This window comes from Pelodiscus sinensis, chromosome 3, assembly GCF_052426305.1.
Source record: "Pelodiscus sinensis isolate ZL-2025 chromosome 3, ASM5242630v1, whole genome shotgun sequence".
In the NCBI taxonomy this organism is placed as follows: domain Eukaryota; kingdom Metazoa; phylum Chordata; order Testudines; family Trionychidae; genus Pelodiscus; species Pelodiscus sinensis.
This window is the reverse complement of record NC_143054.1, coordinates 97,900,212-97,972,300: the sequence shown is the minus strand read 5'-3', so window position 1 is coordinate 97,972,300 and position 72,089 is coordinate 97,900,212. Positions and strand designations below refer to the sequence as shown.

General features: G+C 43.2%; 1 long non-coding RNA gene across 10 annotated transcripts; it reads right to left on the bottom strand.

Moving 5' to 3' along the window:
* Positions 1-28,503: 28,503 nt before the first annotated feature.
* On the bottom strand, positions 28,504-71,584 carry LOC149524683 (uncharacterized). Of its 10 annotated transcripts, XR_016349177.1 has the most exons (7): positions 69,221-71,584; positions 56,045-56,192; positions 54,885-55,012; positions 38,271-38,352; positions 36,338-36,397; positions 31,739-34,523; positions 28,504-31,034 (listed from the first exon to the last, which is right to left on the bottom strand). It is a non-coding gene; the product is annotated as an uncharacterized LOC149524683 (long non-coding RNA). The 10 variants fall into 10 exon arrangements; XR_016349178.1 differs by lacking the exons at positions 54,885-55,012; positions 56,045-56,192; XR_016349174.1 differs by lacking the exons at positions 54,885-55,012; positions 56,045-56,192; positions 69,221-71,584 and adding an exon at positions 44,420-45,183.
* Between the last annotated feature and the right edge of the window lie 505 nt (positions 71,585-72,089).

Sequence of the window (72,089 nt, the reverse complement as noted above, 5' to 3'; positions counted from 1 at the left end):
CTATATTATACAGGAGATCAGACTAGATGATCACTTTAGTACCTTATGGCCTTAGAATCTACGGAATCTATGGAAGATTGTTCCCTACAGTATATTCTCCAGGGTATGTCTACACTACCCCGCTAGTTCGAACTAGGAGGGTAATGTAGGCATACCGCGCTTGCAAATGAAGCCCCGGGAAATTCAAATCCTGGGCTTCATTTGCAAGTGCGGTATGCCTATATTACCCCGCTAGTTCGAACTAGTGGGGTAGTGTAGACATACCCCCAGTGCTTTATGAAGGCACGTTTTAAATATCTCAGGTGATAGTCAGGACCATGGATATTCCTGGATCAGAGAGTCCCAGTGGCCAGGAGTCTGGCAGCAGCTGGGCTGGTGATAGTGGAACTGGCAGAACTGCTGAGTCTGAAAGCCCTGCCAGGGCAGCAGCAGTGGGGTCGGTGGCTGACAGTGGGGCTGGAAGCCTTGTCAAGGTGGCAGCAGTGGGGCCAGGATCCTGGTTGGGCTGACAGAAGGGGGGCTGACTTTGACCTCCCTTAGTCAAGCAAACTTCCTCATTCAGGATCAGTCAGGTCCCACAGGTACTGGACCAGAGAGGTCCAACCTGTAATATGGAACACTGACAGCTGGAAATCAGTGAGGCTACATGGTTTCTGCCTCAGGAAGGATTCATTTCTGAATCTCTCCTCAGAGAATAGTTAAAAAAATACTGAAAATAGCAGATATAGGTCATGCTAATGAAGAAGAGCTTCAAATTGCTATGGCAACTCAAATGTAATTCGTCTAATGAAATGTGATTAAGAAAAGTTTTAACTGGTTAGAGAAATATGATTATTTTTTACCATTGTATCAGTAATTAACTTTTAGATCCCATGGTTTTATGCAAAACTTCCTTAAATATTAAATTATGAGAAAATACAAGAAGCTGATAAGCCTTTGCCATTTGAAAAATGCAGATTTCATACCTTAAAATCTTCCTCTGAAAGTTTGCAAGCTTTGAGTTTCATTTTTTTAGGACACAACAGCAGCTTTTTGTGCATTTTTGCTCTATATCACAACATTAGCTGACCATTTAAAGAGATTTGGGACTCAGCCTCACCTATGCTAGTTTAGCCCACATTCCTGCTAGTGTAACTCACACACCTAGGGTACATCTACACTGCAGCACTATTTCAGGATACTTCAGATAATCCAAAATAGTGTTTTATGTTATCTTGACAGTGCACCCCTTATTTCGAAATGTAATCAAAATAATGGGCGTGCTATTCCAACATCTCGATAAATCTCATTCCACAAGGATTAAAGGACTTGTCGGAATAGCGCTTTATTTTGAAATTTGGCACTGTGTAGACAGTGCCAAATTTTGAAATAGACTATCTCGAAATAAACTTGAAATAAGGTACGCAATTTGGTAGCTCAAATTGCATATCTTAATTCGAGCTCGCACTGCAGAATAGACACATCCCTATTGTCCCGTGGAGTGGCACTTAGACCACTTATAAAGAATGAGTTTGGTCTACAGCCTTAGTTAAGAGGCAGATGGCTTTTAGGTCAAGTAGTACATGCTTAACTAAGCTCCAGAGGTCCCAAGTTCAGTTTTTGTTGTTACAAGTCTGGGATTTGAACACAGGACCTCTCAGAGCTTGGTGCATGAGGTGCTATAGTTTGAACTAAAAGCCACCTATGGCTATAGAGCACACTGACTCATTCTCTCTGTAAGTGGTCTGGGTGCCATTCCATGGGACAGTGAACCACACCCAGTGGGTGTGTGGGTTACACTAGGAGAGAAACAGGCAGTCTGTGGCCAACTGAAGAAGAGTCCAAGAAAAGTAGAACTGTGTGTGAACACCTCAGAAAGAATGAAAAATCAGTAGGAAATGGTATAGGATTAGGTACAGGCTCAGTCCACAGGAAGAAACTTTTGGAAAGAGAGAGCAGTTTGTGTTTCCTGCCCAATTCTTTAGAGACCTGAGTGCTGGAAACCTGTGGTAGAGAAGGAGTGCAGATCCCATTTATATTTTTACCTCTGTCTCTCAGGAAGCATCAACTGTTGATTAAATGTAAAAATGGTCCCGTTGCAACTGATTTTGACATCTGTTTAGTTTGGTATTTTGATTTCTGAGGATATCTCTTTTGACTGCCTGGAATTAAAACAAACATAACTTCCTTTCTGAGTATGCACTACTTGGTCAGGTATTTCTCTTGGTTTTCCTTTCCTATAGTGGAATGCATTACATGCTAAGTGTTTCTCCCTGAAGTCAATAGGAGTAACCTTTGCTCTAAAAGGTTTGCAAAGATGACTTAACTGATAAAGAATAAGGGACAGAAGTGAAACAAGAAGTAAAATACATTTTCAAATGTAAGTTAATTTGTGGTCAAATATGTGGGTGAGTCACGAGTTGGAATGGTAGCAAATACAAGAGAAGAACATTGATGGTTAAGTGATCTAGAGAGCAGAATGGGGCAAGCTAGCAATGAAGAGAGGCTTGGAAGTATTAACCTGAGGAAACAAGCCTCAGAAATACTAATGAGAAAATGTAACCCAGCAATCACATCCATCACATTAGAGAGTTTATTTTCATCCTCTCTTAATATAACTTTTTATGTAACCAAGCAACTCCCACCTACAATGGGGTAAGATGTGAAATTAGCCTAAGGAAAGGTGATGGTTTTAATATGGAAAAAGTTTGAGCCAGAGAAATAAGAGATTGCCTAAAGACGTTCATTTTTTTCAGATTTCTTTCCAATTGATCTTTCCAGAGCTGTCTCCTCAGCTTTGATCCTTAATATCAGCTTCATAATAATGTTCCAAGCATTAATTGATTCTTCCTAGCTAGTGAATTTGGACCATGAACAAGGCCCTCAGGAGGTCTAAAGCAGGGGTGAGCAATAAAAAAACGACAGCCTGCCAGGGTTAGTCCCTGGTAGTCCCCCACCTCTATGTTTACCTGTGCTTCTGCCGGTATTGGTTGATTGCAGCTTTCATTGGCTCCATATTGTCATTGCTGGGCAGTGCAAATGGGCAGGGAGTGGTGTGGACCGGGACCCCACTTCCCGTCACTCACATTGGCTGTGAACGACAATTTGCAGTCAACAAGAGCTGCGATTGTCTGATACGTGCAGGTAAACATAAATGTGGGGGCCCTCCAGGGACTAACCCTGCAGTCTGGAATTTGCCCACCCCTGGTCTAAAGGGTAAAGTGTGCTTAGGCATACACTGCCCCTATCAACAGTGTATGATCTTGATCTTCCAGCATGCACTATGTCTATGTTTATCTGATGCTTGTACAAGTCAGTTGCATTAACGGTGTGTAGGAGAGATGAGCTTCCACTGACATCTTTTATCAAAAATGAAACCCTATAGCTTTCATCCTGCGAGTGAAAATCCCTTCGATAAATTCTTCGCATTAGCTTAGCCCTCTTACAGGGCATGCGGAACTTTGTTTCCCTCCTAGAACTGGATGTTCTATGAGTGGTTCTGCCTAAGGGACCCTCCTGATGGACATAGTAGTCAAATATGTGGGTAACTTGCGAAAAAGAAATAACATTTATTGAAGAGCTATGCTTACTTACAATGTAATATTTGGAATTGAAATATCCTTGCCTACCCAGCCTGAGCTTTTGGGGAACAAATCTTCATTTCCTTCACATATATTTAGGTGTTACCTCTTATTAGCAGTTGTTTACCACATCTCTAGGAAATGCAATAGCAACTATAAAGATTCAATAACAAAACAAAAGCATGTCTTGAAAGGTGGATAAAATCTGATAGTTCATCATTACTGCTCTAAAATATAGGCTGCCTGAGACACAGAGGGGAGAGCAGGAACTTTATCTTTAAGCCAAATGAACATTAGATGTTCTCAAGAGACAAACAAAATATTTTTAGACACACAATATTTCCATGTATTTTGAGCATATCACAAAATTTTTCAGCACTTCTTACAATCTTCACTCTAGAAAACATCTTCCCACTCTGAGGGTATGTCTACACTTGCACCCTATTTCGAACTAGGGATGCAAATGCAGGCATTCGAAATAGTCAATGAAGCGGGGATTTAAATATCCCGCACTTCATTAGCATGATCTCACCGGCACGCTAGTTCGAATCACAGCTGATTTGAACCAGGAAGTGCGTGCCGGGACACGTTAGTTCAAACCAAACCCCTTGGTTCAAACTAACGTTACTCCTAATTCAGCCAGAGTTACATTTACTGTTAGTGACAGTTTATTTTACTATTTTGCATCTGTAACCCACACACTGTCCCAGGGCCAGCCCAAGCCATTTTGTGCATCCCAGGCCCTGGGCGCCCGGCTGTATCCCGGTCAAACCGTAGCTTGGGCCAGCTCTGCTCTGTCCCATGTAGTGACACTGTGACCCCTTACAGAGAGAAAGTTTCCTCTACAGCAGTTCCACCTCTCTTAGGCTTGGTCTTCATTACCGGGGGCCATCACGAATAACGTAGTGGAAGTCACTATACTTAGGTCTGCTTAAGCCTCGATATCTTCACTGCAGGCAGGAGAGGTGGGAGAGCTGCACCAGGACGAGGAGGAGGAAGAGGAGGCAGCAGGGACCCAGATCCTAGAGGCCTCCCAGGCGTCCGTGGACATCAGGGAGGGAACATCGGGTGAGTGCTTTGAGGGGTCACCAAACATGGGCGGGTTGGCAGTGTGGGGGGCCAGCTAGTTCCATTGCCACGGTGAGGCCTATGTGAGGCTTTTCAACCACTGCCCAACTCACACATGGGGTCACATGTAACACCCCTGAGTCTCCTGACCAAAGGAGAGCCCCTGACAGCCACAGCATGCCCTCGGGGACGGCAGGGATGTACACAGACAATGATTGTCTCCTCCTCTTTTCCTCCACAGCTGGACCCTCTACCCAACAGGGGAGCACCACCCCCACCCTCCCACCATCCCGGACTCATGGTACATGGACCTGCTGAGGGAGCATGTTGTGGCCCTGCAGGACCTGAACAGGATCCTCCAGCAGAGGATGCAGGCAGAGGCTGAGTGGCTCACCAAGCTGCTGGATGAGCTGGTCTAGCAGCGCACTGACATCTGTGCCATGAGGGAGCTCTTCGCCTTGCCTGCCCCGTCAAGGGCACCGCTCCTCCTGCATGCCAGGCCCCTGCTCCCCCACTCCTCCAGCCTCCCCAGCCCCTCCAGTCCCCCTCTTTCCTCCTTCCTCCCAGCCCCTCCTGCTCCTGAGCCCTCACAGGCCCAACAGCCGCACCCCCCCCCCCCGACCAGGCCAGGACTAGGTCTTGCTCCACCCGATTCCAAGGCCGTGGTGATGCCAGGACGTAGGAAGGTGGCAGGACCCTGCGATCAGGGAAGCAGCGGCCTACTTGAGCCTCCTCCCCCCTCCATGTTTTCAGTCCCCTACCACCCCAGTTAAAGGTCATTTCAGTTATATAACAACATCTTTATTTTTGAGTGAAAGATTTACCTTTACACATTTGAGCAGTATACAGAGAATTTCTTTTAAAGTTAGCACATTTTCTTTACTGATAGTGTTTCTAATAAAAAACTAATCTCTGTGTACAAAGAAAACCGGGTGTGTATGTATTCTTTATGGGAAGAGGGGAAGGGTAGGGGTGCGCCATGCCAAACCCCCCATGGGGGAGGCCCTGGGGAGAGTCAGTGGGCTCCTTCTGAGAATCTCTCCCTCAGGGCCTCTCAGATTTGGACACCAGCCTGGTGAGCCTGGCAGATGGCAGACATCCGAAGCTGCTGAAATGGCCTCTCCTCGCCATCAGCACCTGTCCCCAACTCTGGCAGGAAGGCCTCTCTTTTCCTCTCCACCAGGTTATGGAGGGCACAACATGCGGCCACCACCTCTGGGATGTTGCGTTCACCCATCTCCAACGGTTTGAGGAGGCAACAGAACGTCCCTTTCAAATGGCAGAAGGCGCATTCCACCTGGATGTGAACCTGGCCAAGATGCGTCTTGAAAAGCTCCTTGCTCATATCTAGGTGGCCAGTGTAGGGCTTCATGAGCCACAGCATCAGGGGGTAAGCTGAGTCGGCCACTATGCACACCGGCATCTGCGCATCCCTGAGTGCGAGGTGCCACTGTGGGAAAAATATTCCTACCTGCAACCTGCAGTTCAGGTTGGCTACAGTTGGCTTTTGTCGACAAAACTATACCTGAGTCTACACTACCGCCATGTTCTATTGACAGTAAGTCAACAGAAAGCAGCAGTTTTGTCAACAGTGGTAAATCTCATTTTATAAGGAATAACACCTTTTTTTGAAAGTACTCTTTCGAAAAAAGGCGCTATTACATGCAAACTGTGCTTTTTCGAAAGAGAGCATCTAGACTCTCTTTCAAAAAAGCAGCTTGCTTTGTCAGCAATACTGATCATAGTCTAGATGCTCTTTTTCGACAGAGGCTTTGTCGACAGTATCTGTTGACAAAGCCTCTGTCGAAAAAGGCGTGTAGTCTAGACGTAGCCTGAGTGAGAAGCGTGGGTCAAATTAGTAAGACACATAGAGCATGTCTATATTGCAGTGAAATATCCACAACTATTTAACATCAGCTCGCTTTGGCTTGTGGGTCTTGAGTTACAGGGCTGTAAAATTGTGGTGTATGTATATGTTCAGATTAGGCCTGGAGCCCATGCTCTGAGGACTCGGGAAGAGGAAGGATCTGAGAAGCTGGGTTCCAACTTGAGTCCAAATATCTGCTCCACAATTTTATAGTACCACAGCCCAAACCCTGAAAGCCTGAGGCAACTGACGCAGGACAGGCAACAATATTTGCTTTCAGTTCAGACATACCCATCGCCTGAATCTAGTGTCCTTAAGCAGACAACTTTGAAATAGAATTGTCAGCTATGGAGAAGGTGGAGCAGTCCAGGGGGAAAGGAATAGAGTGATACCTCTCCAAAGCATAATAGTGTTCTTATTTTCATACCAACACATTTTAGGGACCACCAAGGGCCCTTGGGCCTATATTTCCCCCAGCAGCAGTTCCTTAAAGTGACTATCATCTTCCAAAGTAGAATGGGTTGGAAGAGGGATCAGGAATGGGTTTTAGAGGCTGTGCAAGGAGTGGATGTAAATGATTATGTTGTATGGGTAGAGAATGAGCAAGGGATGGGAAATCAATTATCATAAACCTGATGCAAAATTACTGAGATTCTATTTCTTGAGGTCAAAAGAGTTGTAGTTTTAAATAAGGTGCAATAACATATCGTCTTCTGGCTGTTAATCTGAAATAAAATCTTGATCTTTTGAGGACCACACATTCGTAGCATCCTGCTGCAACAATTTGGTGGTGGTGTTTTTTGTGTTCTGTAACCAACAGAAATATGCATTCCAGTAACCATGTTTAACTCTGTGTCATAAATCACCAAAACCCTAGGCAGCAAAGTATTCAAAGAGCACAGGGTGACATAATGTTCTGAACTGGGCATTTTATACCTACAGCTATGGCCAGACTCTGAACATCACACATCCAGTTAAGTGTCATGTGGGAGGAAACACTTATGGATGGAATGTCATCCTCAGAAGTCAGTATTTTAATTAACCCCAGATCTTGCTTAAGGGTTTTCTGCCTCAAACAGAAAGAAATAGTCATATGATATAAGAAGCAACCAAAACAACACAGTGGAACTTGTGTGCAATTTCACACTCATGTTAGAGTTATTTATACCACACAACATTGAAAAGTATAGTGCTGGCACCCTGATGAAGAAATTGAGGCCGCTAATGTCTCAGATCCTCTCTTTAAATGGACCTGCTGTGTCTTTATGCTACTGGCTGTTTACAATCAAATAGGTAGTTTCCTGATTTTGATTATGCTGTCATTTGTTTTCCCTGGGGCTGTGACAGAAAAACTGAACTATGGAATGCAGTCATCACTTCCTGCAATGTAATGTATGGTTAACAGTTGGAGTTCCTGTATTTGTTTGGGTCCTAATGCACTCAGGCTTTGAATAATTGTATTAAAGCAAAGCTCTTAAAAATCAGTGTTGAATGTGCCCATGTCTAACTTGGCAGGGTTAGAATGATGCAGTGTGATACTGTGAAAACTAATATACAGCCCATTATTTTTACTGCTAGTATAGAGTGGACAGCAAAGGGAGTTGAGGATATTTTGTTAGAGCTTTCCACAGAATTGGTCGCGTATCAGCTCAGAATGAAATTTGGAAGTAAGAATTTCTAAGACATCTATGAATTAAAACTTGTGATTTCCTATCCACAATATAAGCACATAAGTGTTCAAGTTGAGAAATACCAGCCAGCCATCCTCTTCTTCACTTATGGTTTTGAAACTGGCTTCTTGGAGATTTTTTTTCTCCATTCACCATCAAATCCTGCCATCTTGTTTAGAATCCTGTAATGTTCATGCTAAAATCAATGACAAAAATCATATATAGATTTCAATTAGACCACAATCAAGTAAAAAAACTCCAATAAACAGCCATGGCCATGGCTATGTCTAGATTTGCAGGCTTCTTTCAGAAGAAGCTTTTCCAGAAGAGATCTTCCAAAAAAACTTCTTCCAAAAGAAAGCGTCCACACTGCCAAAGTGCATTGAAAAAGCAATCTGCTTTTTCAAAAGGTAGTTCCACACTGACTGGATGTTCTCTCACAGAAAAGGCCATCTGGAACCACTTCAGGCAGAGCTCTAGGTCACCAATTGCTTCCAAGTGCTGGTGCCGGAGCTTTGCAGAGACATGCGCATAAAGGGAGACCCTTCCCCACTCCTCCAGACAGCTGTTTCTCTGCTTCTGCTGCGCACTTGCTTACCTTTTCAAGGGACAGCAAAGCTCTTGCGGTGCCTGCTTTGGTTGCCCAGCCTTTTTGGACGCCACAGCTTTTTTGTTAGTGTGATATAAAAACCCCTCTGTTCATTCGATTTTTTCTTTTAAGAATGCAATTGCAGTGTGGATGTAATTGAAGATTTTTTCAGAAAAATGGTCATTTTTCTGAAAAAACTCTGCAATATAGACATATCCCAAGAGACCTTAAGAATAAATGATGTGTAAAAAATGGTTATGCAAGAAAAATACATACTGTCTTTGTCTTAATTATTTTATTTATAACCTGGAAGATTTACCAGGTGTTGTTTGGGTCTTTAACTCTTTTTTTTTTCTGTTGTTCTTCATTCAAATCATTGTTCTGGGGTGGAACTAGGGATGAGAGGTTCACTATGCAGCTGCCCCGGAGAGAGAGGACTATTCCAGCCCTCTCATCACAGCAACTTGGGGCCAAGTGAAAAGTGCCTCATCATGGCCTCTGCAGCTCCCATGGGCACAGCTGGGGGAAGGGTGCATGCCCCCCAGCTGGGGCAGGTCCATGTTCCTCTGATCCCTGCACTCTGCAGCCAGACTGAGGAAAGGAACAAACTGTGCACTTTCCCCTCACTCCCTGACAAAGGGGGAAAGCCAGCAATGTTCCCCTATGACTCGGTAGGGGAGCTGCAGCCTCCCGCACTCCATAACGAGTGCTAGGGGGGTAGGAGTCTTGGGCTGGAGCGGTGTGGCGGGGTGAGGCAACCACGTCACTGTTCCCAGCGGGGGGATCCGAGCATGGCCGGGGGAGGCGCGGACCTGCCGCAAGTGGGGGCAGGCCAAACATCGCCGGACGCCCTCAGGACGGGGGCAAATCCGCGTGGCACAGCAGCACGGCAGCTGGGGAGCAGGGAGGCGTGCGAACTGCCATCCTGCCCATTGATGTCACCTGATGTCATCAGTGCAACAGGAGGGGGTGGGGCTTGGGAACCGGCAGGGCAGCTGGGCCAGGAGACGTCACCTGCAGAGCTAGGGAAGTCGGGGCATATAAAAGCGGGAGGGGGAGAGCAGACAGGAGAGGAGCAAGGATGTCAGGTAATGGGGGCTCGGGGGAAGTGGTGTGGGAGAAGCCTCCCCTAGGGGAAGGCCGGAAAGAATTCCAGTGGCAGAGTTGAAAGTGGCCCAGGGTGGGGTCGTGTAGCCTGTGAACAGGCGAGTTTAGGGGTAAACCCCCACCTGTTACCACTGGAGGCATTATCCCCAGTGTTAGGGCCCTGGGCCGGGGTCTGGGAGTGAGAGTAGGCCCGGACCCCCCTCTCTGCCACTGGTCCACGTGTGCAGTACCGCAAACAGAGGCGGCGTTCTTGTCTCGCAGGGGCCGCTTTGCGAATCGGTTTGGGTGGGGAGGGTAGCCTGGACTAATCGGGTCATGATAAATATATAAATAAGCTGGTATAATTATCGAATAAAACAATGGACTCGTAACAGGCGGTCTCAGATGGGGATGTGCAGCCCCTTTCACTTGCCTGGTGATTCCATCTCTTTTCTGTATGGTTTTGTGCATCCAGTGAACTGGAAGGGGAGCTTCAACACCCCTCCTTCCTCCGCACAATCAAAATCTTACCTTGCTTTAAGTTATGATACAAGAAAGTTGTATCCCAATTTGGGTGGTCCTAGCTCTTACCGTTTATTTAAGGGGAGTTCTTTTTATGTGTGCCTGTACAAATTGGGATTGGGAGGAGCTTCAGCCCTCCCTCCCCCCTTCTCACACACACACACATACATGCACCATCAAACCCTTCTAGCTCTTATCATTTAGGAGGTGTTCTTAAACAACACATAGACAGACAGATAGACTCACTCTCTCACAGACACACAAACTCTGTCAAATATACAGTAGACAAAGTACTTGTGTTTGGTTGATACTCGTGCATTCTTCCGGTGTAAAGTGACCATAAAGCTGTCATGAATGGGCAGCTGGAAATTTCCCTGGTTATGGGGATCCCCTTGTGGACAAGCTGAAATAACTCAGCTCTGCCCCACCAGAGAGAGTGCTGGGATGCTGGGAGACAGGAAAGTAATGTAATGACTGCAACTTGGCAAGATCCAGGAGTCATCTGTAACCCACATCACATACTTCTTAGCTGTAAAACTAATAAATGCCACTCCGGCTCAAGTACTCACAGTGGGGGAGTTCTTCTGACATGATGCCAGCTGGAACCATTTTGGTTTTTCCTTTATTTTAAAAGCCAAGGTGGATAAAGGGTTTTGTTAATCTAGACTTGCCTACAAGAATTACCATAAAGGACTCCATAGACTAAACATGCAACCTGCTGTCTCTAGACAAAGACTTTCTTGTATCTTATAGTTTATGAAAAAACTCCAGGCAGAGCACAGACAGCAAATGTGTCTTATTTCCATCCAAAAAGATCAGACTCTCCATAACATTTTCTAAATTCCCAAGATATTGCAGGAAAAGTGATCCCATTTGAGGGTGGAGTGGCAGGAAGGAGTATTTTTTCTGAGGTTTAAAGTTTTAGTAGCGTTTATTCACTCATCCTCTTCAAACCACAAGACCACCAGCATTTTGTCCAGTTCCAGTCAAACATGTCTTCTGCATTTCTGTCATTCCTGATAATGCCTATCAGTCAACTACTCTAGTAGTACTTGTTGTAGGAATTATATTACAGGTGGATCAAGATGGGGGTTCTCTTGTGCTGGGTGCTGTAAAAACATAAATAAAAAGAACCCTTACCCTAAAGATGGCCTTTAGGGCAGCAGCTATCTTTGTACACACACATGCACACACACTCCATCCATTCACTAAACATAACAGATCCTTGATACATTCCTCTTTGTTAGTGCTGCTCTGATGGTACCAGTACACTAAAAAGTCAGTTTAACCAGCTCTATGAGAATTTCTCCCAATGTATGGGACTACCCTGATGGCAGAATCAGCATAGCCTCTAGAAAGCAGAAGTGGGTGCATGAAGCTGCATTGTTGGAACACAGTTGCGTTCTGGTTACCCAGAGTGGTGAAACAACTCCTTGTGGCCACTGGCAGCTGACAGAATATCAGAACAGGCCTCAACTCAATTTCCATGTAGGGTCACACCAACCGTGGGACTGGTGAGACACAAAAGTGGTGCAAAGCCACCTTATTCCCTCCCCATGTCCTGGAGAGAGGTGGGAGATGTGCCAGAAAGGCCAGGGCAAAAAACAGAGATTGCAAGGAGATGAAGGCCTGGACGAGAATTTTGTCAGTGAAGACAGAAATAAATGTTTGTATCTGGTAAATCTGATAGCAGCCTTCAACTACCTGAAGGAAGAGGGGGGTTCCAAAGAGGATGGAGAGAGGCTGTTCTCTGTAGTGACGTATGGCAGAACAAGGAACAATGGTCTCAAGTCACAGTGAGGGAGGTCTGGGTTGGATATTAGGACAAATTATTTCACTAGGAGGGTGGTGAAGCACTGGAATGGGTTACCTAGGGAGGTGATGGAATCTCCATCCCTAGAGGTTTTTAAGTCCTGGCTTGACAAAGCCCTGGTGGGATGATATAGTTGGGGTTGGTCCTACTTTGGGCAGGGAGTTGTACTTGATGACCTCCTGAGGTCTCTTCCACCCCTATGATTCTATGATTCCAGTACATGCTGTGGAGGAAGAAGCAGTCTGAACATGTGAGGCTAGGTCAGAGTCAAAGATGACACTCAGGTCACTGGCTTGTGTTACAGGGATGGTTTTGTCAACACATGAAGAGAAATAAATGAGTATGGAATGAAAGGGAATGGAAGACGAGTTCAGTTTTATGTTGCACATGACCAGGCTCGTGACCCCCATGTAACTACTTTGCGATCCCCTGAGTGGTCATGACCCCCACATTGAGAATTTCTGGCTTAAGTTAATGGAAAGACGTCCATGAGGAGATGTCAGACAGACAGGGGGTTAGGTTTGGGAGACATGGCTGGAATAGAGAGAGAGATTTTTTGAGTCAGTGTAAACGTTGTAGCTGGAGCCATGTAAACAGATATGGTTACTCAGAAAGAGTTTTGTGGGAAAAGAGGAGGGGGACTAAGGATGAGCCCTATGGAAATCACACAGAAAATGGGACAGAGGAAGAGATGGATCTATCAAGGAGAAAATGAAGAATAATCAGAGGTAAGAAGAAGACATTACTGAAAACTGAGGAAGCCCAAGATTCAGGAAGTAAAGTTGGTCAAAACAAATGAGAGGCCAAGGAGGATGAAGATGTACGAGAGGTTTCCTTCTAAATATTTCTGAGTGACTTCATCTGCTTGATGAATTTCAGAACTGCTTGTATGATAAACTCACAGATTCTCTCTACCATCAACATCTTCCCCACTGTCCAGTTTCATATCTCTGCCTGTGCCTCCAGCATTAATTCTAATGCCCCACAGCCATTTCAAATAGTCTTATTTCTCCCCCACAATATATTTAAAATGTGTATTTTCTGTCCGTCCCTACTGTAAAAGTCTGGTCACATCTTCTGGACATTTCCTCCTCCTCTTCACATCTCTCCTCTGGCTTTTTTTTCCTTCTTCTATAACAAGTTTAAGTCTTTTTGTCTCCACAGCTCTGTCCATAGCTACTCCCCTCTTGTTATTATTGGCTGCCCACCACGTTGCTTCCTACACATCCTTAGATTCTGCATAATTGCTCCTTTGTGTCCTCTTACTGCTGTTGTGTCTGCATTCCCTCCATGATTTTCCTTATATAGGTTGAACCTCTCTAGTCTGGTACTCTTGGGACCTAACCGATTCTGAACCAGAGAATTTTCTAGACCATGGGAGGTCAATATTGTCTAGCACTTACTTTCATTGCTTACTGGGCTGTTAGAGGACATTTAGGGGTAGATTAGAGTTAAATAACAGCACAGAACACTGAGAGCTAGGACTGGTGGCTATAAACAACGTTTATGGGACCCTGGGAAACTTGTCCACACCCATGAAAGTGGACATCCAGCTAACTAAAATCAGTCTGTACAACGGATATTTCCAGACCAGAGAGTTCTGGACTACAGAGGTTCAACCTGTACCTTGAACAATCTCCCTTTCCTTGTGCACCGAGTTACTTTCCTTTTTGCCCTTCAAATTCCTCCTTAAAACACATTTATGTTATACTCTCAGTACTTGCAACTCTTTGCATTAGATGTGTATAATGTATGCATCTGAATTAGTCTGTAAACTCTTCAGGGCAAAAACCTTGTTTGCTAGGTGGCTTTAGAGCACCGTGTATGCTCATAATTCTGTCCCTTTAACATTCCTCACACCTTGCAGCAAGGAAGTGGATTTTCCACAGACCCTCAATATTATTCAGTTGCATTCACCCTGGATGGCCAAGATGCATTTTAGAGTCAGGATCATAAAACAGTTTATAATTATTAAATAAAAAAACTAAAGCTCCAAACTGGTTCATTGTCCCTATTTCATCTTGAATGTATTAATTTCATTGTACCAATTCCTATTTTACCCACTCTCTCAGAAATAATGGAAAAATTCACTTGTCGGTTTTCCCTTGTATTTGGCTGTCACGCATGCACTTTGGGAAAACATATCAGTTCACTTTAAACTGCTGAGCCAACTAAATTAATGTACACTCTGTAAAGTTACTGTGCCATTGTAAAAACATAATATAACATTAGTCACTGAAAGCATCATGTTCCGTTTACTTTCTTTACTACAAGTCCCTCCTTAAACATCTTGCAATTACTTCCTGTTTCTTTATGAGGTGAGTGACCCTTTGTACATTTTTGGTATTTTTGTTATAAGTATTCCTAGGTCTATAACCTAGTAAAAGAATTCCTGTGAAGTTAACAGCTGTTTTGGTTTATGCTGCATATAAATGTAAACAATTCTGAATTCTGAACCCTGTCTGTACAATGTTCTACTGACATCTTCCAAAATGAATTGTGAGTCTATGCCTTTGATTCATCAGGTTTCAAATTTTAGCTTCATATTAATTGTATAAATTAACCACCCTAAAAGTTATTTCTCAAGGTCCATAATAAGGAGAATTTGTGTGTGTTGATTTTTCAACTATTATAATCTAGAATGGAATAGCCTAGTTTAACATAGGCAAATTTTCCTGAGATTGATACTATGTGTTGAGCTGGACTCCAAAGGGGGTCTTGTATATTAACACAAAGGGAAAATTTGGGTTTTAGAGAGAGGACCCCTGGATGAATCAGGAACTTCCCTCTGTGAAGGGGACTCAGGCTATGTCTAGACTTCTGCTTTTTATTGGAAAAAGGTACACAAATTGTGCTCCACAATTTGCGTACCTTTTTCTGATAGTTTTGTCGGAAGAGGCTTTTCCAAAATTTGGCCTGTCTACGCTGGGCCAAATTTTGGAAAAACCTCCTCTTTCAGAAGATCCCTTCTTCCTTGTGGCACAAGGAAGACAGGGTTTCCAAAAGAGCATGTTTTCGTGTCCGCAAAATATGTTGGATAAGCAGACGTGTTCCCTGGACGCAGTGGAGAAACTCTGTGGTCTAAATATAGTCTCAGTGGCTCTAGGGGCATTTGCAGCCCAGAAATTATAGTGGTAATTGTCCCCACGCTCTACCTCTACAAACACTGAAGAAGCCAATCATCATCTAATCTGGATACTCAGCCTCGGCAATGGGAACAGAATTTCCCTTCTAAAAAAAAAAAAGAATGTGGGCCCCAATCCTCGGCTGTAGCCAAAGGGGGTTACACAGTAAGGGTATGTCTATACTACAAAGTTAATTCGAACTAACGGACATTAGTTCGAATTAACTTTAATAGGCGCTACACTAGCACTCCGCTAGTTCGAACTTAATTCGAACTAGCGGAGCGCTTAGTTCGAACTAGGTAAACCTCATTCTACGAGGACTAAGCCTAGTTTGAACTTACTAGTTTGAATTAAGGGGTGTGTAGCCCCTTAATTCGAACTAGTGGGAGGCTAGCCCTCCCCAGCTTTCCCTGGTGGCAAGGCACCCGCCTGGTCTAGTGCGGACATCATGGACCTCGTCCATGACCTCCGCACTAGGCACAGGAAAGTGGCCATCTAGGGCAGGAGAGCTGCCAGCCTGACCACCCAGGAGCATGAAAATCAAGGTGGTCCACTGAGACCCCCGACCCTGAGCCCTGAGCTTACAATGGCCGTCCTGGGTCAGACCAAAGGTCCATCTAGCCCAGTAGCCTGTCTGCTGACAGTGGCCAACCTAGAGACCCTGGAGGGGATGGACCGAAGACAGTGACCAAGCCATTTGTCTCGTGCCATCCCTCTCCAGCCTTCCACAAACTTTGGGCAGGGACACCACTCCTCCCCCCTGGCTAATACCACTCCATAGACCCAACCTCCATGACTTTATCTCACTTCTCTTTAAACTCTGTTCTAATTCTAGCCTTCACAGCCTCCTGCAGCAAGGAGTTCCACAGGTTGACTCTTTGCTTTGTGAAGAACAACTTTCTGTTACTAGTTTGAAGCTTGCTACCCATTCCTTTCCTTTGGTGTCCTCTAGTCCTTCTATTATGGGAACTAATGAAGAACTTTTCTTGATTCACCCTCTCCACCCCACTCATGCTTTTATAGACCTCTATCCTATCCCCCCTCAGTCTCCTCTTTTCTAAACTGAAAAGTCCCAGTCTCTTTAACCTCTCTTCATATGGGACCTGTTCCAAACCTCTGATCATTTTAGTTGCCCTCCCCTCTCCCACCCTCTCTTTTCCCCTCTCCCACCTCCTTTTCCCAGTCTTCCCGAGTTTTGTTCAATAAAGAGAGATTCTATTTTTGACCATACGTTTTCTTTATTTTGTACATCAGGAAGGGGGGCTAGGGAAGGGTAAGTGGAAGGAGGTGAGGGAGGAATAGGGTATGAGCCCCCGATGGGGAGGACTGGGCTGGCTCTGTGGGCTTCTGGGGGTGGAAGCTCTCCTGCAGCCCCCCAATTGCCTCCTTTCCCCAGATGGCAGCCTGTGGCAAGTGCAGCCGGTCTGATGGCCGAGTGCTGTGATGTGCCCAGTGTGGGCACTCAGGGCACTCCAAGCCAGGACTGCTTTGCAAGCGGGGCACCTCTGAGAACTGTCTGTCTGGGGTCGGGTTCGGGTCCCTTTAAGCACAGCCCTCGGCTAGCCTGAGGCAGCAGCTCCACACTCTAAGTCCTCATCTGATGCCCTGCCGGCACTGCTTCCGGCCATCCTTAAGCCCTGTTCAGGGTCCACTTAATGTGGACATGCTAGTTCGAATTAGCAAAACGCTAATTCGAACTAGTTTTTTAGTCTGGATCCATTAGTTTGAATTAGCTTAGTTCGAATTAACTAATTCCGTTCGAATTAGCGCTGTAGTGTAGACATACCGTAACTTAGAAAGGCTGCATGTGTAAAGGTGGACTTAGAACTTGGTATGACTAGTCATGCACTGATCACTCTGGGCTCTTTGCTTGCTTGATGTATCTCTTTCCCTTACGCCCCACTTCTCTGCTTAGTCTTTTTAGACTGTAAGCTCTTTGGGGTAGGCACTATATCTCCATTTGAATTTGGACATCACCTGGCACATTTGGTGCATTACCAGAAAAAGCTGGTCAAATAATAGTTCTATAAAGCAATTTGTTTTCAAAAGGTGGAAATGAAAACTTCCGAAATGGGGTCTCATTTCCTCACCACCACTATTGTGAAGAAATAATAACAATAGTAATTGTACCAGACAGACATTAGGTGCAAGAAGGGAAGAGAGGCTGGTATGTGCTACAAACGTGAACTTAGTGGGTAGACAGGTGAAAACTTCCATGCTTTCTTTTCAAAGGCCTCTATCCTTATTAATGTATTTCTATTTGATGCAATATTTTCTTTGTTTGGAACTATTTTCATGTCACTCGCACTGAGCATGAGGATTGTAAAGCCTTGGCTCTGATATATAGTAACCAAACATGAACAGCTGGCACTGTATGTAACTGTTGCCATCCTAAATCAGATAACAGAAGCCTCCTTCAGCTCTGTAAAGGTACGTCTAGACTGCAGTGCTATTTTGGGATACCAGAGAAATAGCAATTCTGTGTCTTTTAAACCAGCCTGTTATTCTGAAATAGATTTTGAAATAATGGGCTCACTATTCCGACGTTCCTGTAACCGTCGTTCCACAGGGTTGAAGGGACATTTCAGGATAGCGGTTTATTTAAAAATTTGGTGTTGTCTACACAGTGCCAAATTTAAAATAAGCTATTTTGAAATTAGATCGAAATCAGATACACAATTTGATCATGTCAGGCTGACAGCGTCTTGCTGTTTACCCTGTGCAGTGCTGAGTACATGGTTGTTGCTTAACAAACAATACATTAGAAAGTGACAATAAAGCTCTTCCTGTCCTGGAGCATGGAGTTGACCCTTTTGCACTTATGGAGGGCACAAATCTTATCTGGTTCCTTTCACAATCCTTCCTTAAGAAAGAACCATTCAGATAATAGCCTCTCACAAAAGAGACGGACCAGGAAGCTGCTTTTTACTCCAGTTTGGGGAGCTGCATGTTTACAAAAGCTGATTTTTTTTAAATCACTCCATTGAAATGGAAAATGCTTGTGCCACAAACAATCAGGCTTATTTGTATGATACAAGGAATGCCCTGAACTTTAATCAAAGTTTGTTTTTGTTCTGTGGAAACTATGTACTCAGAGCTTTACTAGCTGTCATGGGCATAAAGCATAACACTGTGATGAGACACCACACCATAAAAAAGCCACAAAGAACATTCTGGTCCTGTGATGGTAAACTAGGTAACAAGAATACATGCCAGTTTCTCACCTCTCTCCGCCTTTTTACAAGGTTGTGTGCTGTTAGGGACAATGAGCTAGTCTTGCCCACAAGTCATCCGGGTTGGCCTCACATGTTGTAGATGTCTCACTCCTTAGCTGCCCTACCAGGAAATTTCTGCTTTTTTCATGAGGTTTTCACCACTCTGGCCCTGTTCCATACTCTTCTTATTTTTAAAAAAATATGGTTCTATTGCCACTAATTTCCAGTTCTAGTGCTCTGATCACCAAAGGCAATATCACTGACTGGGGCACCATGTGAGGACATAGGTGTGCGCAGCCAAAAAATGTTTTTTAAATGTACATTGACCCCCAGTAGCCACACCCCTGACCCCTGTTAACTATGACCCTGACCCCAATTGGCCACACCTCTGGAGGTAACACTCTGGGGGCAAGATGGGCACATGACCAGAAGTAAAAGGTGTCACGTGACCCCCCCCAAGAACTTTTCCCACAACCCTCCTACCAATGGGGATTAATTTGGCCCCCACCAAACCCCCCTCATGAAACTATCCTGAAATTTCATTAACCCAATGTGTGTGACATTAACTTGGGGGTGGAGAGGCTGGGGGAAGTGTTCCCTCAGTTTCCTCCCATGAGCAGAATGAATTTTGTGTTGTGTATCAGTACTGAGTTCATGTGGCTTGTTTGGATGTGCCACTATGGCACCCAAGTTATTAATAAATATCTCATAATCCTTTACCTTTTCCCTCTGCTGCCATGTCTCCTCCCCTTACTCCATCAGCTCCTCTGGTGCCTGCTGCCCCCCAACCCCTCATCCTTCTCTGCTGTCCTGACTCCTGCCCTTCTCACTGCTCTCAGCCCTCCTGAGACCTGCCCCCCTCCACCAGTCCTTCTCTCCCCCCTGTGCCCACTCCTCCAGTAGCCTCACTCTGATCATGTGAGCTACCCCTCCTCATCCCCTCTCTTAACACCTCCCTCTACATACCTGCCCTGCCTCTCTCCTCTGGTGCTGGTCCCTCCCCTGCAGGTGTCTGCCCTTCTGCTTCACCCTCAGAATCCCCTGGCACCTGCAACTTCCCTTATCCCTGCACCCTCCTGGTGCTTCCCCCTTCCCTCATGGCCCCTGCCCCCTTTTTCCCTGGTGCCCACCCCCTCACTACCCTCTGCCCCCATTCCCCTCATGTCCGTGCCCTCACACATGCCTTGCTCCATCCTTGCCTTCCTCATGACCACCCCTTCTTTCAAGCCTTCTCCTAGCACCTCTCCCTTCTCCCTTTAACTGCCAATGCCTTTAACCTCTCTTCTCCCAGCATCACCCTGTACCCCCTCCCACTGACACCTCCCCTCCTGCCCTTTTCCTCATTGTCTGCACTTGGTCCCCCTGGCATTTGTCTCTCCTGCACCCCTGTCCCTTGGTGCCTTCCCCTTTTTTCTCCTGACCTGCCCCCTCCCCTCAGCACAAACCTCTTCCTCTCCCACATCTTCCTCTGTTTTCCCCCTTCCCCTCCCAGCTCCTCCATTACCTTACCTTCAGCTTCTGCTTTCCTATTTGTGGGGCTGGAGTCAGAGCTGGCCCAAGCTGCAGGCCAGCCGGGCCCTAGCCCGGGGCACCTCAGGGGCACTGCGCTATCCTGCCAGGCCAGGCGAGGGCGCTCCCAGGCGCCTCAGGGGTGCCGTGCCATGCTGCCGGGCTAGGTGGGGGCACTCCCGGGTGCCTCAGGGGTGCCGTGCTGCTGGGCCGGGTGGGAGCACTCCCAGACTCCTCAAGGGCGCTGCGCCATGCTGTCGTGCTGGGCGGGGGTGTTCCCAGGCACCTCAGGGCCGCCTTAGGGCTGCTGCGCTGTGCTGCTGGGCTGTGCGGTGCTGCCGGGCCGGTGGGGCCCAAGGCACAAAAATGGCTTGGGCTAGCTGGCCTGAGACATTAGGGTGTGCCTGGGCACACTCTGCACAACCCTTGCACACGCCTATGTGTGAGGATGCATTGAGCACACAGCTGTAGGACCAGCTTAGCTTTCCAGACAAGCTACATTATTTTGGTCTCCCAATTTCCATTCCTTGTGGCCTACTTTTGCTGCCTATATTCATTTCTCCCAAGCTGGTGTTTTCCCCACACCCTTGGCACTGGGAGATTTGTCCAGAGATGTCACAAAATGTTCCTTCCTTATCCCCTTTATCTATTCTAGGAATGAGAATATCAGCTCCAGAACAGGAATGCTCAGACTAATATTAGGCTTAGATCCTCCACTGTCGAGCATGAAGCTAAAATAATATCCCATCCATTAGGCTAGCCACAGATTTTAATAACTTCCATTGCCACTCATGCTGTCAACCCTGCAACGCATAAGATGTGAGCGCATCTACAAATATATAATCAAATCTCCCTTTTTCTCTTTTATTGTGTATTTGAGACTGAGGTCTCTCCATTGTCAAGATATTTTCTCAGTACAATTTGGAGCCTTGCCATGTGTTTATGAAATCTGAATCAGTACATAAATGTGTTCAGTGTTATGTTTTAATAGTTCTAGTTTGTTTCCATGGCACTCACACTGTGTTTCCTCCAAGGTTTATCTGCACTAACTCCAATTGTAAATTGGAACTGAGTTCTAAAATTCAGGTACAGATAAAGAGTTGACAGGCATATTTTTTTAAAGGAAAAATACCTCCTACAATCCCTGAAATCATTCTTCCATTCCCAGCACTTTCAGATAAGGAACGCACTGACTCAATCAAATTGTTCTGTGGAATAGGAATGGCCAACCTACCTATTCATTTTCTGAACCTTCCTCTTTGTTAATATTTGTGGGTTTTCTTTACCTTATTTCCCTGCATTTTGAATAAAGTAGCCTTACCCTAAGTAGAATAATGAAGTGTTCAACTGTAGCTTTTCTTAGAGGATCTGTATTGTTCTGTGGTAAATCAAAGCCTACACATCTGCAAAGTTTTCTTGGTCATGTAGAATTCGGTGAGTTCAAGATGGAATCTTAAAAGGACAGGTAAATAAGATAGCAAGTAAAGTATAAGTGGCATGTGATATTAGAATTGCTTTGTGTCCTGTAACCATAAGGCATTGCAATATGCCACTCATCCCAGCTGGATTTCCATTCCACTCTGAGATGCACATCCAAATACAAGGCCAAATTCATCCTTGGTATAATTCTGTTCATTTCAATGGAATTATACAATTTAAATATGTTTTCCTATGTTTTCTTACTTTAAAAAACAACACTATTTTGGTACTGGTCACAAACTTCTACTGTTAATCTTCTTCTAAAATGGCTGTGAACAATTGGTTAGTTTTTAATTGATGTAGCACTGCATAAAGTCCCACTGCTTCACTATTCTCCATCAGCAGAAAAGAGACAAATGTAATAAGTGCCTAGTTATTAACATGCTGCACACATCAGAACAGATTTGCTATTCTAGAGTACTCAAGGAGCTGACTGAGGAGAAATTTGAGCCATTAGCTATTATCTATGAAAAGTCATGGAGTAAAGGAACGATTCTACAAGACTGAAAAGGACAAATATAGTGCCCATCTATAAAAAGGAAAATAAGGACACCCCAGGGAATTACAGACCAGTCAGCTTAACTTCTGTTTCAGGAAGGACAATGGAGCAAAAAATGAAGGAACTAGGGTGGTAATGTAGGCAACTAGAGTTGCAAATGAAGCCTGGGATTTGAATTTCCCGGGCTTCATTTGCATAAAGCCAGGCGCCGCCATTTTTAAATGTCCGCTAGTGCGGACTCCGTGCCGCGCGGCTACACGTGGCACGGACTAGGTAGTTCAGACTAGGCTTCCTATTCTGAACTACCGTTACTCCTCGTTTCACGTTACTCCTTGTTTCACATTCTTTTCACGTTTCATGAGGAGTAACGGTAGTTCGGAATAGGAAGCCTAGTCCGAACTACCTAGTCCGTGCCGCGTGTAGCCGCGCGGCACGGAGTCCGCACTAGCGGACATTTAAAAATGGCGGCGCCCGGCTTTATGCAAATGAAGCCCGGGAAAGTCAAATCCCGGGCTTCATTTGCAACTCTGGTTGCCTACATTACCACCCTAGTTCGAACTAGGGTGGTAGTGTAGACATACCTGAAGATAATAAGGTGATAAGTAACAGCATGGATTTCTAAAGAAAAAATGGTGTCAAACCAACTTGATAGCTTCCTCTGACAGGATCAAAGCCTTGTGGATAAGGGCAAAGTGGTAGATATGATACATCTAGACTTTAGTAAGGCATTTGATTCAGTCTCCCATGTCCTTCAGATTAACAAATAAGGGAAATACAGCCTAGATGGAACTACTATGAGGTGAGTGCATAACTGGTTGGATATCCATTCACAGACAGTAATTACCAATGGTTCATAGTCAGCTTGGAAGAGCATAATGAGTGGAGTTCCACAGGGATCAATTCTGGGACCAGTTCTTTTCAATATCTTCATCAATGATTTAGATAATGGTATAAAGAGTATACTTATAAAGTCTGCAGATAATAGTGAACTGGGAGGGGTTGCAAGTGCTTTGGAGGATAAGATTACAATTCAAAATTATCTGGATAAACTGGAGAAAAACTCTGCGGTAAATAAAAGTTCAATAAGGACAAATGCAAAGTACTCCACTTAGGAAGGAAAAAGGGATATGACTATCTACAATGGAGTACTGCGGAAAGGGATCTTGATTCATAATGGATCTCAAGCTCACTGTAAATCAACGGTGTGATACTATTGCCAATATATACATATATGTGTATATGTAGTAAGTTGAGGGCCAGTAACATGGAGTCAACAGGCCTGAATAAAGGCTTGTAATAAAAATAGCAACAAGCCTGGAATCTAGTGAGCAAGACTTTGGTTCTGTAACATGGCAGCCAAGAAAAAGGTTCTATTAATTCTGACTGACAACAGTATCATTCTGGGATTCTGGGATGTATTAAGAGGAGTGTTGTGAGCAAGATGTAAGAAGTAATTATTCTGCTCTGCTCCACGCAGATTAGACCTCAACTGGAGTATCGTGTCCAGTTCTGGGTGCCACATTTCAGAAAAGATGTGGACAAATTGGAAAACATCCAGAGAAGAGCAACAAAAATGACTAAAAACATAATCTATGAGGGAAGATTTTAACAGTTGAGTTTGTTTAATTTTCAAAAGAGAAGACTGAGAGGGGACATGATAACAGCTTTCAAGTATCTAAACGGTTATTACAAGGAGGAAGGAGAAACATTATTCTCCTTAACCTCTGAGGGCAGGACAAGAAGAAATGGGCTTAATTGTAGCAAGGGAGGTTAAGGTAGAACATTGTGAAAAAATTCCTCACTATCAGTATGGTTAAGCTCTGGATTAAGTTGCTTAGGGAGGTTGTGGAATCTCCATCACTGGAGATTTTTAAGAGCGGGTTAAATAAACACCTCTCAGGGATGGTCTATTTGGTGCTCAGTCTTGCCATGAATGCAGGGGACGGGACATGGTGACCTCTCAAGGTCCATTCCAGTTCCATGATTCTAGTCCATATGACACAAATAACAGTGCAGCCCCAGAGTTCATAAAATACTTAAAAACAGCATTGTCATTAGAAAACTGTTTAGAACTTAATTTCTATCAAGTTATGTACATTATACTTTGCTGTACAAAATGAAGTGGCCCTTGCTTCCTTCTTTTTTTTTTAAAGGATGTTTTGCTCATGGCCTTGGCAATTAATGAGATGGTATGTGATGCATGACTAACCATTTGGCCATAAAATAAAATGAGCTTGCATTGTGATGGTTCATTGCTTGTGTGCGCTCTTTCTCAGAATGACAATTATTTAATTCATTGTTTGTATTTTATTGTTTTATGCTGAAACAGGGATTGGATGATAGCTGTCCCCTGCTGGGACACTCATAACAATGAGATGTATATTGCTCATTGAGTCTAAAATAAATAGATACAGCTTAGAAAAGAGACTGAGAGTCTCCACTACTGGCATAATGATGATGTCCAGTATAGTTCAGCAGCAGGGTTTCACCCCAGGATCCTTAGCTCCAAAGCACAGACTACTTGAGTAACTCCATTAGCTGGTGGCAGTAGTAGTCTGTTATATGTTATAGGGGGCTGGAGGAGATTCCAACATACAGTTAAACTAGAATATAAGCACATCATAAAAGCAGACTGTCAGCTTCAGTACACAATGCTGCGTTAATTCTAGACAACCAGGCAGATTTCTTTAGTATCTTTAGGGCCTGAAGCACGTACGAGATCCTGAGTTCCCAGAAATGGGAAGGAGGAAGAATTGGGTTATAATTTTCCTCCATCTGGTTCCATCTGGCAGAGGGGTAGGGTGCCTGGCAGAAAGTAATTTCCTCTTTCACTCATCCTGGCGTGAGCAATAGATCAAGTCCATGCTATGCCTGGCTTATATGTAATGTGGTGAAGCCACAAAAGCAGCACACAGGCATCCTCTCGTACTGAAAGCTGGCTCTGATGCACAGTTAGTGGTAACAAACGAGAGCATCTTGGGACAGGCAGGGTTGCGAAAAGCTTCAAATTGAACACAGAAATTTAGTTGGGACTGATCCCACAAGAGCCTTTGGTTACTAATACATTTCAAAGTTGCAGACTGTAGACATCAGAGAAAAACCTGAATACTGCTGCCAAATTTAGGCATTGATTTATGTAACCTTATTTTACCAATTTACCCATAGTGCTGCTAAATCCTACGTGACTGTATTTTATAGTAATCAGTCATTAAGGTAAAATTCTGTTTGGGCCAGATAGGCTTTAGTGTGGCAGTGCAGTGTGTCTTCTGCTGAAAAGGGATCTACAGGGGAAAACCAAAGCATAAAGCTGGGAGATACTTTGCTATTTCTTTGAGAAGGCTCAGACCATCATCAGTCTAGGGCTCAAACAGATGGAAACATATTCACTAACCAGCACATACCGTCCCAGAGACCACATCCCCTTGAAGACATAGAGATTTGGCTGGCACTTTAGTACGGCCCACCTCCAACACATTCCTGGGCAATGTGGAGTGATTCTGGCAGCTGTTTATGAAGAGAAAAGAGTCTATTTTCCTTCTTTCCCCATTTCCTCACCAGTATAGCTAAAAACCATAAATTAAGAAGAGGTGAAGAGTGTGGGTTGGTGAGTGCATGAGAGAGATGGATAGAAGAACAATGCATATTTAGTGCCACATCAATCTCCAGGATCCAAAAGGGGAAATAGTAGAGCTGGACTGCACTCAGACTGAGCAAACTGTAAGTTTCAGGCAACTGGGCCATCCAAAAACACTCAAGCACCAAATGCACAACCAGCAGCATGGTGTGGCACATCATGGTCACATAAGGAAGAAGGTTGGCTGAGTCATCCTCATTGATTACATCTGCCATCAAGAGAAGCAGATAATGTAAATCCTGGCAACCTGTAAAGCTGGGAATTTGGCATCTGGCAGTATTTCCTGAGGGAGGCACAAGATACATACACATGAAGTACCATTAAAAAAAGGATATGTGTGAAGATAACCCCATACCGGCCTGAGACCTCTGAGTATGTGACACCCATGAAATATATATGGAATCCTCCGGCTGATCTTTGATTGTCAAAGTGCTGCTCCAACTCATAGATATTTGACACACACCCACAGATCAGCACAATCTGCTGTTGCACTTCCCCTAGTTACTGTTTCTGGCTCCTTTGCCCTGTGACTAAAGGCCAACGCAAAGAGGGTGGCTGTGAGCAATCCCAGCTAGATCAGATCCCTGGCTACAGCTGAATTGCAGACAGTGTGTGCATCTCAGTATGTGTGGGCAAAAGGGGGCTTACAGGTGGTCACCGGCATCTTCACTGTGAAAGCTGCTCAGCTCTGAGGATTGGCCGGTCATTGAAATAAACTGAGTATTTGGGGCTTTTCCCTCCACACCGGTATAGGCGACATGTTACTGCTGAAATGGGGCTCTACTGTAGTATGGCTGGCAGAGCAAACCCATCTGGGAAGAATTAGAAGAGCAGTGTCTGAGGGGCTGTGTGGTCAAAGGGATAAAGAGCCTTTCAGCAATCTGAATCAGTGCAGCCTTGATCAGGCGTAAGGCAAAGACCTCAGTAGCCTCTGAGTTATAACCACTGAAAGAGTGGCCTCAACCCTTTGCTAGCTAACAGATGTCCCCATTAAAAAAAATGTCAGTGCCAGAACACACTCATACTTTGCATTAATTGCCAGGTCCAGCAAACAGGGCAATAGAAGAAGAATGGTCTAGTGGGAAAGGCATCAGACAGGGACTTGGATGACTAGCGTTCACTTTCTGGCTCAGACTTCTTCTGTGGTGCTGAGCAAGTAATTTCATCTGTCCTGCACAGTAGGGCTGACAACCTCCCTAGGCTGGCGGGGGGGGGGGGGGGGCTTGTTCTGCACCCCTGGAAGGAGCTAGGTAGCTCTCAGTGCCGCCTGTGCCTCCCCCAGTGATCAGCCCTCCGTGCTGCCAGGAACACACTGAGTGTGGTGGTCCAGAAGTGATTTAGAGAGACTGGGCTCTGGCCCTTGCTGCAGTAGCAGTGGCCATGAGTTCCAAGTCATTTTGCATTGCTGGGCCCCAGGGCAGTTGCCCTTTTTGTACCCCCAGCCTTCGTTGGGCCTGATTCTGTGCCTCAATCACTTGTCTATAAAATGAAGGTATCACTTCCCTGTCCCAGAGGACTGCTGTAAAGATAAATTCCACTAATGATTGTGAGTCATTCAGATATTATGGCAATGAGGGCATAGAGCTGTCAGCTCGAGAGAGAGTGAACTCCCTCCTGCTGGAAATGCTCCCTGTGGACTAAGCTGTGTCATGAAGAAGTGAACTGGCTCATACTATGTACCTGTTTAGCGGAGAAAGGACTTCAGTCCCCACAGCTGTTGATTTGGCACCTTTCACTAGCAGTAAGGTTCACTTGGAGAACTAGCTGATAAGCAATCAGGGGGTGGGGAGAATTCTTTCTGCAGGCTGTATGAAATATTATCTGCTGAACTTTGCCTGTAGACAGCTGATATCTTAGGAGAGGCTTTTACAGACAAGATTGGTTTGAGTTGTGTTATGTAACTGATTGTGGGCTCTTTCTTTAGTTCTCTTATTTGGCTTTTTGCTGCCTATGCCAAGACCTTGTCAGTATAGTCTGAATCAGCAAAAGAACATCTACTGATCACAGACCCCCCGAAGGTGCACACATGCAAACATTTGCAATTACAAGCTTAATTTGCCTTCTGGGAGGAATGCTCACCTGGACTCTTGTTCTTATCCAGAGTGGATGGGGGCAGAGTATGTGAGGTGACCTATCCCTGGCACTCATCCCACATCCAGCACCTGCCAATGAAGCTTACTGGCTGCAAAAGGAAGTGCCTACTGCACCCATGCAGGAGTGATAAAAGGATTTTTTTTCATACAATGTACCTTATTTGTGGAACTCATTGCTATAGGAAGTCACTGAGGCCAAGAACTTAGCAAGTTTCAAAAGAGGTTGGGCATGTGCGTGGATATCAAGAATATCCAGAATTATCATATTTAATTATGATAGAAATATTGGAAGGAATAATTAACCTTCTGTTTCAAAGTTTGAGTCTGTGATCCCCTTAGGAAGTTGTTATCCCTTTCAGGGATAGTTACATTTCTTTGAGTAGTCTCTGAACCCCCTAAAGCCCTTTTCCCTTTTATCCAGAATTGTAAACAAGCATTCTGAAGGTAATGGAAAAGGAGAGTCTGATAATGAGACAGATTTTATATACTCTTACAAGTATTAGTGTTATTTAGAGAGAGGGTGGAGAAGGGAACTTGAAAGTCATCCTGTTGGGCTCCCCTCCCCCCCCAGTAAACAGTACATGATGGTTTCTGTCCTGATCAGGAGACTGTTGAACATTCTGAAGTTAATGTCAGCTGACAAGATCTGTCTTCCTTTTCACTAATTACTTGCTTCTCAATTCTCTGAATAAAGAAAGGAGCAAACATCATAGCAGAGGAACAGAGCTTTCCAAGAAAGGAAGGCCAATGCAGATTTGGCAGAACAAAGCAGTGTTTATGAGAGACAGACGTGGAGGGGAAAGGAGGGGAAGAGAACATTGTGACCTCAAATTAGGAGCCATGGTCTACAATAGGGAAGGTTTTTTACAAAAATAACTCCCCTTATTTTGAAATAATAAGCAGAGCATCCACACTACCATGCCTGTTATTTAGAAATAAGGGGCTGGTTATTTCAGAGTAATAACTCCTGCTTTCCTTGGAGAACAAGCTTATTTTGAAATAGTTATTTCAGGAATTCTTATTTCAAAATAAGTTATTTTGAAATAATTTCCTAGTGTAGACATGTCCAGAATGTTAAAAAAAATGTAGTTAATGTCCTGCTATACTAGGGGGCCACATGAACTAACAATCTCCAGGTGGCATTTTTGCTTTGCTGTTGCTTATTTAGATACATTTTTAATATAAATAAATCCTCTTCCTTGCTAACCTTTTTGTAAACTCTTCCAGTCAAGGCCCGAGTAAAACATAAGAACTCTTCTACTTTTCCTAGCCCCCTGAAACATAGATACACATTGAAATCCCATGATGATTCAGTCATCAATATTTTAATGTTTCTTCTTCAAGTGTACAGTTTTTAAAGAAAACTGCACACATACAAGTCAGAATCCAACATCCCAACTCCCTATTGAGAGATTTGACTTTCAAAATATCAGATGGAATGACTATGATTTATATTTGGTTCACTGTGTAATTATTTGCATTTTTTCTAGTTGGTATAATAACTTTACACATTTTAGACTCAGAACTCCTCAGGGAAGGTGGAAAACAAAAACTTTAATGTAGCTCTCTGTCTTGGTTACTGTAAAAAGTGCCCTCTTTCACCAATCCAAACTGTGTATACACACTCCTTTTTTCTCTTACTTAGGGTGTGTCTACATGGCATGCTTATTTCGAAATAAGCTATTCTGGAAGGAATACTCTGAAATAACTTATTTCAAAATAGCACATCTATGCTACAGGGAAGCCTCAAAATTAATCCGAGGAAAGCTTCCTTAATGTGGACTAGCTACCTCGAATTAGAGCCCCAGAAGGCACTGGGGAGTAATTACTTTGAATGGCCCTAGGGAGGAACTATCTCGAAATATCAGCAGTAGATTGTCCATACTTCTGGTATTCTGAAATAGTTATTTTGGAATAAGCATTATTCCTCATGGAATGAGGTTTACAGTTTTTTTAATAAGCCGTCTGTTATTTCAAAATTATTTTGAAGAAACAGAATTGCTGTGTAGACACCCCCTATCCTACAGAGCTGGGCTTACCTCGAAATAAGCTATGCAAATTGAGCTATGTCAATTGCGTAGCTTATTTCAAAATAGCTCATTTTGAAATGGGGAACGTTGACACAGCACTTATTTCAAAATAGAGCACTCTTCCTCCAACTTCCCTTACTCCTCATACAATGAGGGTTACAGGAGCCGGAGTAAGAAGTCCTCCAGCTTGACAGTATTTCAATACTATTTCGAAATAACTGCCTGCTGTGTAGACATGGACTAAGTTATTTTGAAATAATGTTGCTGTGTAGATGTACCCTCAGTGTGTCTTCCTTTCTCAGTCCTACAATGCCTGTCAGAGCTGTTCTACAGTAACATCTAAAGAATCCAGATGAAATTGGACCCTCATTGTGCAAGATGCTGTTTATAAAACAGAGACAGTTGCTGCCCTGAAGAGCTTACAGTCTAAACAGACAAAGTAGGCAAAGGGTAGGAGGAAATAAATATTATCATAATTCAATTTCTCTGTATGGGGAATTGAGGCACCCAGAGATTTGCTGAAGGCCAGACAAGAAGTTTGTCCCTGATCTATGGATAGAACACAGAAGTCCTGACTTCGAATCCAGTGCCTTAATGACATGACCAACATTGGGCTGTATGACCACTATAATGAACACAATTTAACAGAGATCTCCATCTGTCTCCATAAAATAATTTAAAATGACCTTTTGTTTTTAGCATAATAATGGGCAAAATGACTGCAGGCACTGTCTCAGACTGAATCAAGACTGAAGGCACCAATGTACAAGATGCCCTGCAAACTTAGAATGAAACAAGTTGCTACCCAATCTAATTTAAGACAAGATGCAACAAATGGGAGTAGCAAACAAATTAAGGATATGGACATTTTCCATCTTTATTTTGAAATTCATTCTATATCTAACACACTATAAATTAAGAGATTATCTTCCAGGTGGATGAGTGTGTATTCCCAGCTGACTTCACATTGACTAGGTCCTGGTGTCACTTTCCAAGTATTCTGAAAAGGTCTGATCCAAACCTCATTGATGTCAATTAGAGTCTTTCTACTAATTTCTGTGGGCTTTGGATCATGCCCTGTCAGAAAAGGCTTAATTGAAAAACTATTCTAAAGGACATATTTGTGCTGAAAAAAGTAAGCCAGCATCACTTCAAAGCTTCCTGGAAGGGAATTTTTTCTTGATTCTCGTTTGGCCCTCTCATGATGTTCCAAAACTTGGCCTTCATGATGTTTAAGTGCATGGGAGTTGGGTACATTCTGGTAACGGTAAAGCTCTGTAATGATGGAAGAGAGGAGAATAAGTTTGCCTCACTGATATCCTTAAAGCACAATGTTCTGATCTGTTAATAGAATATGGCATTTTACGGTATATAACATTGAAATAGTCCTTATGGAAATATTCATGTTTTACAACAAAAACTTCAGCTAGATAGAAATTATCTAGTACAATGGGAATTTTCTGGTTTCTTTGCCTTTACATAAAACACAATTCAGAAACATATTCTGGGTACAGAGGTGCTACAAAATAGAGATCAAGAGACTTTCATTAGATTCTGAGTATTCTTGCCACTTTTGTCCATTTAGAAATAAATACACGTAAGGAAGATAATATTTGGATGAATCTATGGTGTACTTAGCCGTAATAAGCTCATTTTGAGTCAATTGGGTCACTACATGATATGACCATGGCGTTATATTGAAAAAGTTATTTAGTTTCTGCTAACCCACAAGAACTGAGGTGCTTTATGGATATGTGTACTGAAAGTCTCAGAGGGGTAGCCCTGCTGGTCTGTAACTTTAAAAACAACTTAAAAAATAATGAATTGTCCTGCAGCACCTTAGAGACTAACAAGACTTGTAGATGGTATCATGAGCTGTCATGGGCACAACCCACTTCTTCAGATGAATGGAGTAAGGGGCTCATGGTGCAAATAAATAGCAGAGAGCAATGAGTGTCAGAGAATCCCTCACTCCCTACCTGCCATAATACACACTACACTTCTTCTGCCAGAGGGCATTCAAGGATCGATTGACCTAATACTGTTCTCTGTAGCTCTAGACCTGAAGGGGTGTCCTCTGAGAGCTTCCTTCTGACTCTATGGCCCCTTTATTCCTCCAGGACAGCATGAGGGCATTGCAGATCTGCAGGAAACTGGACTCAGGATTTCTTTTAGTTGCTCCCACTGAAAGATAGGAAAGACCGAATGGGTAATACTTTGGCAAGCACCACACCTAATTATGCACCTCATATCTAATTTCAATGCTCTATCTTTCCTTGAATTGTCTGTATATTTATTAATCCATTCTTCATCTTCTAAGCATACAAGCCAGGCAGCTGCACCTTCCACCCTGCCTGCAATGAAAACAATGCAGGTCAGGAAATTGGAGTTCTGGCCTTCTCCACTGACAGTCTACTATCTTTACCAACTACAGGTAATGAAAATTCAGCTCAGGTTTTGAAACACTGAACTGCTTAAATCAACAAAAAGCTGGCACAGAATGTACTTGTGGTTATTTTTAGATTGAATCTGAGTGGACTTTTGACACCTATTCAGCAATGTGCCTTGGCACGCAACAAACGAGATTATCAAAATGCTAAAAATGTTTATACAGTAACTACTTCATTTACTGGTAAATTTCCTTCCTTCTTGCACTCTCTCTCTGTCTCCCTCTCTCTCTCTCTAAAATGTTGAATTTGGATGCTAAGCCATAATCATGTCATATGCAGGAGGCGATGTTCTTGGAAACGAGATACAACTTATGACCCAGAAAAGAGCTTATCTTTTCAGTGGAAAAGGATGAGTATGTTCATTGAGATAAAGACTGCTTTGGCACAATTTCTAACCCTTTAATGAGCTGTAATTATTAAATTAATACTCTCTTAGTATACACATATTTCTAACAAATAAATGAATTGTGCATATGTGCATACAGGTCTTATTCAAAGAAAGACATATATGCATTATATAGCTAAATAACATATAATTACGTAAATATATAATGCTTATACGCACACACACACATCTTTGTGTTCTATTTAAAATACTATGTCACAACCATTCCTATTCACCTGGTGCAAAGTAAACAATATACATAGTGCAAAAGTGTCGACAAAACTGCTGTGTTCTGTTGACTTACTGTCAACAGAATGCAGTGGTAGTGTAGATGCAGGTATAGTTCTGTCAACAAATGCCAGCTTTTGTCGACAAAATCCTGTAGTCTAGATACATCACAAGGTGCCACAGGACTACTCATTTTTTTTAAAATTAAAGATTAACATGGCTACCCCTCTGAGAATTTCTAAAATGAGTGGGTTACTTTAAGTGATACTTCCTTTTTAATAAAGTTGGTGTTTGTTATAAGCTGTTACTGCTCAGAAACTTCTCTCTCGTCACACACATTTCTTTGTAGGCGGTAATGAGGAAGGGCAATATTGCCCAGTGGCAGAACAGAACAAGAAATGCAGAACACTATGTACAGCAGAACTTTTATTGCATTCCATTCAACTGTACTTTTTTACAAAAGTTTCATGACTACAGACCATCATGCTAACAACAGACCTTATCGTTAGGTGTTTTAGGTTAATGACTCTCGTAAAATTGATTTTTATTCTCCAGATTATGCCCTGACTTTTCTGTGAGAACCACTTGGGCAGATCTCTGTAACAGTGCAGAATCCTAATGTTTTCAATGGTGCTATGTATTTGTACATGAGCCTGTTCATGTGGATTTCATGACAGGATCAAAGTCTAAGGCTAAATCTACACTGGCACTTTGCAGCACTGTGCCATTCTGGCTCAGAGGTGTGAAAAAACACCCCCACCCTCAAACCCAGCAAGTTAAAGCTCTGTAAAGGATTAGCACTGTTAGCTACTCCCCTCACAGAGCAGGTTTACATAGTGTGCTGAGACAGCTCTCTCCCGGCACTTGTGCCATGGCCACACTTTCCGTTCACAGCACTGCCCGAGGCTGTGCTTTAAACTTTTAAGTGCAGTTTGGGTTTGGCAAGACATTTCACACTACTTTAAGACCATTATGTTCCAGAGGGATTATTGAAACAACATCAGTGTGTTTTTCTAGTTAAAGTCAAACCTGTGCCAAAATAAGTACAGTACCCTGTTTAAAGTGTATTTTTATGGGGAATCATAATGTTTCATTCTCCAGATTTCTGTTACTTTTTTCAGACTCCTAATTGTTTTTAGTTTACACTGTCCCCTTCTTCTGCTTCATTTTCACCCTATTGTTCTCCTTCCTCTTCCCAACCACCATTCTTTTTCCTGGCAAAGCAGGAACCCAACAGTACTGTAGTTCATGTCATCTTTGAAATGTACATTGTTTGAGTAAGTTCATAATTAGTGAGGTTCAATTCACCCATCCTTGCTTATTACAACTTCTATTAATTGTGTTATAGCAGGCCATGGGAAAGCTTTCCGGCGTGTGCAAAACCTGCTTCATAAATCACAAATAATGGAGATGAAAGCTTCTAGTGGAGTCTCCTGGAGGAAAATGATTACCACAGTAAAGTATCATTTTTGCAAGAAAGATTGTATAATAATAACTTGATGGGATTTTATATTACTACTGTAACCCAGAGATGAGCAACAAGGTGCACTGTGCACATTAATAATGTCTGTGTAGGTGGTAAATTTTCCATTGCTTTTGTGAATTGGAAGTATATTTGAGATATATTCATACAGCACACTCAATACAAACTGTATCTGACCATTTGGACAGTTTCATCTGATGTACCCATGGATGTGGCATCTAGAAAATAGCATACATTTATATTACATCAGACATGTAGTTAATCCTCCCCCCCCACCACCACCCGTGAATAGTATGTATTGCTTATTAACACAGAGCTCCTCCATATGCAAAAGGACAGCACAAGTCAATCAAGCATGATTAAAATCCCAGTTACATCCTCAAAATACAGCCACTTTGCTTTGGTGTAGCTAGCTGCACAGGATTCAGGGAAAGAGAATCGGGCCCATCATTTTATGTATAAATTGTTAAAGAGAGGAGCACAGACATGCATATTCAATCCAGTGCAAATTATTTACTAGCAGAACATCTTATAGAAAGTTTTAAACAACAAATAGTGCAAAGAAAACTTTAGAGGCTATTCTTTCAAATATTTAACATTGGAGTGGTGCTTTGTACTAAAAGAAGATACGAAATCACCAAGAAATTGTAGTTGTTTTTTCACAGTTTAAAAAAAGATTACTATTGTCACACAAGCTCAATTAGAATAATAAGGGATTTTTATTCTAATTGTGATTAAACAAACTTAAAGTCCCACAGTTGAAAGACTGTAAGGTTACCTGTCTCTTTAAAAAGTTTGACAAAACGTTGAACTTCTGCATCTTTACTTTCCTGGCTACTTGCCATCTCAGATTATCTTTTATCTGTCCTAGATGGGTTCCTTGACATTGAAACTGACTGTATTAACAAAGCCATTCCATGCTGATATCATTGTCCTGGGTGACAAAGCCCCAGGTAATAAAATCCAGTTTGTCAGTCAGAAAGAAGTACACAGTGTTCTGGCCTATAATTGCTACAGAGTTTAGACTGTGAGAAATTAGTCCATCACTTCCACATAAAAGCAGTGGTTTCCCCTAACCTGCATTCCCCCTTGCTACTCTACAAGTGAAAATACAGAGTGAAAGGCAACCTGATCACTCTTTACAGATGCAAGTTGAAGGAGACAATAAATACAAGATGGGGATCAAATATAACTACAGCTATGCTTGGAAGACAGGCCTGCCAGGCAGTTTATAACCTGGCCTCACAAATGTGGTGCTATTTGAAATATGGCACATATGTCCACAAGCCAAAGCATTAAAAATATTAAACACCCATTTAGCTGTTTTCAAATTATAAACCACAAAAAAACTGTCAACAATGTACTGCCTTTTGAGCCTTTCATATTATTTCCTAAAGAAGGTTACACTTCCCTCCATCCTAGATTTAAAAATAAGCAAAGAGGCTTGGATTTCAAAATATCTATTTATAGAATATTTCTAATTTCTAAGGATTATCATTCTAAATATGTTATCAATGGAATGACAATATGAAAACACATATGTCTTATAAATATTCAAATGAGCCACAATACACATGAAAGGTGACCTGCACTTGGGGAAAAAATGGACTTGTTCCTCTTTGTGTGTTATTATGATGAATAAAGAGAAACCTGAAATACATTAATTTACTCTAATACACCTAAGTATCCTTAAATGTATTAAAGCATAATAATGAAAAACATTCCCAATAATTCAAATCCACATTCAGAAGATCAACCACAATAAAACCATAAGAGTGTAGTCCTCTATCAAGTAACAAAATGTCTGAAATTCAGAGGCTGCTTTTGTGACCTTTGCTTGACAAGCTCTTTGTTAGCTGTGACTGGCAAGAAGGTTGTGTCCTTTTCTCTTGAATAAGGACCTCTTCATGATTATCTGTCTTCTATTGTCACCTTGAGGTTAGATTTCTGTAACGTGCTCTGCATGGAATTAAACCTTCAAATCATATGCAAACTAGAGCTAGTGTAGAGCAAAATGGCGCTGCTTTCTTACCAGGAATCTGTGCCGCCAGACAGCTGATTGAGTGAAATCCTTCAAGGGGCCTGTTTTAACCTATAAAAAGCCAAAGGAAAGCTGCATGAGAAACTGTCTTTACCCATGTGATGCCTTTACAGTCATCCATTCTGGTCCCATTAACAGACTCCTCCTTACTCTGAAGTGGATGGGGGAGGTGGCAGGGCAATCTTGGGTCTGAGTCCTTGGCCTGGTAATTCAATCCCTCATTAGTGATTAGCCTCCTCCCTCTACTCACCTCCTCCCTGTCTCACGTTATCTGCAGGGGAGGGGCTCTGTCCTTCTCCCATATGCCAGCTGCTCCCACTGCATCTTCAGTCACTCTCCCTGGCCCAGGGTGGTAGTGGACAGTGCCACTTCTCATGCAGCTGAAGCTGGCCACTCCTGGTTGCTGAGAGCTTAGCTGGGCAGGCAGGGGTGACTGAAGCCTATGGGGTGGGGTTCAGGGCCACCCAGAGGGGCATGATGGGCATGTAGGGAAACTCCATGCAGCAATTGAAAAGTTTTGGCACCTCCCAAGTGTTACCATGAGTCATCTATGTGGGCGGAGATGGGAGCTGCCCCTCTCTCTGCCTGGACGTGGCTTCTGGGGATGGGGATGCTGGGAGCGGGCAGGGGGAGGATTTAGCTGGCTCAGCCCCTGCTCATGGAAGGCAGGCCTGGATGGAAAGGCAGCTTGCCACTGTCACAGCCAGGCTCTCTCCTTAAGCTGCTGGTTCACTGCACTGGCTCCATAGAGTAGCATCTCAGCAGCCAGTATATGAACAGGATCCAGTCCTGCCCCTTCCACTCCCAGTGGATCCCCTCACTCTGCCCCCCACACATACATATTCACATTGCCTTTGGATACCCTGCCCATTCAGTGAAAATCCCACTGACTGTACCGGTTGCAGATATTGGGACTAGTGGGCTTAGGGTCACCTAGAACTAAACACCCACCTCCTCACGCCAAGGAGAAGAACCACTAAGTCCAGGCCAAAAATAAATTATTGAGGCAACAAATGATAAAGCAGGAATGGGAATGAGATCAAAGGTTAAAAATCCCGGAACAAGAAGGGAACACCAAGTAGAGAACACTCAACAGCACCCACTGCTCCTCAAAGGCAGCGAAGGAATCAGTGGACCCTGCCCAAAGGAACTCTGCCTGGAGACATGATTTGAGGAGGGACTGGATATAGTTGCAGAGCATCCCCAGACAGCTTCCTCCTCCTGGTGTGATGGGTAGCCATCTTAGCCAGCGCCAGGAGGAGGTTTGCCAGGAGGTCTCATCACAACTTTGTGGGGACACAGATGGGGCTTGGAAAGATGAACACGTGGGAGGAAAAGTACATCCAGCTCCTCAGTACAGTGCTGAAGGAGTTAGAAAGAGTGGCTGCAGCCTGACACACTCTACATAGACATTCACCATGGTTTCCCTCTGCTACAAGGGGATTCCGTGAACCAAGCCAGGTACGCACTCATGGGCTCCATGGAGGACCTGCCAACTAATATCCCCTGTGACTGTGGAATCGGGGAGGAGTACAGACTAGCCTATGGGGTCTCCTGGCCTTCCATAGATAACAGTAAGTTCCATCACTTGGTGGTGGGGTGGGACACAAAGACACGACTCGATGGCCTCTCGAGGTCCCTACCAGTTCTAGTGTGTTCTAAGACACTAGGATCTGGGGATGGTCAACCCCCAGCTCTACCTCAGGCCCCACCCCCACCGTACCGCTTCCTCCCAGCTACCTTCACCCTGCCTTTTCCTGCCCAGTTCTACCCTCTCCCCTGAGCGTACCACATCTCTGCTGCTCTCCCTCCCTCTCAGCACCTTCTACACACTGTGGAACAGCTGATGGACTAATTTCTCACAGTCTAAAACTCTGTAACAATTATAGGCCAGAACATTGTCTGACAAACTGGATTTTATTACCTGAGGCTTTGTCACCCAGGACAATGACATCAGCATGGAATGGCTTTGTTAATGCAGTCAGTTTCAATGTCAAGGAACCCATCTAGGACAGATAAAATATAAACTGAGCATGGCTGGTGAAAGGCACTGGGAGGGAGGGGGAGGTGTTGATCCGTGGGGCTGCTGTTGGACAAGAGGCACTGGGGCAGAGAGGGGGAGCTGACTAGAGGTGTGAGCTAAGCACCCACTACTTTTCTCCATGCACAAGGGTAAGCTAGAGGATGGTAAAAAGCATGAGCATGTACAGATGTGCTCTGGATGCGGTTCAAAGAGGGATTGGCTTGAAGGCATTCAGATAGTTGGGGAGGATCTTGGGGCAGGAGCCTGATGATGTGCTCCAGTTTCACTGACAGTAACGGGCATTGGACTTGGACTCTAACAAATATAGACGTGAAGTATTATTACTTAAAATCAACAGATACAGTAAAAATGCAATTGGGGGCCCAATTCCAAAGTTATCACGTGTGATGTTTTTAATTTGTACTGAACATGTGACACAATGCAAACAGCCATTATTGTTAACTATCATTACTTGTTTTAAACCTATATAATACTATTGATTTACACAAAGTTCTGCAAAATAACAAAGTTGGCCATATTGCCTAACCTGAAAAGCAATGCATAGCATTCAGCTCCTTACACACTGTTGATGTGGACAGATTCTGATGCCTTCCTGAATCATTGGCTTAATTTTATTTAATTGTTACAGCGATGTGCAGAAATCTCTATGGCTTTGTGCATCCACATGCTAAGTTCTTAGTCTGTGTTTAGGCAAATTCCCACTGATGTCTGGATAAGGAATGGATATATATTGGGAAAGGATTTCATAATTTGGCTCCTGATAATCAAGAAGTACCCTCCTTTTTATAGAATTCTTACACAACAACACCCACCTCTGTAAAAATCTAAGGTTACTCGAACTGAATGTTCAACATTTGAAATTTGCATTCTGTTTAGGTTCTTATACTTCATACCTCCCTGTGGTATCTGAGATTACCCAAATGATGAGCATGTGCTTTTAGAACAAGTGTGTATGTCAACAGAAGCCTTTTTTATGTCAGACTTCTGACACTTGGCATCACATGATATGATAATGCGTCAGACATGTGGTAACCTGGAATTCTCTAAGGCTTTTAATGTCAGCATAAGCAAGTTTGCAGTGTCTGATCAGCATGCCTGTATAAATTGAAAATATGAACAAGCCAACAGTTATAATATTTCACTCCTTCATTAAACAGCAAAATGTACACTGGGTGCAGTCCAAATGGCTATTTGTGTTTTTATTTTGAACTGAACACATGAAATGATGGGGATTTTTTTTTAAATAGGGACTTTCTTGTTACTTATTATAGGGATTAGAGCTATGTGAAAACAAAGAAAATACGTAACATTTTGCATCAAAGTTTTGTCATTTCTTTCACAGACATTTCATAAACCAGAAGCTTCATGTGTCATGAAATATTTCAAAATGAAATGATTTCTACAAAGTGGACACATTTTTTTAATAAAATTTCATGAAACTTCATTGTTTGCAGTGGCAAAGCTAAGTTGGTCCCAAGACATTAGAAAGATAAGGTGGGTGAGATAAAATCTTGTATTGGGGCAACTTCTGTTGAAGCTAAACACAATGTGGCAGAAATTGTTTAGCATAAGTAATTAACAGTTTTTAAGGAACCATTAATGGTCATTTAATCTTGAATCGTGCCTTAGAATATGCTTTGACTACTTATGCAGAATAACTTGTCCCAGGTTGGATGTTGTTTTAGCTGCAGCCTTCTCCAGCCATGGAGAACTCTACATAGCCGGAAAGTTTTGGGGGTAGCCATGTTAGTTTGCATCTGCAAAAGCAATGAGGAGTCTTGTGGCACCGACCTTAGAGACTAATAGATTTATTAGGGCATAAGCTTTGATTAGTTTCATTAACACAAGCAATGTCTTCCTTATATATGCCCCTGCTTCTGTAACTTCCTCTCCAATTCATCTGATGAAGTAGGTTTTACCCACAAAAGCTTGGACTCTCTGTCGACAGGGGCTGTTGCCCCAAAGCAGAGCCTGCCCTATGGGCTCTGTGTGGGGGGAGCACAGACCCCATGCAGAAAGGCAGCTTTCCCTGCCCTCCCCCAGTACCACTGTTTGTGATAGAGGCAGCAGTGTGTGTGTGGGGGGGGGGGGGGAAGCGGGGAGGCAGGCAGCACTGTAGAACCAGTGCTGGAGGGAATCAGCTTTTAAGCCAGCTCCCCCCAGCACTGGCTCTTGCCTCAATAGGAGGCAGCAAGGTGGGGCAAAAAGGTCCATGGAGCTGATACACATGGAGAGCTGGCTTGAAAGCCAGCTCCCTGCATGTATTTGCTTCAGCCTACCTCCCCTCTCCTTCCATGCTGCTGCCTCTCTGTCAGAGGCAGCAGCACGGGGGTGAAGGGATGGGTGCCAGGCAGATCTGGTGCTCATGGGGAGCTAGCTTTTAAGCTTACTCCTCACAGGCACTGGCTTCCACTCCTCTCCCACCTTACTGCCTCTGATACAGAGGCAGCAAGGGGGGAGATTGTGTGTTGTCGACAAGATTAACCGATAAGCCTAGGCTTTTTGGTTAATTGTATAGTCAACTGCACGTTGACATCCCTACTTTGAAAAGACCCATTTCCTTTGCTATGTTTCAAACATAAACAGAGCAAAGTACATCAGATATTTCATGAGAAACTCATGTTTTATCAGTAATTTCTAAACTCAGATTTGCAGTGTTCAGGGTGTTCAAATAAGTGAGTAAGATTTGGATAAACATCCAAATGTTTGCTGGGCACTTATCTGGAATGAACTCCCAGCCTTCTGAGCATCACCTATCAAAAATTATAATTAGGACTCTAGTTCATATTATTCTTGATTATCTCTGAGTTTGACATCACCACGAAGTAACAGAGAACAGAGTAGTCCTGACATCATCAGAAAATTGCATTCTAGTGTCCATCAAAAATACATTGTCATTACTTCTGCACTCTCCAATGAACAGTTGAATTTTTCTTGTACCTCATTTAGATACTGCAGTGCTATTTTAGTGTAATGTCTTTATGACTACAGTAGTTGATTGCTTTGACCCTGAAGTCTTTTCGTCAGTGCTGCTGAGTCGCTGAAACTCAGAATTCATTCACAGCCCTTTGCCAGTGAGTTATAAACTGAATGCCCAACTTGCTAGAGCAGCAATATTAAATAATTAACATGATAATGAAAATAAAGACTTCTCTAACCTGACAAGTTCCAGCAAATATGGAAAGCTATGTGGCTTTAAAAAATTCAAATATCCAGTACTGAACCCAGCTTAGTTATCTCTTTCACCTTTAAATTATTCACATGAAAGCCTCTCGCTTGCTTCCCCTTATGTTTCAGTGATGTTGTTTGGCTTAAACCCAGAAATCAGGACATTCAGTTAAGTTTGTATCTTCAACTTTAACCAATGTCATTGGTGCCTAGGAAATACAGCACAGCATAAAAATGTCACCAAGGCTATCACATTACCCCTTACGTCCTTATAATTTATGTTGTTCGGGTCCGAGTAAGCCACCCTGCTGAGCAACATAAGTTACACCTGCCTCACTAATGTTGTCAGCCCAATGATGCAAGTAGGGCGGTACAGACAGGAACGCTTTACCAATACGATATTTATAGCTGGTAGGGTGTACTGGAGAGGCACTGGAGGAACAGAATATGCTGCAAGCAGCTCCTCCGGACTAGCTGTACTGTCCTACAGCTGTTACTGCTCTGTGGCTTTTTCCACCCACAAAGCTCACTGAGAATGGATTAATTAAGTCAATGAGAGAGCTCTCTCATGTCTGCTTAGAGCAGCTACACTAGAGAATTTAGCATGGTGCATCTACATTGGTGCAGCTGAACCATGGTAAGCTCTGTAAAGAAGTCATAGTCCAAGTGTCTTAACCCTCCCTCCACGCCCCCCCCCCCCACACTATTGATTTTTACACTGAATTCTGAATGACTAGAGCTTCAGGATCATGCCCTTTTACTAACAGAGATTGTAGGGCAAATGTAAGCACTGACTGAAAGACTGGCTGACTGACTGAATGAGAGAGGACCTTCAAAATGCTTGAGATTGTTTGGATAAACACCCAGAAATCTGAAAGCATCCCCAGGCTAACTGAGCCACTTTGGAAGGAGGGTGAAATCTTACAGCTTTTCCCTAGGTTTCTAATGCTTCCTGACTGTAGTCCATCCAGACCACAAAACAGCCTTTTAATCTTGTGTGTCAGTGAACATAACATGGAAGTGCCTAGATGTGCATAAATCTATCAATATATTCTAGGGTTTGTCTACACTAGCTCATTAATTCAAGCTAGGTAGGCAAATCAGGCAACCAGAGTTGCAAATGAAGCCCAGGATTTAAATATCCGGGATTTATTTGCATGTTCCCGTCCGGCCGCCATTTTTAAATCCCCCTTAGTTCGAACTAACTGCCCGTGGCTACACGCGGCACTTTAAAGTTAATCCAAACTAAGTCCTTAGTTCAGGTTAGTTCAGATTAGCTGTTACTCCTCACGAGCTAGTGTAGATGTACCCCTAGAGAGTTTGTGCATCTGCCTGCCTGCCTGTTTATGGGTATGTCTCCACTACCACCCTAGTTCGAACTAGGGTGGTAATGTAGGCAACCGGAGTTGCAAATGAAGCCCGGGATTTGAATTTCCTGGGCTTCATTTGCATAAAGCCGGGCACCGCCATTTTTAAATGTCCGCTAGTGCGGACTCCATGCCGCGCAGCTACACACTGCACGGACTAGGTAGTTCGGACTAGGCTTCCTATTCCGAACTACTGTTACTTCTCGTGAAACGTGAAAAGAACGTGAAACGAGGAGTAACGTGAAACGAGGAGTAACGGTAGTTTGGAATAGGAAGCCTAGTCCGAACTACCTAGTCCGTGCCGCGTGTAGCTGCACGGCATGGAGTCCGCACTAGCGGACATTTAAAAATGGCGGCGCCCAGAAAGATGCAAATGAAGCCCGGGAAATTCAAATCCCAGGCTTCATTTGCAACTCTGGTTGCCTACATTACCACCCTACTTCGAACTAGGGTGGTAGTGTAGACATACCCTATCAGTCCATCTGTCCACCTGTGAGTCTGTTTGTTCAAAAACAGTAAGAGCTAGGATCACCAAATTTGATAGGCGGCTTCCTCTTATCCTAACTTAAAGCAAGATCAGGGTTTGGTTGTGCCAGGATTCATACAGGGACATTGTTGCCTGTTTCCCTTTGTCAGGGAGGGAGGGGAAAATACAGTTTGCTGCATTCCTCACTCTGGATGGGGAGCTCAAGGAACAGATGAGCTGTGCACTTTGCTCTTGGTCCCTGAGGGTATGTCTACACTGCGGGGGTTTTCTGGGATACCCAGAAAAACTCCACCGCATCCAGGAAATGTGTTTGCCCTTCTGCTTTTTTTGCACGAGAAAGAAGGGATCTTCCAAAAGAGGAAGATTTTCTGAAATTTGGCCCAGTGTAGACAGGCCAAATTTTGGAAAAGGCTCTTCCAAAAAAAAATCAGAAAAAAAATGTGAAGCACATTTTGCGCAGCTTTTTCTGAAAAAAAAAAAAAAAAAAAAAAAAAAAAGCTGTAGTGTAGACCTAGCCTGAGAGGGACAATAAGGGGTAGAGCAAGCAGCCCTTATATGATTCTTGGGGCAGGCTTTGGCCCCCTCTTCCCTCTCTGCCCACTCCCTATGTATGTACACATCCAGAGCCCTCCTCACCCCCAACCCTGACTCCTGCAGCTCCCATAGACCCAAGAGCCCTATTCTTAGCCCCACTTTAAGGAGCTGAACCACTCCTTGTAAATGTGCCAGTTAAAAATAAGGAAGGAAGCTAGCTTGCCTTCTTCAAACCTTATACCATGCACAGTTTTGCATGAAGATTTTCTGGGTTTCCAACCTAGTTACCTCCTACACAGACTAAACACTCATTGTCATATCACTCAGCCATTAGAAATGGGGCTTAGTGTGGTGTGAACCGTATAGGCCATTAAGTATGTTGGTGAGAGTTGTTCTCATAAGAGAGATTATTTCACAGTTGACAGCCTGTCTCCCTGAGCACCTGCACAAAACTGAGATAACCCGATACAGACCTTGAAGTAGAATGTCTCAGGGTAGGCATGTTCAGTGGAGACCTCTTATCTCCCAAATTCTCTTCCTCCCCTGGTCTGACTGAGCCTGAGTCTGGTGACCTTGAGGACATATGGACTGCCTGGTTGTTTGTTCAGGCTTTTAGCTGTGTAATGTAACTGCTGGGGGAGGAGGTGGTTTATGTTTAGAACTCTGTTAGTGACTCTATCGCATTCAGCTTGCTATTGGTGAGCTCATTTTATAGTGTTGTAAGACATTTTTGTGCCTATATCTCCAGGGATCAGTGTGATGGGCACTTTCAATACATGCATTACAATTAATTAAACTTTTCTTTAATTGCTCGTCCTCCCTTATTTCTTCTGGTTCTCTGAAGGGATGTGGGGAGTCAGCTTTGTACTGGCAGAACCCATCCAGAAGTAGCTTCCTTCTGCAGACTGCAGCCCTTCTTCATTTTATAGGCAGTGACTATCACACAGTGCTGTTTCAGCACAGCAGGAAGGCCAGCTGCAAGGACACAGAGGACATGGATTCATTGGCAGGGGGTATATTCTACAGTGGTGCAGATGGCTTGATATTTAACTGTGCAGGCCAGTCACAACAGGTTCCTGGTGTGAGACCTCCCCTCTCCCCATGGGTCTTTTGCAATTTAACGAGCAAAGCAATTAATGAGTCATTGTTTATTCACATGGATTAACTGTGAAGTGAGGAAATGTAGATAATAGGTTGCATATTCCCCTTCTCTTTTCCATATTCAGTGCCTGGTGATTTATCATGATTAAGCAAAGCAGTCACAGATGAAAATACATATAAAACCTAGGGGCACATAGTGGAGTCTAGGCTTTAGTTAGTACAGGTCTTAAGACCTATATATTAGTTATAGGTGGATCAAATGGGGCCATTTGAACAATTCTCATATGTACACTATATATATTTTTGTTAGCCTTTAAGGTGCTACAGGGCCACTCACTTTTTTAAAGTTACAGAATAACACCTCTCTGCGACTTTTAAATGTGGCAGTGCTGACATAGTATCAAATTTCAAAGGGGAGTGGCACCTGAAAAGCAACTGAAAAGCACTGACTCTAAATCATATTAAATGTAAGCAACAATTTGTGTCCATACGATAAGAGATATTATGAAATTGCCTTTGAGTTTTGAAAGGAGGTGACCAAACATGGTTGCCAAGCATTGTTAGTACTCTGCTACTCAACAATCAAATTGCTCATGAAACAGAAAACAGAGCACTTGTTTTAGATGTAATGCTAGCAAGACAATACTTAAGTTATCTAACAATAAACAGTGGAGAATGGTGTAATGAAAAATAGAATTGTGCTCTTTATGTCTTTGCCTTAATAGATGAATTTACAAAACAAATACAACACTGTGACAATTAGACCAAATCCCAAAGCAAATTCAGCTTGTAGTCAAGGAAAAAAATTCATTAATTTCAATGGGCTTTAGAATTTGGCCTTTCTTTTGCATATAACTTTCCCTAGCTAAAATGTAGCTTTCTGAACACTAGGGCTAAATGATTCATGTCAGTGGAAGGAAAAATTCTTGTAGTTTTGTTGGTGGTGGGTTAGCTGGTTGGAAAAAAATAGAAAGGGAGGTGGCAGAGAGAACACAAAACTGTATGCAGGGATTTGCTGTCCCAAGAAGTGAACAGTGTTATCTAAGGAAGCTGACTGGACAGAAGTTCCCTCAGTCTGTTAATTCACTTTGAATAAGTCAGAAGCTAACACACACACACACACACACACACACACACACACACACACTCTCTGCTTTACAGTTACCAGTAAGTATAAATGACTCACTAATCCTATAATATTTCCTTTTGCAATGGGACTCAGGTCGAACTGGCAGTGATATAATCCTCTTCAGTTTGAAGGGGTTATGCCCTTGTAGTCTGTTCCCTCTATCTGTCTGTCTGTCTGTTCATTTTAAACATGCAAAACAAGATAGTGCCAGAGGGCAAGTGAACCGAGCACTGAGATCTCTCTTGGCCTGCTTAGGAACACACTGTTCCATTTGGTCAAAAATGATTAATTAAAATCTACTGCTGCCAATGTGACTCTGCTTCCATAACTCAAAGAACCTTAATTCATCAGGTGGGCATGGATGGTGTGGAAATCATGCTTCTTATGATTAAGGAAAATGTTGCGTCTAATTCTGCAAAGAAAATGTCCTTTAAATTTGAATAGTGTCAAGGAAGTACCATTCAGACATGCAACCTGTGTGTTTACATAAGAACATGAGAACATAAGAACGGCCGTACTGGGTCAGACCAAAGGTCCATCTAGCCCAGTATCCTGTCTGCCGACAGTGGCCAGCACCAGGTGCCCCAGAGAGGATGGACCGAAGACAATGATCAAAGATAATTAATGTCCCCCATTATTACAGAGTTCTTTATTTTGGTAGCCTTTCTAATCTCCCTCAGCATTTCAATGTCAGTATCGCTGTCCTGGTCAGGTGGTCGGTAATATATCCCTACTGCTATTTTCTTATTATTGGAGCATATAATTACTATCCATAGCAATTCTATGGAACATGTTGATTCATTTAATATTTTTATTTCATTTGATTCTACATTATCTTTCACATACAGTGCCACTCCGCCACCCACCCGGCCTGCTCTATCCTTTCGATATATTTTATATCCCGGTATAATTGTGTCCCACAGATTTTCCTCATTCCACCAGGTTTCAGTGATGTCTATTATGCTAATCTCCTCCTTTAGTATGAGGTACTCTAGTTCACCCATCTTATTAGTCAGACTCCTAGCATTTGTGTAGAAGTACTTTAAAAATTTGCCACTGCTTATTTGTCTGCCCTTCCCTGATGCATTGGATTCTTTTATATGCAGTTGTTCTTGTTTGCTCTGGCCCATGGTTTGTCCTCTCCCCTCCTTTCTTTCTGACTACAGCTTAGAGAATCTCTATCAACAGATTCTCCTCTAAGAGAAGTCTCCCTCTGATTTACGTGCATCTCCGCACCAATCTGCTTTCCCCATCTCTTAGTTTAAAAACTGCTCTACGGCCTTTTTAATGTTTAGTGCCAGCAGTCTGGTTCCAAGCTGGTTTAGGTGGAGCCCATTCTTCCTGTATAGGCTCCCTCTCTCCCAACAGCGTCCCCAGTTCCTAATAAATCTAAACCCCTCTTCCCTACACCATCGTCTCATCCACGCATTGAGACTCTGAAGCTCTACCTGCCTACCTTGCCCTGCTCGTGGAACTGGAAGCATTTCCGAGAACGCCACCATAGAGGTCCTGGATTTCAGTCTCTTTCCTAGCAACCTAAATTTGGCCTCCAGGACATCTCTCCTACCCTTCCCTACGTCATTGGTACCTACATGTACCACAACCACCGGCTCCTCTCCAGCACTACACATAAGTCTATCTAAATGCCTCGAGAGATCTGCAACCTTTGCACCAGGCAGGCAAGTGACCATACGGTTCGCCCGGTCATCACAAACCCAACTATCTATGTTTCTAATGATCAAATCACCCACTACTAACACCTGCCTCTTCCTAACATCTGGCATTCCCACCCCCTCAGAGGTATCCTCAGTGAGAGAGGATACCGCAACATTCTCGGGAAGGAGGGTCCCAACTACGGGACGGTTTCCCTCTGCACCCATTGAATGCTCTGTTCCCTTGAGACTTTCATCCTCCTTAAGAGCTCTCAGACCGGAGGTGGGACAGTACTACAGTGTCCCGGAAAGTCTCATCAACATATCTCTCTACCTCCCTTAGCTCCTCCAGTTCAGCCACCCTGGCCTCCAAAGCCTGAACTCGGTCTCTGAGGGTCAGGAGCTCCTTGCAACGGGTGCACTCATATGCCACCCGCCCACAGGGCAGGTAATCATACATGTTACACTCGATGCAATAAACAGGATAGCCCCCACTCTGCTGCTGGGCTTCTGTCTCCATTTTTTTAATGAAGAAATTTAAGTATAAACTGGGCTTATTAAATCTATTTGCCAATATAAATAATTAAAGGAGACATTATGGCTACGTCTAGACTGGCATGATTTTCCACAAATGCTTTTAACTGAAAAGTTTTTCCATTAAAAGCATTTGCAGAAAAGAGTGTCGAGATTGGCATGGGGGCTTTTCCGCAAAATCACTTTTTTTTTGTTTTGCGCGAGAAAGCCCCGATCGCCATTTTCACCATTGGGGCTTTTTTGCGCAAAACAGATTTCAGCTGTCTACATTGGCCCTTTTGCGCAATAGAATTACTGGAAAAGGGCTTTTGCATGAACGAGAATGTCAAAACATTTGCACAAGAAGCACTGATTTCGGACAGTAGAATGTCAGTGCTTTTGCGCAAAATCAAGCGGCTAGTGTAGACAGCTGGCAAGTTTTTTCCGCAAAAGCAGCCGCTTTTGCGGAAAAACTTGCCAGTCTAGATGTAGCCTATGTGTGGAGATGTATGAGTGTGTGGGGTGGGGGGTGGGTGGGAGGGTTACTGAAGCATGTAAACATCATCCTTAGCCCTGTGAATATAAAGAGACAAATTCACCAGTGGTCTGCTTCCAACATAAACCCAGACAGAGGCCTCTGAGATGGAATTTTTGCCAGGAGGAGCCTGGAATGGTACAGAGACTGAACTTCCATTGCATCACAGTGAGCTACATCAGTCCCAAAATGTGCAACATTGCTGGAAAAAAAGACTTAGCCAGGAGGGCTAGAGGACCACTGTCTCAGGACTCACTGGCTCTACAGTGGGGCTTCCATAGCCTTCCAGTTATAACCTCCAGAAATCCTGAGAGAAGGTCCAAACAGTAAGAACATAACACTTCTGTTTGTGTGACTATTGGGTGAATATGCCCAGAATTCAAAGATGGGACATTTACACCACCTCCTTGCACGAGCACTAATGAACCTGCTATAATACAGGATGGTAGGCCCTGGCCAAAATACCCTCATGCAGACTCCCTGCCTGCTCCCCACATGCTACTGAGAATTGGCCATTGTGGGGCTCTGTTTGAACAGCTGTTAGCCTGGGGGAGGGAGGAGAGGCTTCATGCACTGGCTCTGCCCCTAGCACAATCCCATTGGCCATTTTCCAGCCATACCCTCTCCTGCACCCCAACCCCTTACTGAAAGCTCCCTTCTGCACCCATCCTCCATAGCAGATCCTGCATCTTTTCCATTAATATGGAAGAGTATGGCCCCCTTAACCACTTTCCAAATTCTTGGAGTGCCCCCCCCCCATCAAAAATAATTGCCCACCCCTGCATTATGGAAATATGGCTATAACATTTTGATACTATCTGCATGAGGAAGACCAAATCACTTTATAACACTGTCCAGGATTCATTTTTTTTAACCAAATCCTCAAATAAGATCCATGTTTGCATAGACTTTGTTCTTTTATATGTTTCTCCTGGGACACACAGAGATAAAATCCTTCCCAAATACTGATGTACAATCAGAGAAAAATGATGATTGGTTCCATCAGTTCTTCTGAATGATGGACAGTCAACTGTAATATGTCATTTGAGTTTTGGTTTCTTTAGAGCTGAACAGATAAAAGCTAAGGACAGGCCAACAGTTGCAGAAATGTGGAAGCAAGTTTTGGTGCTCTCTCAACTTCAAGTTCTTTTGGAGAACATCTGCTTCAGCTCCATAAAGACTATAGGAAGCCATAGAATACCTCAATTGGGAATGGTGCTATGGGGTAGGATATGGAGAAAGAAATGACTTGTCTTCTTTTAAAACCTAAGACACCATACCCGAAACAAATACTGAGGAGCAAATGTCCATCAAAAAGCAGCAGGAGCAGTAACAAGAGTAAAAGCTCCAACTGGCACTGCACACTGCAGTGATGTGCTACTACAATTTCCTAGCATCTGCTGTTAGCACAGATCTTTTCCCAAGAGCTCAGGAATTCTGCAAGAAATCCATATCAACTTTACCAGTCATATGGATAGTAATCTTCAGAGGGGTAGCCGAGTTAGGGTATGTCTACACTACAAAGTTAATTCGAACTAACGGACGTTAGTTCGAATTAACTTTGATAGGCGCTACACTAGCGCTCCGCTAGTTCGAACTTAATTCGCTTAGTTCGAACTAGGTAAACCTCATTCTACGAGGACTAAGCCTAGTTCGAACTTACTAGGTCGAATTAAGGGGTGTGTAGACCCTTAATTCGAACTAGTGGGAGGCTAGCCCTCCCCAGCTTTCCCTGGTGGCCACTCTGGCCAACACCAGGGAAACTCTATTGCCCCCCTCCCGGCCCCGGACCCCTTAAAGGGGCACGGGCTGGCTACGATGCCCGTGCCAGGTGCAAGCCTGCCAGCACCCAGCTAGCAGACCCTGCACCTGGCACGGCTCGAGCCAGCCACCTGATGCCCCCCAGCCCTCCCCCTCTTCCCGGGACCAGGCTGGCGGCTCCTGGGAGCTTGCCCGGGACCGCAAGAGGCGGGCACCCGCCTGGTCTAGTGCGGACATCGTTGACCTCATCCACGACCTCCGCACTAGGCACAGGAAAGTGGCCGTCTAGGGCAGGAGAGCTGCCAGCCTGACCACCCAGGAGCAGGTGTGCATGAAAATCAAGGTAGTCCACTGAGACTCCCGACCCTGAGCCCTGAGCTTAGAATGGCTGTACTGGGTCAGACCAAAGGTCCATCTAGCCCAGTAGCCTGTCTGCCGACAGTGGCCAACCCTAGGGACCCTGGAGGGGATGGACCGAAGACAGTGACCAAGCCATTTGTCTCAAGCCATCCCTCTCCAGCCTTCCACAAACTTTGGGCAGGGACACCACTCCTCCCCCCTGGCTAATACCACTCCATGGACCCAACCTCCATGACTTGATCTCACTTCTCTTTAAACTCTGTTCTAGTTCTAGCCTTCACAGCCTCCTGCAGCAAGGAGTTCCACAGGTTGACTCTTTGCTTTGTGAAGAACAACTTTCTGTTACTAGTTTGAAGCCTGCTACCCATTCCTTTCCTTTGGTGTCCTCTAGTCCTTCTATTATGGGAACTAATGAAGAACTTTTCTTGATGCACCCTCTCCATCCCACTCATGCTTTTATAGACCTCTATCTAATCCCCCCTCATTCTCCTCTTTTCTAAACTGAAAAATCCCAGTCTCTTTAGCCTCTCTTCATATGGGACCTCTTCCAAACCCCTGATCATTGTAGTTGCCCTCCCCTCTCCCACTCTCTCTCTTCCCCTCTCCCACCTCCTTTTCCCAATCTCCCCGAGTTTTGTTCAATAAAGAGAGATTCTATTTTTGACCACACATTTTCTTTATTTTGTACATCAGGAAGGGGGGCTAGGGAAGGGTAAGTGGAAGGAGGTGAGGGAGGAATAGGGTACGAGCCCCCGATGGGGAGGACTGGGCTGGCTCTGCGGGCTTCTGGAGGTGGAAGCTCTCCTGCAGCCCCCCAATTGCCTCCTCTCCCCAGATGGCAGCCTGCGGCAAGTGCAGCCTGTCTGATGGCCGAGTGCTGTGATGTGCCCAGTGTGGGCACTCAGGGCACTCCAAGCCAGGACTGCTTTGCAAGCGGGGCACCCCTGAGAACTGTCTGTCCGGGGTGGGAGGCGGGTCCCTTTAAGCACAGCCCTGGGCTAGCCTGAGACAGCATCTCCACGCTCTAAGTCCTCCTCTGATGCCCTGCCGGCACTGCTTCCGGCCATCCTTTCAGGGTCCACTTAATGTGGACATGCTAGTTCGAATTAGCAAAACGCTAATTCGAACTAGTTTTTTAGTCTGGATGCGTTAGTTCGAATTAGCTTAGTTTGAATTAACTAAGTTAGTTCGAATTAGTGCTGTAGTGTAGACATACCCATTGTCTGTAACAGGAAAAACTTAAAAAACAACAAATAGTTTGGTAGCACCTCAAAGACTAACAAAACATATAGATGGTGTCATGAACTTTCGTGGGCACAACCCACTTCTTCAGATGACAGGAGTGCTGGAAGTCCAGACCCAAGAATAAATAAGGGAAGGGGGGGCGGGGAAGATGGGAGGAAGAAAAAAGAGACAGTGGGTAGCTAAGTTTCAGAGGGATAGCCAGGAAACTTAAAAAACAACAGTCTAGTAGCACCTTAAAGACTAAATAGTTATAAGAGGCTGATAAGCACCATTAGTTTACACTTGGAAAGGAAGATGACCAACACCAGATTCTACACAGACATCAAGAACCATTAATACCTTCATTGGTTGGTTGGTTGGTTGAGTCACTAAGGTATAGAAGATAATGTGCGAGCCAACTGATATCCCTATTCATACCATTTGCATAAGAATTAAACTTGTGAATGAAGTTACATTCCAGCCCTTCTCTGTGTATTTGGCTTGTGGAATTGGTCTGAAACAAAACGGCAACTTGAAGATTCATTAATGACTGTCCAGGCAAATTAAAGTGTTCTCCAACAGGTTTTTGTGTATTGCCTTTTTGGATATCTGATTTGTGTCTATTAATTCTTTCCCACAGAGACAGTCCACTCTGCCCAATATACACTGCAGAGGGGCATTGCTGGAATTTGATGGCATAGGTCACATTAGTGGATGTGCAATTAAATGAGCCTTTGATTTGGTGGCTGGTGTGGTTGGGTCCAGTGATAATATTGCTGGAGTAGATGTGTGGGCAGAGTTGGCATCAGGGCTGATTGCAGCGGTGGATTCCTGGATGATTATGATGGAGATGTTCTGCGTGGTTACTGGAGAGAATTTGTTTGAGGCTAGGGGTTTGTCTGTAAGTGAGAACTGGCCTTTCCCCCAAGGACTCTGAGAGTGAGGGGTAATTTTCCAGGATAGGTTGTCGATTGTTGATAATGGGTTGGGGGTTTAAGTTGTGGACTCTAGGTGATGACAAGTGGAAGTTTGTTGTTTTCTCTTTTGGGCCTGTCTTGAAGTAGTTCATGTCTGGGTACTTTTTTGGCTCTGTCGGTCTGTTTTTTCACTTCTCCAGGTGGGTATTTCAGTTTTATGAATACTCCATATAGATCCTGTAGGTGTTTGTCTTTGTCTGTGGGATTGGAGAAAATTCAGTTGCATCTTAGGACTTGGCTGTTTACAAGAGATTGAGAAATGTGTCTGGGATGGAAGCTAGACGCATGAAGGTAAGTGTAATGGTTGGTAGGTTCCAGGTATAGAGTGGTGGAAATTTTTCCATCACTTAATTGTACTGTAGTGTCAAGGAAGTGGATTTCTCGTATGGACTGATCCAGACTGAGATTGAGGGTGGGATGGAAGTTGTTGAAATCCCTCTGAAATTCTTCAAGCATCTCTTTCCTGTGGGTCCATATGATGAAGATGTCATAGATATAGCATAAGTAGAGTAAGGGTGTTTGGTGGTGACAGTGAATGAAAACCTCTGAATAACAGGGCATTAGTGGGACCATTAGTAATAAGAGCTGTCTCAGGGATGACCCTATGGTATTTTCAGAAGCTGTAAATCAGACCAGCACCATCTAACATAACACAGGGGAAAATCCCTAAATTCTAAACCCTAAACAAAGCCAAACACCCTATATTTGTTTTTATTTGCAGGCATCCTGCCTATGGTTGTGACAATTTTCTTCCACTATTTGATCTGAGGAAGTGGGTCTGGCCCACGAAAGCTCATCACCTAATAAACTATCTTGTTAGTCTTTAAAGTGCTACATAGTCCTGTTTTGTGTTATGAAATATCTTCCATACCCTTGGAGTATTTTCATCAGCATATTCTGTAGATAGGGCCACTTTATTTATCACAGCCATGGTGAGACTTGTCATGCTATTTGTGTCATTGCAAATTGCATAGAAATCGTGCAAGGCTACTCTGAGTTTCTCACCCACAATAAAACAGCTGATGGGAAGGATGCTCCAGTGGTTAAATCACTACACAAGGACCGCACAAACCAATGTTCAAGTATTTCCTCTGTCACAGGATCCCTGTCTGGCCTGGGACAAGCAACACTGTCTCTCTGACTGTCCCCCAGGTTGTCTATATATAGGAATACAGTTACACTTTCCTTACAGGACAAGGGTCCTTTATTTTCTATTTATGAATAGTAACGCAGAGCAGAAAGAGAGACAAATAGCTAAATCATTCGACAATTTATTTGGACTTACACAAAGCTTTTGACAAGAGGCTATTAAAGAAACAAGCAGTCATGCAGTGAAAGGTAAGGTACTACCATGGACTAGAAACCAGCCAAGACATAGAAAATAAAAAGTAAAGATAAGTGTATTCAATTTGCCATATGCAAAGAGATTAACAATTAAATGCCCCGAAGATCTGTACTGGAAACATTATTTAAGGCATTTGTTCACGATATGGATAAGAAGCTGAACATTCAGGTGGAAAGTAGCTGTGAATAATACAAAATGATTTAATTTAGTCAGTAAGAAAGCAGACTGTGAGGTACTCCAGAGGGATCTAACACAATGGCAGATGAAATTAATCACAGACAAGTGCAAGAAAGTACACTGTAAGGAATATTTTGAACTACTTATCTATGGCATACACTCACTGCAGCTGAGGAATGAGGCTTGAACTTTTGGCAGTTCCTCCATTGCTATGAAAAAGGATTTCCAGGAGAGTGCAGGAGCTCAGCCAGAGGTTAGAGGTCTATTTCAGGAGTTGGTGAGATTCTGGGGCCTGCAACATGCAGCAGGTTAGACCAGATGATCACAATTGTCCCTTCTTAGTATATAGCCTATGAGTTTCTCACAGATCACCAAGGCATCTCCATTCTACTACATATAGAAATATTTTAGGATAGACTTAATTATTTTAAGGTTATAATGCTTCAGTTTGACAAATTTTTGTTAGACTTCTATGTTTGGAAAAGTCATAATACTGCTATTGATATGATATCATACTGATAAATGTTAATGCCGCGTCAAATCAATATTACTTTTTTACAACTCTATGGTTCTTCAGAAAACAGGACTATGTAGCACTGTAAAGACTAACAAGATGGTTTATTAGGTGATGAGCTTTCATGGGCCAGACCCACTTCCTCAGATCAAATTGTGAAAGAAAATTGGCATGACCAAAGGGATACGATCAAAAAAAGTGAACACATATAAAAAGGACAAATCAAATTTCAGAACAGAGGAGGGATGAGGGGGAGAGGTTAATGTCTGTGAGCTAATGATATTAGAGGTGAAAATTGGGGAATCTATCTTTGTAATGGGTAAAGTAATTAGCACCTTTGTTGAGACCCAGGCGTAAAGTGTCAAATTTAAGCATGAATGACAGTTCAGAGGTTTCTCTTTCAAATCTAGTGTTAAAATGTCTTTGAAGCAGGATGCAGGTAATCAATTCGTTAAGACAATGCCCTTTCTGGTTGAAATGGCAAGAAACTGTTTTTTCTTTGTGATACTGTCTATCTGTTTATATTAGAAGTGAAGGACACTGTATAATGGAAATTGCTAAGGGAATATAGATCGACTATAATAACCCAAATTACAATCTGACCAGGATATCAAGGCTAGAACTCCTTAGTAAGAATAATATTGTTTGTTTTACCTTTTTTGTAAGGAAATTAAAGCAATTGGTTCAGAGGATGAAATCATTTCAGCAATCCTGCATAGAACAAGCAAATTGGTATTTGAAGAAGGGTTTTGAAGGTTCAGTGAAGGCCCAGCTGTAAGGCATTCAAACAGAACAATGCATTTATATTACCTCTGAGCATAATATCTCCAGGCTTGATCCTGACAAAGCTTCCATTGACTTCACTGATTTGTGATCAGAATCTTCCCCTTCCATTTTTCTCTTTGTTTGTAAAGGATCCTTTTAAACTATTTCATAAAGGAACTCAGTAGGTGAAATTCTAAATGGGAAGGGTAAAATCGGTTATTTTTCTATAATCACAAGGTACATTGATATACTTGTTACATCGAGAATACGTGAAATAGCTTTTGAGACATCTCTTCCCTCTCTTTATATCATTTCTGCAGGAAGTATGCCCCTCTGCTGAGGTCTTGCAAGCAGCTGCATTTGTACTGCTATGTTTTGTGAATTTTAACAGGCACCCAGTTTCACCTTCTGCCATCTAATAGAGTCTGCATGAATGTTTAAAATAGCCATTCAGAAACAAGGTAACTTGGGATCCATAGCTGAATCAATGACATGATTCAATTTATTTGTTAAACCACCCAGGTCACTGAACTGCAATGCACTGGGGCCAACTTCTGATGTGATTAATTAGTCCATTTGCCCATTTCACATGTTTTAATTTGAAGAGTAAATTGAAATTTTGTTAATTTGTTGACCAATAAGCCACTGTGGTTAGCTTGTTGTAATCTTTAAACATGGACCGAATATCATTGGAAGATATTGTATTAGAGACACGATGAACAAATGGAGAAAGAACAGCACTCTTTATTAAACGATTTCTTTATAGTGGTAAATATAGCCTAACTTAAACTCAATCATCTCATCCGTATTCTCCAGGGTAACACTGTCATCAGCTTGGTCTTCTAATCAGGAAGAGCTGGCATGCAGAGAAAATAAGGACACTTGTGAGTAGGCAGAAAGACTGCTAATCTTTAGGTTGAGTAGCCCATTATACTACTAGACAGGGACTACTAGTCCTTATCAGTCTCCAGAATTAGTTTAGGTCAGACATCATTCAGTGCTTAAAAATACACACATTACTTTATCAAAATAGCAACTGAAATATCCCTTGGAAATCAGGCAGGTGCTCCTGAGATGTCTTGTTCACTGTAGACATACTCTAGTAAGCAGATGTTCTACATGTAATAAGAATTGTTACAACCTATCATCAAGCTCTACTGCTACTGTGGAAACAATTATGCATTTAAGAACTCTAGGGCTGTGTCTACACTGCACCCCTTTTTCGGAAAAGGGATGCAGATTAGACTCTTTGGAATAGGCAAATCTGCGGGGGATTTAAATATCCCCCGCAGCATTTGCATTAACATGGCTGCCGCTTTTTTCCGGCTTGGGGATAAGCCGGAGAAAAGCGCCAGTCTAGACGTGATTCTCCGGAAAAGGGCTTATTTTCCGGAGAATCACGTCTAGACTGGCGCTTTTCTCTGGCTTATCCCCAAGCCGGAAAAAAGCGGCAGCCATGTTAATGCAAATGCCGCGGGGGATATTTAAATCCCCCGCGGAATTTGCTATTCCGAAGTGTCTAATCTGCATCCCTTTTCCGGAAAGGGGTGCAGTGTAGACACAGCCTAGAAGTATTAGCTGTATCAAGATTGCATCTAGGAAAGGAAATATTTTTTTCAATGTAATAGTGTCAGGAATTACACTGTAAGGGTATGTCTACACAGCAGTGTTATTTCAGAATAACCGGCGTTGTTCCGAAATACAGTTTGGCTACATCTAGACTGGCCACAAATTCCGGAAAAGGGATGCAAATCAGGTAAGTCAGCATAGGGAAATCCGTGGGGGATATAAATATCCCCCGCGGATTTAAATAAACATGTCCGCCACTTTTTTTCCGGCTTGGGGAAAAGTAGGAATAAGAGATCCTCTGGAAAAGGGCTTTATTCCAGAGGATCACGCCAGACTAGACGCTTTTTTTCCGGCTTTTCCCCAAGCTGGAAAAAAAGTGGCGGACATGTTTATTTAAATCCACGGGGGATATTTAAATCCCCCGCGGATTTCCCTATGCTGACTTACCTGATTTGCATCCCTTTTCCAGAATTTGTGGCCAGTCTAGACGTAGCCTTTATGTCTACACTACAAGTAGCTATTTCAACATACCGTCAAAATACTGTTGAACTGGAGGACTTCTTACTCTGACTCCTGTAACCGTCATTTTACGAGGAGTAATGGAAGACAGAGAAAGAGTGCTCTTACTCAGACTTCCTACTGTGTATACAGCGCCAAAAGCTGAATTAAGCTATTTTGACTTCAGCTCCGCAATTGACGTAGTTCAAGTTGTGTAGCTTATTTTGGGGTTAGCCTTGCTGTGGAGATGAGCTCCTACAGAATGGTTTCAGGAATACACATTTCAGGGATGCAGTATGGTAATTTTCAATAACCACACGCTACATTTTCACCTTGATTCACCACAGTCTTCAAATGCATTTTGCATGTACAATAACAAAGTTAACTATTCATGTCATGTCACCACATGCCATCTCTTAATCTATCTTCATTTTGTTCAGCCAAATATTTACTCATTACACATTTCAGTATAATAACTATTAGGATGCTTCCTGTTCAATCAGCAATAATTATCTTGTGGTTTAATAACTAAGATGAATGATTAATGACAAATATGTCACATTAAAGCATTCAGTTATTATTGTTTCATCACCTCTAGTAATAAGTACCTTGGATTTGGGCTCGTCACCATTTGTGGTTTGCTCTACAGGTGCCATTGATCATTTTGCAACATTGTCTCATGGTAACAAAACATCATGTGGTGCAGACAGCACATCATGCCACCATGGCATTGTGGAAAATTATGCTCTTACTCGTGAGGAAACCATTTTTTTCAGGATATTTAAATGTTCCTGCTATTACAGCTTCCATAATATGGAAAAAACATGGCTAATCATGCAAAAGTTGAGGTTTCAGCCACAGAATTTGTTTTTTCAAGATACAGGACTATGTAGCACTTTAAAGACTAACAAGATGGTTTATTAGGTGATGAGCTTTTGTGGGCCAGACCCACTTCCTTGTTAGTCTTTAAAGTGCTACATAGTCCTGTATTTTGTTTCAGCTACACCAGACTAACATGGATACATTTCTATCACTGTTTTTTCAAGGATATTGTTATTATAGATCCTTAGGAATAGAAAACAATCATGCTGTGTCATCTAAATAACAAATGGATAGGTGTTTCTCACTCTGAAATCCATGGTTAAAATTGTAATGGATGATTTCATGCCAATCAGAGGTCAGCCATGTGAAAACCACTTTGTATGATAACTGAGAGTTAAGAGGTTATGGGAATAAAACAGGGATGTTGAGAAGCAGTTGGGAGGAGAACAGATGGAGGGTGAAGGAAAAGGGTGACGCATGGGGGGAGCGGTAGTTCATGTATGGTGTAGATTCATTGCTCATGTTTGTGATTTTACTATGCCAGTGGAATCTCTGAATAAAAGTATAGATAAGTCACTCAGTTACCAGTTTTTTATTTTATATTTGTTAGCTGAATTTCTAGTATAATGGAAAACTGTCCCCAACTTTGCGCTATTATTTGACTACAATTCCTAACTACTTAGAGTATCTGAATGGAATTCTTAACAGCACCTACAAGCGCTGATTTTCATAGGGTTTATCAGATACAGTCCCTGTGGAAAACCCAGCAATTTAGAAATTTCACTTTCTGCTTTAAACTGCAACTAGAATAGCCAATTTACATCAAGGCAGACATTTTATTCCCTACAGGTGACATTCAGGAAAATCTCACTAAAATCAAAATGATTTGATTATATCCATTTAATGTATGAGACTAGAAAGAAAACTAACCTGAACGTGCTGCTGATCTATAAACCACCAAAGGAGCTGGTAAAAGATACTTTCTGAAAAGGTGAAGTTCTTAAGAGTCGGCATCAGACCCATCATCTTGGTAGACTTAATATCCACAGAGATGAAGCCTCCATTATGATAATCCAAAACGGTCTACCCAATACTCCACTTTGATTTTTCATAGATTATATTTGCCCCAATAGGCTGTTACTAGAATGGATATTTGGACTATGTGTGGCCAAGAGCCACCATCATATTCTGATAAGATCACTTCCACCTTAAGGCAAAAACTCTTCCTATTGCAAAGTAAGAAGAAACCACCACCATGGTCTGTCCCAAAATGCTCTCTCAGGGTATGTCTAGACTACATGGCTCCGTTGACGGAGCCATGTAGATGAGTTTACTAGACATAGGAAAATGAAGCAGTGATTGAAATAATCGCTGCTTCATTTACATCAAAATGGCTGCTGCGCTGTGCCGATCAGCTGTTTGGTGTCACAGCAGGGCAGTCCGGACACGCTGTGGTTGACAATGGAAGCCTTTATCGACCGCTCCATTATGCCTCGTAGAATGAGGTTTACTGGAGCGGTTGACAAAGGCTTCCCTTGTCGACCGTGGCACATCCAGACTGCCCCGCTGTGCCACCACACAGCTGATTGGCACAGTGCGGTGGCCATTTTGATGTTAATGAAGCGGCGATTATTTAAATCGCTGCTTCATTTTCCTATGTCTAGTAAACTCATCTACATGGCTCCATCGACGGAGCCATGTAGTCTAGACATACCCTCAATACCTAGCAGAAGTCAGCAGCTGCACGAGAAGCAAATAGCTAAAGATGAATGTAAGGAAGAATAAGGAAATGCTCACAGCACAAAGAGTTATTTACATGAGGGAATCCACAGCATGTAAAATTTCCTGCAAAATTACTTTTGTTTTTCATTTTGGTTCCTTGTCACACACTGCTCCCTACTTTTGGATTTGGACAAGAGGGTAGATTTGCTTCCAATTGTTATGCCACTCTATAGCCTTCAGGTCCTTTCAACCATTATTCTACAGCTCATGTGTAAATAACAGCAAAAAAAAAGGCATAAAATGTGCATAGCCATGCTCTACTGGCCAGAAAATTGCCCCCCCAGCTTATCATATATAGACTCGGCCCTGGTGACCAATGCATTTGTGACTCTCGTGTTTGGTTACTGGAACTTATATCGAGGAACAAAGCAACACACCCTGAAAAAAACCATTTACTCAGCAAACAAGTGCTCCACTCTGGAGTTGATTCAAAGCCCACTGAAACAATGGGAACTTTTCCATTCATGTGAGGGTAAGTCTACACTGCAACACTATTTCAAAATAACTAGTGCGATTCCAAATTAACTTAGTCCACATCTACACAGCAGGAAGTTATTTCAAAATAATGTTAAAATACTGTCAAACTGGAGGACGTCTTACTCCAACTCCTGTAACCCCCCTGGGTATGTTTACACAGTAAAGTTATTTTGAAATAACAGCCATTATTTCGAAATAACTTTCCCAGAGTCTACACAGCCAAACTGCTATTTTGAAATTATATCAAAATAGTGGAGGACTTATTTCAAAATTGGTAAACCTCATTCCATGAGGAATAGCACCAATTTTGAAATAGCTATTTCGAAATAAGCGCTGTATAGATGCTTATTTTGAAATAGGGGGCCTCCAGCCCTTCCCAGGGTGCCCTGGAGGCCACTCTGGGCACAACCAAGAAAACTCCTCTCCTTTCCCCCCTCCCTGGACTTCTTAAAGGGGTAGACTCTGGCCACAGTGCCTGTGCCAGCTCCAAGCCTGCCAGCCCAGAGCCAGCAGTTGCTGCCCCTGACCCAGTGGCCCCAGGATGAGCCAGGCAGCCAGTGCCAGCCAGCCCTCCACTGCTCCCCAGGACCAGTCTGCCATCTCCCAGGAGCCTGCCAGGGGCTGGAAAAGGTGGGCGCTTGCCTGGTCCAGTGCAGAGATCAGGGACATAATTCAGGTTTAGGGGGATGCTTCCACCATCCATGATCTCCGCACTAAATGGAGGAACGTGGCCGTCTACAGGTGAATGGCTGCCAGCCTGGCCACCAAAGGCCACATGCAAACCCAGGAGCAGATTCGCATGAAAATAAAGGAGCTGCGGAAGGCCTATTCAAGGGCCATAGGGGGCAGCTTCCAACCAGGGGCAGACCCAGACCCCTGCCCCTATCTTGATGCCGTAGACCGCATCCTGGGGGGCAGGACGGTCCATGCCCCCCTGGTGGTCATCGACCCTGGGGCAGAGTTTGCTGCCTCCTGCTGCTCCAGCCCCTGCTGCCTCCCCAGCTATTGCTCCTCCTGCCGCTCCTTCTCCCCCTCCCGCTTCTTCCTTCCCACCCTCCCCACACCCGCAGGGACGCCGAGGCCCCCGCACCCACTGTGCTGGGAGACAGTTGGGCCAGCAAAACCCCCAGCCATGAGCCATGAGCTTCTCCTCCCTCTTCCTCCCCTTGCCTCCCCCTGCCAGCTCCCTCCTCCCAGGTTTCTCCCTCTGCTCTCTCACCCTCCCTCCTCCCCTCTCCCACCTTCTTTCCCCAGTCTCACCTCAGTTTCATTCCCCCTTCATCCCAGTTTTGTTCAATAAAGAGGCTTTGTTGTAATGAACACGTGTCTTTTATTGTACAGCAGGAAGGAGGGTTAGGGAGGGGTAAGTGGAAGGACGTGAGGGAGGAATGAGGCACAAGCGGGGCACATCAGGGAGACTGTTATTGCCTGCAGAATGTGCTGCCAGGCTCACAGCAACATGTCCAGGAGAAGCACCAGAGTGCCCAGGGGCGGCTCCGGCTCCATGCTGCAAAGTACTGAGGTGTCCTGAGTGAGGGCAACCAGAGCATGCTGAGAAAAAAATGCTTTGCTGTCCCGCAGTGAGGTAGGCAAGCAAGCAGGGAAACCTTAGAACCGGCTGTCTGAGGGGGTCCCTTTAAGCACAGGTCTCAGATAGCTTCAGGCAACAGCCACACAAGGTAACTCCTGACCTGATGCTCTGCCAGAACTGGTTCCAGCCGGCCTTAAATGTGATTCAGTATCCTATCAGTGTGGATGCGCTATTTCAAAATAGCAAAATGTTATTTCGAATTGCATTTTGTGTTTAGATGCGTTTTTTCAAAATAAGCTATTTCGAAATAACTATTTCAAAATAAGATATTTCAAAATAATGCTGTAGTGTAGACATATCCTCATTGTACAAGGAGTAAGGGAAGTCAGAGGAAGAGTGCTCTGTTTCAAAATAAGTGCTGTGTAAATGCTCCCTAAGACCTGGCATACTAAAAAGTCTTCAAATCACAAGCTACAGACATTCATACAGATGCCTTAGGTACAATTTTCACATCAAATGGCAAGACTGTCACAAATGAGGAGCTTTGAAACAGCAGGACAAGAACCACTTGATGTTGAAATCAAGAGAAGAAAGTGGGGATGGCTAGGCCACAGTCCCAGAAAACCATCATTCAGCATAGTCCGTCAAGCTCTCACATGGAACCCGTAAGGAAAACGCAAAACAGGAAGACCTCGGATAACATGGAGAAGATCTACTGAGATTGAAGGACAGAAACTGGGGTTCTCCTGGTGTCAGCTAGAAGTTTTGTCTCAAGACAGTGAAGTGGAGGAGACTTTTAGATGACTTATGCTCCACTCGGAGTACAAGGGTTTAAGAAGAAGAAGATTTTGAAATAAGCTATGCAATTGACATAGCTCAATTTGCATAGCTTATTTTGAGTTAAGCCCTGCATTATAGATACACCCTTAGTGGGGTTTGGAACAGACTACTTCTACATTGGTTCCCAATAAAAAACAGAGTCTACTTCAAGGCTTTTCCTGATAGCCTTTCATTTAATTGGTCCTAGCTACCAGAGAGATTGTCTGTCCATCTACCACCACCTGCTCCTACAGTAGCTATGTTCCATTAAAACCATGAAACTGTCAGCCAATAAGGGGAACTCATGAATGTGGGAAACAGAAGTTTCACAGGAGCTGGAGCTAACCTATGGAGCAAGAGATAAGAATGACCATGAACCACACCACCTTCAATGCAAAACTTGTTTCTCTGAAGTTGCTTTCCCATAATAATTTCTGCACAGAGGGAAAATGAGAAGCAAACCTCCTACAAACATAAGAAAGAAAAAAAACTGAAAACTTTTAAATTCTTGGCAGATGCTAAAATACTATGGTGTTGATGAGAGAGAGAAAGTGAGTGAGTGAGTGAGAGAGAGAGAGAGAGAGAGAGAGAGAGAGACTCTGGGAAATGACTCACCAAGCTCCAGATCTGTGAAACTGAAAGATCTGTGAAAAGTATAATACAAGTCCTGTGGGGACTATGACAGATTGGATATTGTCAGTTAAGAAATCACACTTCACAAGAATGAAATTATTGAGAAATATGGAGTTACTAAAAACTTAAGGCTGTGACTGAAGGAGAATAAGCTATTGCCCAGTAATTAAACATAGGAAAGCATACACTTCTGGGAGTGAAGGGTATAGGCTATTGCAGGTCCTGATTTTGCATCCAAGGATGCATATAGAAAAACTCCAGATGACTTCAGTGGCAGCAGGACTGGGCCCTTAGCAGCATTCCCTGTATGCTTTGCACTTGGGCTGTCACTCAGGGGAGATTCAAATGCTGCCCAGCTGATTAACAGAGCACCCACAGTCACCCTCAACCAACAACATGTGTTTCTACTGATGGTGCACATCAGCACATGCCTTGGTGCACATGACCAAATTTATTCCACACATGGATGGGAAAAATTGGAGGGAACAAACTTATGTGAAGCCATTAGGAGCTATATACATGTCAGCATCAGCAGAAGATGAAGGACCTGATCAAAGAAGGGAAAATTTATATGTGAGTTCAAAGGAGATTTTACATTACCGTTTGTTAACAGGCAGGAGATGGAAAGCAAACCTATTGGACAGAGAAAATGGATATTAATTCATTTGCTCAGCTAGCACACCTGTACAAACATCACCATCCCTATTCAGATAAAATAAAGGTCTTGCTTGCTGATATGGTAATGGCGATTAGCACCTGACCACTTCACAGGAGCAAAGAATAAAACTGGCAGGTCTGCAAAGAAAAGAAGAAAGATTCTAGCAAGAAGTGGAGACTAGAGACTGCTCTATACTTTTGGCACTTCAGCTGAACCAGTCAGCTGTACCACTGTAGCATTTAGTTAAGATGCTATTTATGTGTATGGAACAGCTTCTCCCATCGATACAGATACTTCACCTCTCCAGTCAACATAGCATTGTCTTTGCCAGGAGTTAGGTTTGTATAACTCCTTCACTCAAGGGGTGCCGATTTTCCACATAATGTAGTTAGACTGACGTAAGTGTGTAGTGTGGGCCAGGGCTAGAGTTGTGGGAGAAATGGTTTGCCCAGGAGACTTGTTGAGATTTTGAATTTTTTCCCATCTCAGAGCAGTACAAAAAAATCAAAACTTTGAAAAATTTGGCAAATTTTTCTACTCTAAACTTAAATAACAAATTTCAAAACAAAATGTCATTTTAACCTGAAAAAACAAAAATTTAATTTCAAAAAGGTCAAAAGGGGATGTTTCCACAGTTCCACAATGTATTTTTTTTATGTGGGTTTTTGTTGTTGTTGGGGGTAATTTGCTGTTTTGTTTTCCGAACCCCAGGAGATTTGTCAAAGGTGACCCTTTCCTGCAAACAGTTTGTGTTTCAAAGAATTGATGTATTCTGATCAAAAAATGAAAGTCTAAAATTTCCCCATCATTTCTCATGGGAACCTGCATCAAGAAGGCAACTGCAATTCATGGACATCAGTGGCTGGAACACTGATACTGTAATGACAAGAGAGCAACCTTTCCACCCAGGCACTGTTCTTGGAGCAGCACAGTCACATGCCACCACTTATCAAATACTACACTGGAACTCAGGAGGCCTGTGTGTTCTAGTCTTGGCTGGCCTGCTGGGAGATTGTGGACAAGCCACTTTCCTCATTTTGTGACTCAGTTTCCCCCACTGTAAAATGGTAATAAAGATATTGACCTCCTTTGCAAAGTGATTTGATATCTAGCGATGAAAAAGCACTATATCAGAGATAGGTATCAATAAGGACACAATCTAATTTGTCTTTAGAAATCTAAATAGGGACTTAGAGACGTTATGCTAGGCACCCAGTTTAAAAGTTATGTCCATAAAGATGTGTGTGAAACCAAGAGAGAGACCTGACCAAAAAAAGAAGAAAAACTGGCAAGTCCTCTTGAAAAATGCCACACACCCCTTGCTCCCAGAAATATAATTGTATTGATAATTTAAGATACAGGGACAAAGCCCAGCAAGCTTACTCTATACATTTGTCGTTATCCTCAAGCAAGTGCAGAGATGACAAAGAATGCTAAAATCTGACAGAATCAGCACAGACCCCTGACCTCACTCCATCGCTCCAGAGAGGTTAATGAACAATTGGATGAGGGATCATATTTATGTACTGATCTGGATTAACGGAGCCCAGCGAAACCAGAGGACTGAACTTCTGATGCAGTGTCACAAAATGTATCATCTTTGTATCCCTGAGCTGACCTCAACCTCAGATTAGTTAAGCAAAACTATTATGCAACTTGCAACAGCTGAGTGGAACAGAATCAAAATAGGCAAGCAAAGAGTCAAGGACATCTCAGGGTGTACCATACCCAGCACCAGCTGGTCTAGCTTATTTGAAGCAGACTATTAGAAGTGTACCAAAACAAAAACAAAGCAAACAAAGACGATACGATTGATTTATGAATTTCTTGAATCACTCCAGACAAATACCTAAATTTGAATCTCTACTATATTTACGTTTAATCTTTCCTGAGTTGGAGCTTATAACTGACCCTGTAGAGTTATTTTCCCTGCACCACACATACACTATATCTTATACTTGTCCTCCTCAAATTTCTAAGCTGTCAACATACACTTGCGAGGTTTTATTAAAGATTACAAATGACTGAATCATGATGAAATGATTCTTGAGTAATCCAAGCAAGCGTTTATGAAAGCGGTTTCACGGACTGAAAAAAAAGAAGGAAAGCCCCTTTAGCCCTGACTGGGAACTATATGTAGCACATCAGAATTAAAGCTTATAATTTAGGAGGGGTTCTATTTATTCCCATCAGAGTTTTACTGAACAAGACAGAGAAATGCTGGCAAGCAACTATTGATGAGACCGTACTGACAGGAAATAAGGGGAAACACAGTAAAGCTACATCTAGACTGCATCCCTCTGTCGGATGAGAGATGCAGATCAAACACATTGAAATTGCTAATGAGGCAGGGATTTAAATATTCTGCACTTCATTAGTATAAACATGGTCACTGCTTTTTTTCAAAATGGAGCTTTTTCAGAAAAAAAAACAGCAGTCTAGACGCAAATCTGTCGAAAATAAACCCTTTTTCGACAGATCCTGTAAACCTCATTTTTTGAGGAATACAGGAATCTGTCGAAAAAGGGTTTAATTTTGACAGATCCACGTCTAGACTGGTGTTTTTTTTTCCAATAAAGCTCTGTTTCGAAAAAAAGAGATGGCCATGTTTATGCTAATGAAACATGGGATATTTAAATCCCTGCATCATTAGCAATTTCTGTTGACAGAGAGGTGTAGTCTAGACACACCCTAACAGACAAACAACCTATATCTAGTTGATTTCACAATTCCATAAAAAGAAATCCCAATGCAGGAGACTATTCAGTACTAGATATACTGATTTCTCACAGGGATAATTGCTGTTTTGCAAAGAAGTATCAGTATAGAAAAGAAAATTTATATCATGTCATGGATTTCAGTGAGCTTGGGAAAGCTGAATTTGGTGTGCAAGCGAGAAAAATAGGAAGTTGATTTACTGTAATTAAAGGCATGTTGTGAGAGCCCAATGGCAAATAAATATGTGAAACTAATTTAAGGTAGAATAAGAGGAGAGGAATCTAGCTATGGGAGAATAAAAAAAGAGTTCACAGCATCAAATGAGAAGAACATATTCAGGCAAGAACTGTGCTTGTTTGCATACCCAAGCTGGTCATGTAGTAAGTTGTAAAATTCTGTTGTTATTTTTAATCATATTTATTATATGAAATGCTCAGGGACCAAGGGCATACACCAGAATTTAAATGGGACTCTTAGAGCACTGGCCAGAGGTTGGATAAGCACCTGGGGGCTATAGCAATGGCAGGGGGCTAGAATCCCAGGGTGCAACCTGGAACTTGGGTGCCACTGAGACTTTTGTCCTTCCAATCTGGGCTCCCTCTTATAATGTGATTCTGTGACAAGCTGCAAATCTCTCCAGCTCCTACATTTACATAATAATTAGTAGGCAGGGATAAATGCAACTCTGTTATGTGAATGCTGTCACCTGCCACTCCTGAAATAATAGAAGTGCTTCAGCCAACTTCCCACAGCTCACCAGCCAAGGACACCAGGCTGAGCAGGGTGTGTTTGTTACCCACTCTACCCCTTTCTCAATGGGAAGAGGATGTGCACTAGCTTTTGTTCCTCAGCAGATTCTTCAATCACTTCAAGCTAAAAGCGCTGTTTAAGGTAAAATTTAACCAGATGTACTAACTTACGGACAGAGAGCTTTTCAGTGTTCAGAAGTACTAAGAGTACAGATCAAAGTTGATTGCCTAAGAAATAAAGGTAAAATCACAATCTGAGATCTCTAAACCAGAAAGGGTTTGAATAAAAAGAGTCTCACCATGATGGCATGGGTTCTTCAGACCTTGCTGGGATTTCTATTTTCATCCTAGGATCACCTGCCCCATTCAAAGTCTTTATTCTCCAGACATGTTTCCAGACTTTGAGTTGTGAGGGGAGTGAGGCCAAATGATGATGTTGCTTTCTCTTCTTTACAGGTTCCTCCAGCTTGCTGGAAAGATCTTTTGTTATGATGTGAGTCAAGCAGTCTCCATTGTCTACAATACATACTCCTTCTGAGAGAGTTCCATTGTATACGGATCCAGGAGTAGTCCTTGTGAGGGTGTATCCCCCTTAATGGGCCATTATCAGTGTCTGGCTGCCCTAAGTGTTGTACCTGAAAGGCTGATCGTGTTTCCAGCTTCACAATATATTTCAGTAATGTACACAAAGCAAAACTTCATAATTCCACATACAATCCAACAGGATAGCAATAGATCAAAACTTTTAAGATGGTATCTCACAAAGCATATTTTGTACTAAACATATCACAGTTATATGACAGTGGTGAATATGGGGGCCAAAGTGTTGCTTTGAGGGTACAGACTGTCACACAAGATATAACAAATATAAGATAAACATACATTAAAAAAATTACAGCTTTGATCCATGTAGCCACTAATCTTCTCTACTCATTCAACACAACTTAATAGTTAACTTTACTTACTTCCACTAGCATATCCTCTCTCAACCGCCTGGGAAATAGAGAATGCTTCCAGTTTCCAACATATTGAAGCTCTGTGAAACTGAAGGGAGAAGTGTACTCTAATTGAGGGTCTCCCATTGAGAGCTCCTCCATAAAAATCTCTTTCCATATACAACCAACTGCTCCTAGCTCATACACCTCAGTTGACCTCTACAGCTGCAGTACTACATGGAGGGGGAGAGAGAGAGAGAGAGAGAGAGAGAACCGCTAATGATCCAGGTTCTGCCCTTCGGATTTAAAGGTCAAAAGAAACACCTTGAATTGCACTTAGAAATTATCTGGAAGCGAGTGCGGCGCATGGAGCGCTGCTGTAATGTATGCCCGCGTCGACAAGCCAACAGCTATGATTTGCTCCGGTTACAGCTTCCAAAGACTATTAAAGCATAGCCAAATGTTACAGTGTGCAAATCATGCAAGGCACTTGGCAGAAGAAATAAAGAGACACATTTCCTGACCTGGATAATTTACTCTCTAAATTTACACATGACATTACAAATGAGGTGACACAGCAGAAGCTAGTTTTAGAAGAGATTAAATGAGATGTGACTTTCCTTCAATATGGGACAGCGTGAGAAGATGCATGAAGTCAGGAGTGGAGGAAGTGAATGAAGAGCTCATCAAAGCTTGCCTTACTGAAGGGGTGGAGGAGCAGAGTGAGGGAATCAAATGGAAGAAAAACTCAAAGATGTAGGCCAAGTTGAGTCACATAAAACCAGGAAAATCAGAATAAGTAGTAGTTTGAACTGCATGTGCTGGGCAATGAGAAGTGGTGGTTGGGAGGCCAAGCAAGGAAGATTATTTTAGCATTTTTGGACCCTTTGGAGGGGAATGACATCAATCAAGATGGCAAGTGAAAGAAGGTTGCATTACAGCCGGTCCCCGAGTTGCGAATGGTCAAGTTACGACCGTTTGCATTTATGACCAAAGCTCCCATGGAGCAGTCGTAAAGGCAGTCCCCAAATTATGAACGTGACCCGCGCTTACGAACAGCACGGTTGCTATGTAACTCAATGGGGTCTGAGTTACGAACAGATCAAGTTACGGCCAAGTGTTTGGTCTGTAACTCATTTGTAACTTGGGGAGAGGCTGTATTAGCCACCTCTTGCACAAGGGCATGCCAAATTCAAGACCTCCACAGAGACCATTCCTGCCAAGGGGTCTTCCTCAAACATGGAGTGGGGGACTAGATTTGTCCTTTCCATGGATATGCTAATGGGCAGCAATAGCACCCAGAATAGGAAAGTAGTTGTTCTGTACAGTATATTTTGACAGGAATACATACAGACTGGAGTTCTACAGAAACTTATCAACATTAATAGCAAAGCCTTATAAAGTGGCTAAAAGCATGAGAAGATCTGATTCCATCGAAAAGATATCCAGGATAGACACACCTGTATTCACACATGCATTCACATATCTACTCAGAGATTGTGGACTTTCTTGTAAATCCAGTGTGAAATGATTACATCTTTCTCATGAGGTTGTGTATCAAATATGCATATTCATGCTTCTTCCACAACCACCATAAAAAAACAGCTATACAAATCAGTGCAAAGGTAGATCAGGACTGGGCAGAAAACATGAATAAATCATGTCGGGGAAAATACATATTGCCTAATTTTGAACCCACACATATATTGTGGGTTTAAAAATTCAGTCTGAATTCAAATGCAGCTTGGTTTTTGAGCCACTACAAGAGAGTGTAAAAAAGGCAGCAGAGAGGGGAATGACATTATGCAACCCATATAGCCACCACCCACTTTTGGTGGCTTAATTTCTTGGGGGCGTTTTTCTGCCCTAACCTATAACATAGGCTTCCCTCCAGATAACAACCATTGGTCAGATCCTCAGCTAGAATAAAAGGTCTAGCACCATTATTTCTGGCCTGATATATTCTTAAAAGGTGAATCATACCCAGTGAAAATGGGTTTAAATTACAGATGGGTTGATTTGGAGATGCAAAGAGTTTTAGAAGTCCAAAATATTTTGTGAGATTCTCAAAAGCTCATAGTCTACAGGGCTCACCCACCACTAGTAAGCAATAGAAACATCTTGCCCGAATGAGCAAATCCAGTGTATTCTTCCCTCTTACTTGATAACCCTAAGAAACCGTCATTGCAAGTTAAACCTGCTAAAGGTGCAGTTTTACCTCATGTAAGTTCATCTCGTTCCCTTTTTCCCATTTATCACTCCCATTCTGTAGAACCAGCTATTGACTATCCTCCGCACTAGAATGGATGGGGAAGAATGGATCATTTGCTCTCCACAATCAAAGACCAGTCACACCGGTAACCCTTGAGCACAAGGACTATGTGGGGCTAACAAGGATGGGGAAAGTTCAGATGGAGTGGGAGAGGAGACTGCACTCAGATCAGGCACAATGAGAAACAGACTTTGAACTTTGTAGCAATGCCTATGATCCCCCTAAACACCACCGAGTTCCTCAGTGAGTCACACTAGGTCTCCCATGGCTGTCACTTGGGTTTGGGCTGCCTTGCAATAGCCCTAGTGTGATTCAAGGTCTTAAAAGCAAGATAGTGCCTAGAACTTGTTGAAGGACAATGAGGACCAGCTCTTTTAGAGACTTCTAAAGAAGGGGGAAGAGGATAAACCATTGATGAAATATTCTTCATTTTTCGAAATGGAAATGTTGTGTCCCTTATATTTGATTGCTATCCTCCTTACTGTTGTAGGTCCATAATCTCAAAAGTCAGACTCACACCCTTTCCCTCTCTTCACGGTGACTAACTTTGCCTCCTACAGTGTTCTATGTAGAAGCAAAACAAGTTACATCAGTTCTCAGAAAATCTGTGGAAAACAGGAGCTTCTC